The sequence below is a fragment of the Aphis gossypii genome, unplaced genomic scaffold (genome assembly GCF_020184175.1).
Source record: "Aphis gossypii isolate Hap1 unplaced genomic scaffold, ASM2018417v2 Contig00252, whole genome shotgun sequence".
Lineage (NCBI taxonomy): Eukaryota > Metazoa > Arthropoda > Insecta > Hemiptera > Aphididae > Aphis > Aphis gossypii.
The window spans coordinates 180,302-252,390 of NW_026083041.1; the positions used below are offsets into that span (position 1 = coordinate 180,302).

At 29.6% G+C, this 72,089-nt stretch overlaps 4 protein-coding genes and 3 pseudogenes across 4 annotated transcripts; 3 read left to right on the forward strand and 4 right to left on the reverse strand.

The window, feature by feature from the left end:
• Positions 1-17,884: 17,884 nt before the first annotated feature.
• LOC114120338 (uncharacterized) lies at positions 17,885-19,575 on the reverse strand (annotated as a pseudogene).
• Positions 19,576-19,613: 38 nt separating this feature from the next.
• LOC126553491 (uncharacterized) lies at positions 19,614-22,657 on the reverse strand. Its single transcript, XM_050208645.1, has 6 exons — positions 22,605-22,657; positions 22,080-22,289; positions 21,155-21,497; positions 20,787-20,984; positions 20,476-20,672; positions 19,614-19,761 (listed from the first exon to the last, which is right to left on the reverse strand). Exons 1-6 carry the CDS (start codon positions 22,655-22,657, stop codon positions 19,614-19,616), a joined length of 1,149 nt encoding a protein of 382 aa, XP_050064602.1.
• Positions 22,658-26,290: 3,633 nt separating this feature from the next.
• LOC126553503 (uncharacterized) lies at positions 26,291-27,332 on the forward strand. The gene has a single exon (XM_050208656.1). The coding sequence runs from the start codon at positions 26,337-26,339 to the stop codon at positions 27,330-27,332; it is 996 nt and encodes a 331-aa protein (XP_050064613.1). The 5' UTR covers positions 26,291-26,336.
• A 9,627-nt stretch (positions 27,333-36,959) lies between these two features.
• Positions 36,960-38,051, forward strand: LOC126553488 (uncharacterized). Its single transcript, XM_050208642.1, has one exon. The coding sequence runs from the start codon at positions 36,960-36,962 to the stop codon at positions 37,647-37,649; it is 690 nt and encodes a 229-aa protein (XP_050064599.1). The 3' UTR covers positions 37,650-38,051.
• Positions 38,052-43,978: 5,927 nt separating this feature from the next.
• On the reverse strand, positions 43,979-45,267 carry LOC126553485 (uncharacterized; annotated as a pseudogene).
• Positions 45,268-46,200: 933 nt separating this feature from the next.
• LOC126553504 (piggyBac transposable element-derived protein 4-like) lies at positions 46,201-47,169 on the reverse strand. The gene has a single exon (XM_050208657.1). It carries the CDS (start codon positions 47,167-47,169, stop codon positions 46,201-46,203), a length of 969 nt encoding a protein of 322 aa, XP_050064614.1.
• A 22,197-nt stretch (positions 47,170-69,366) lies between these two features.
• Positions 69,367-70,025, forward strand: LOC126553505 (uncharacterized; annotated as a pseudogene).
• The last annotated feature ends 2,064 nt before the right edge of the window (positions 70,026-72,089 follow it).

Genomic DNA, 72,089 nt, shown 5'->3' on the forward strand with positions numbered 1-72,089 from the left:
GAAAAATGAATAAATGACTATTGATTATCGGGAAACAGATTACTCTCACACACAGACAACACACTCAACAAACCAAACTATAAATAAAATCTAAAATAATTCGAATGCGTATTGACTACCTATATTGGTATATTGTGTATATTGTGTTTGTCGCTGATAAGTCATAGGCTGTAACATTGTCAGTGTGTTTTGTGGGCTTCGGCGACCGATTTTTTTATTTTAGTTGTAACTATATACTTCATATTTTAATTGTATAAAATATAAATAGTCCATAATAGACAACCGTCGATAATAATCAGACAACGGCAAGCATCTATTCCTAAAATAGACGAATTGTACATTTTAATTTCTGCAGGTTAGGTTATTTCAGGCTACGACATGCGACAATGGGAAATGAGTAAACACGGTCGTTATTTTACGTTAGTTGTACATATTATTATAAATTAGATTATTTATAAATAATACATTAAAAAAAAATTTAAAAAATCGTTTGGCCAATTTTTACGATTTTCATCAATAAAAAAAAGTCGGTTAGTGGATACCGCTCTGCAGTACATTAGGGGGCGGGGTGGACTTTGGACTAGGGTAGGTTAAATTTGAATGCAATGATAGGTAAAATCATTGTATACGAAAAACGATTCTGAACGGAGATGATTTGTCAGTCTAGAATATATTATATTTTAATATTATTATTAGGACAAAAAAAATTTTATCGACACTTCAAAAAAAATTTTTCAGAAAAATTGAAAATTTCTGTTGTCTATACAGTGGCGTAGCCAGCAGGTAGGCCCGAGCCTACCCACTTTTCTTCAAAAATGAATGTTTTATTTCATGTTTTTTATTTAGGTAATAAAAATACTCATTGATAATCCTTATTCCATCAAAATATCGGGCCTACCCATGAAAAATTGTCTAGCTACGCCACTGCTATAAAGTTCAAAAAAAGTCAAAATTCTTTGAAAATTTATCTGTGTATGGAGAACGCTAATATAAATATTTGGTGAAAATTTCAAGTATTTATATCGATTAGTACACATCATTGAAAATTAATACATTCATCACTCCGTTCAGAATCTAAAAGTATCTAGATGCATTTATTTAGATTAGTAAACTATGTCGTATACGCCGATTACTCGGACGTATACCAAAATAAAGTTAAACACAAAATAACGCAAAATACTTTATTTGAAGTTTGAACACGACGTCCGGTGGTGATCGAGTCACACGATCACCACCACTGACTACCTTTGCTGTCTTAGCCATCTCACTTATATATTACACTTACAATCGAATTACTATCGATTGTTCTACATTTTTCTATTACTACGTTAAATTTACAATTATAGATACTATGATTATTGTGTAATTGTTATTTTAACCCGATTAGTAAATTATTAAACAAATTTATTTACATTTCTTATTATTATATCTTGCTTACTATGCTAACTGTAATATAAAGTTTACTGGCACCGAATTGCACAATTGTTATTTTAACCTATTTCTGTGAATAATTAACTATTGCTTAACTTATTGAATTTTACTGTTTTACTTATTATCTATAGTTTTTCTTAACTTATTTCTTACGTACTAACATCTCTTATAAAATATTCATACATATAATACAACAACTATTGATCTAAGATAAACGTTTAGATACCTTATAACTTTTTATCTAGATAAGATAAAATATGAGCAAAAAACTATCTGGATAAATATCTAGATAAGTCCGAACACTGGTTATATTATACTATTATATAATTATTCTTTTTAGTAAGACTTTTTACGTGCGATATGATCTCATAATTGCTTAGAATAAATTATTATTATTATTAATAATTAATAATATTAATATTATTACTACTAGATTATTATTAGGTATTTTTTTTTTTATTAATATCGAAGAGTTTTGCTAGTATTATAACACGCGTGGTATCATGTTATCAGTTTTTTTTGGGGGCTTAACATAATTAATTTTACGTGCATATGTAATTCAATTTACATACATGTTCAATTTTAACTAATTTAATAAATAATTAAAGATAGTTATAACATACACACGACATATAGTGTTGGAAATATTTTAATTACGATTGCGTACACAACATTTTTTTAAGATATCTACCAAAACGTCAACGAAACTAAATAATAAATCGGAAATTTAAAACGACAACATGAGTCGGCCATTTCAACTCAAATTGCACTTTCAATGAAATAAAATTATACACCTAATAATATATAGATTAAAAAAAAAATATGGTTGTACATTTAATTTGGTTTATTTATTTATACATTTAGTATTTATTGGTTGTCTATACTTGTATTATTATGCTATGTTTGGTATATGATCGTAGTGATCGTATTATAAATAGAAAACATCAAAAAAATAATGAATATCTATTATTGTCTTGCGTTTATCATTAACCACATTGAATAGTTCTTCCAAACACCAGCGGCACAGGCCATAGTCATAAACTCATAAATAATATTATTGTGTACTGCCGTACAAGGATTAACTTGGAAAATTATAATAATGAATAAAAAGAGTTTCTAATAAATGCATTGAATTAATGCCATTGATATAGTATTAATTCAGTTCGGTCTTTCTTAAAGAAATATCGGTAATTTTGAAATAATAAATAATTCATAGTCAAGTTGACCAGTTTCAGATTGTTTCTTCAATAAATGTTCTTTAATCATTATAATATTAAGTATGTACCCAAACGTCCCAAACTAATATTCAATATGTAATCAAATTGTAAAACTATAGGCACCTAATCCACAAGGCTGGGCATTAACGAGTTAATAAGTTAAATTTAAGTTAAAAAGTTAAGTTACTTTTAACTAAGTTAATTAACGAGTTACTTTTTTTTTTGAAGTAACTTCTAATTTAACGAGTTACATTTTTTCCCAAGTTATTCAGTAACTAACGAGTTAATTAATTTTATTGGCACGGTAAGTTAATTTTTTTCTTAAACCACAGATTTAAATTAAATTCAATTTTGTACAAATTAATTTTATAAAAAACAAATCTGAAATTTTAAATTTATTAATTAATAATTATCATGACAAAATATTGCATATTCACAGAAAATATTATATAACTATATAGTATATTATAAACGGAAATGTTATAGGGGTAAAAGAAAAATATATCAATTATTTAGCCATTTAGTAGTCCAGTCATTTAAGCTTCAAAAAAGGTGTTTTTAGGAATTAAATCGGAAAGTTTTGAAACTTTGCAGAAAATTTGGTTGTGGGTTCCTGATTAACCAAAAAAAAGTCGCAATCGCTCCGAAGTCCGGAAGTGTCCGCCATCTTGGATTTTATGTGCAATTTTTCAATGTTTTTAAATTATTTTTAAAAATATTAATTTTATCACAAAAATACCTCTACATAAAAATATTGCTGACATAATTTACAACAAATATGTATATTTATATATTTTTGTAGCTTAAATAGGTGAAATGTTAAATCCATCCACGCGTTGTGATATTTGATGTTGCGCGCGTTAATAGTTTATCCCAACAAAAACACTACGCCAAACTCCGTGTAAAAAAACGCTCAGTATAAAAAAAAATCCACCTCAAAAAGTTGTGATATCATTTTATAGCTATGTATTTAAACTATATAGGAATAGATATATTATTATAATGTATGTTAAAATTCATTGCTTATAAATTGAACTTAGCTGGTGACATTATTTAAAACTCATGAGAATTCATTTCATATTGAGTATACATGTTATCTTTGAAAATGAGTGATACTAATTAAGTGTTATAATTTTAAAGTCACCAGCTAAGTTCAATTTATAAGCAATGAATTTTAACATAAATTATAATAATATATCTATTCCTATATAGTTTAAATACATAGCTATAAAATGATATCACAACTTTTTGAGGTGGATTTTTTTTATACTGAGCGTTTTTTTACACGGAGTTTGGCGTAGTGTTTTTGTTGGGATATCACTAATTTTTTTTATGTTATTATTATTATTATTATTGTTATTGTTGTAATCATTATTATTAAATAGTATAATGTCATATATGTATTATTATATATCAAACATTTAAGTTTTTAATTATTTTTTTCCTGAAAACACCGCCACCGCAAGCGCTGTGACAAAGCACGCGCGTACGGTAAGTGTGTGTGTGATCTCCTCAGTGGACGGGGAACTTCATGCGGGCCGCAGGGAATATTATCGAATAACATTTTCTTTTTTTGCCATAAAAATTCATAATATATTTGGCTATAATTCCATTTATAATGTTCAGATCGGATTAAAAAGTGCAGCATGCACTTCTACGGAACATTTCCAATAAGATTGGTGCATTGTCAACTATTTTTTTTTCGTGATTTCAGATGCTTCCTGTAATTATACCCGGCAGTTGTCGCGCGTTGTGATTGCCGATGCGTTCATTTTAAGGCGTTTTTTTTTTTATACTTAGCGCGACCCTGCCGGGTCGTTGGATATTATAGGTACTGCACTGTGCGGCGTAGCTAGTATAGCTACGTGTCTGACTAAATTGTAAATTAAAAAACGTAACAACGCCAATACAAATGAAATTTATAAACAAACAAACATGGCAGTAATATAATTGTCATTAGTAATAACGGAAAATATATAACAGTTTATTTTAAATTGGTCGGTAATCGGATACTTAATAAAAATTGGTATTCATATAGATGTCTAGTAAATAGAATAAATCGATTGAAAATAATGCCATCATCGCAAGATTTAAGAAATTTTGGAAAATAAATGTCAAAATATTTGAACCAGCTAATGAAGATGGTCTTAAAAATAATATTGGTGTAGAAGATCAAATTGTATTACCTTTACATACATAATTATTTATTATTATATAATTTATCGTTGGATAGGAATTACATAGGATGTCTTACATGGGGTTTACATTGGTTGACTCTTAAAATATAATCTATTTTAATGTTTTTTTTTAGATTTTGACACAAATTTTGTGCTCAAATAGCATACATTTAATGTTTGTCAATTAACCACTCCCTCACCTCTATCCACCCTCACCATAGAGTCAGTAATTTTTTAACTTTTAATTTGCCCCTTTTACCGAAAACTGAAATGACACCACTGCTTATTACTTAAATATTTTATTAATTATAATAATTATAAAAGCATAATATACCAACGTAGTGTAGTCATATATTAACAATATACGCAAGATATTTATAAATTATAAATTATTATCAATCTATTGCGGACCGTCATAGGCGTGCGCAGGATTTTGAATCGGGTGCCGCATACATTTTTCACCAGCCCTACAGAACAATAAGCAGCCCACTTATTTCCCTCATTATGATTATATTATGTAGTACATATAAAGTAAAGCCAAGTTCACACTACACCGTGTCGTATTTAGATCTTCGCTATTTTAAAACGATATCATAACCGTTATATTGGTAATAATAGAAAAACGTACCGTCTACCCTCAGAAATATTGCCAATGAGTTCTACTCAGACTGAATTTTGTCTATGTCGTACGTGTCGTATTCACGAGTATGAATAAATGAGTCAAGCCACACTGACCATACTATAAGTAGGTACCTATCTATTTACGAAGGACGGGTAAAACCACGGTGTGTTGATACACCCTGGTAAAAATATAAGTATACGTTTTTGACGGACAGCGATATTATGATGGTCAAACCCATCTGTTTATAATCCGTATTAAATTAATATCAGATAATTTATTTTTGAACAACTAGACGCTATCTACCGATTATCTTTGACTAACCATATAATGATAAATAAATACACGAGATGGCTCAGATGGGCAACCTAATATAAGATGAAGGTTCTGAGTTATTCTACTATGGCATACTTTTTCAAATCGGAGTGATAAATTTTAGAATATAATAGCAAGACATATATTAAACATTTTGACATCATAAAACAATAATATTTACAATCCAAACTCACGAAAATTAAAGTAAAAAAAAGACTAGTCTACATAGAGAATAGAACACATGACAATATAACAAACCACGATTCAGTAAGTGGTCATTATATGAGAGTAAGTATATTACAATCAATCTTACTCTCTTTCCAATTCGCCATTGGACAATTTTTGGAAGCCACCAAATTATGGTGGCTCATAAAATAAAAGATCAGTAAAATAAAGTATCGTAGTACCACAGTTTTAGATAGACGGTCCCCTCTCCCCCGGACGCATATTAACATTCCGCACATCAATAAACCCATAGGGAAATACGGCATTCTCATTAGTCTGAAATATTTAGCGCCGAATTCAAATTTAAATTATGATTTTTACTATATATAGTTTATACCACTATATATTATTTACAATTTAATAAATTATACTTGATATATTATGTTTGATTATTTATTTAAAAAAATATAAATATATTGAATATATATGAACTAGGAAAACAGTACATAAATGTAATAATATTTTTTTTTTTATAATATATATATATTGACTTTATATTATTTTGAATGATGTACATTAATGATGTAATGATTGTATACATTTCAAATTCAAATTATGATATATTGTATTGATGTATTATAGTTTAATTAAAGTAAATTAACTTATAAGTTCAATATACTTTTACTAGTGTAGTATTAAATTAATAATTTTATTAACATAATGACAAACAAAGTTAGTTGGAAATATAATGATTAATAATAATAAATATATTTAATATTTTTACTTATATTTGTTAATTTATATAGGTACCTAATATAAAAATTAAATATGAGAACCAACTCAAAGGAAACTAACACCTATGGTAGTAATACTTTAGTGTAGGTTTGTGGAATTAGTTATAAGTTAATAATAATAATTATAATATGTTCCTAATAATATAAAAATATTTATACATAATATACTTTTATTAATGTGATTTTGCATTAGTTACAACAATTTTAATGTTATGCAGTAAATTTACAAAAATTTAACAAATTCTCATAAGTTGATTCACCATACTTTATTATATTATTAGACAATTTCTGAGTAACATCATCTAATATGGATAAACAATCATGTTTTTCTAAATTGGGATTGTGTTCTTTTTCAATCTGCATACTTTCTGTTGAACTTTTTTTATTTGGATCTTGATGAATGTCGTGAGATATAGGTGCTGTGTATGAATTACTTCTGCAGGTAATAAGCCCTCATAAAATGTCTTAGTTGGTACTTTTTCACCTAATGCCGGTTATTACTATGTCCCCAAAAGAGCTGTGCACTCTAGATTAATTTTCATCGTATTCAAAATTTTCCGGGCTTTCGTAATATGTAGGTTTAAGAGTGCGCCACCTTCCGGAACATTGTCAAAAAAATCAAAAACCGCTAATAGATCGTCGTACCGCAGCCGTGCACTCTTGGTCCCCTGGGCTGGTCGGTCGCACATTACTATGTCCCCGAAAGCTTTGTACAAAATGTAATTATAAACGTTCGATAGGAAATTTTCCTGGCTTTCCGAATATATTGGTTTGATGCGTCGCCACCTTTCGAAACATTGTCAAATTAATAACCACGCGCCCTCCAGTACTGAAAGATCGTATGCATCTAGGTACTTATAATATTATACACAGTACATTATATTATAATACTAAAATCAGTATTCACTGGGTGAATTACATGGCGCTATCTTGTGCTATAATGTAATTTAAGTGTATGGTGCCTTAAAAATAATAAACTGCAACCAGGCGTACAAGGTTTCTTATCACTAGGCGTCCGGAAAGATAGTCCCCTAGCTATGGTCCCCTAACTTCACACTCGTAATAATTTGTATTATATTATTTTTTTAAATATTACACACACAGAAACACACACACCACACATTCATTTTTAATATAAATATATATGAATGTATAGCAGCGAACAGAATCAATAGAGACGTACAAGGATGCCTTAGCTAGTGTAATTTCGAAAGGAAATATTGAAGATATCGTTTCAAACTCAATAACATTGACGGAAGGAAATTACACGTATACGATTCGGTGTCCAGTAGCGCCAAAATTCGATGACTTCTACGTCATCCAACATTGTAAAACTAGTGCTATTAAGGACATTCCGTCACTTAAAAGGTAAAAACCATAATAAAAAAAACCAATGATTAAATGATTATCTATAGTTAAACAACAGCGATACAATCATTTATTGATCACCAGATTATTTTTTAATTTGACCGTTACCTATTATTATTCAACACAAATAAATTATTAAATTCTAATTAAAATAATGAGATCGAGGATTTTATCGTTGATATTTAACTATAACATGATTAAATAATAAAACATATTATGAATATTATTATAATGATTTTTTATAATAGATCGAAACATTCTGAAGCTAGCGTGAAGTTGTATGCTTGCAATGCCTATCCTGCTGATAATGAAATATCAAATAAAATAAACGAACTTATTCGTTCAATTTTGAATCGATGTTCATCGGATCCAAAACGAAAAATTGTAAAAAACAGCAAAAAATAAAATGCAATATATTATAATTTAAAAACTATTTATTGATAATAAAATTATAACATTTAATAAAATTATTAAAATTGATAAAATTAATTAATCTTATTTTTTTACTATAATATTGAAATCAATTCTTAGAGTAATTATAACAATTATAATGGTATAAAGTTCAATACAAATTTTATTTTAAATCGTCATTAAATCATATAATATCATATATGATAGTGAATTATTGTGGAATTGAAGTATTTCATCTATAAAACAAGAATCATCGTTCTGTATACAACACATGCTAAAGTCAAAATTTTGAATATACTGATTAGTAAAATCATTTCGCTGACAAGATGATGGTAGAATATTGATGTTTGCTCTAATTAATTAATATACGGTATCAAAAGTTGATTGATATGAAACCAACTTTTTCTGCTTTTCTACAATATGTGAATCGATACATTGTTGTAATCAGTGGCGCCGAAGTCAGTTTTTAGAGGTATTGCAAAGCATACCTGCAAAGCAAGACTCACCCACCTACCCCCCAGTAGGTTGAGTGATTGCCCTCAATTTTTTTCCACCTATCAGATCTATAATTTTAATAACTACGAGTAATAAGTAAATTTAATGATTATCAGCAAGGCCGTGTAAGGCGGACAGTGGAGTACATAAACCGGTGACATGGTGGGCTGTAGCCAGGGTTGCCAACCGTCCCGATTTTTGCGGGACATTCACGATTTTTAGATTTTTTTCCCGCGTCCCGATCAAAATTTATGCGGGACATATTTTTCCCGGGACATAAGGAAATTATCAATTTATCTCTTTCTTCAATTATATAAAATGTATTGTTAAAACTCTAAAAGCATGTATTATAAATATAAACTAAACAATTTATAATCAACGATAAAATGTTTCATTCGTTATCGAGTAAAATGCAATAATCTATTAGGATATTTAGATACTATGGCATTTGAACATTACAGTTATTACTTATTTGTAAATAATATCTAACCAATTACCAAGATATACGTAGATTGTAGATATGTTTATTGTATCTGTATAGTAATCACTAATCAGTAATAGCGTTTTATTATTATGGTATAATACGCAATATTGCCATCTTCAGTTACGCGGTGCTTATGGTGATATGATGACATAGTTTGTGCTTAGTATATTGTATATTCAGCTTATTAATATTTGTCCGTGCATTTTTCGATTAAAGTACTTTTAATTAGTGTACTATGTATGTGTGTGTATATAATAATGAGTGACTCTGAAGAACAAAATATTACTCATACTCCACCAAAAAAGGTAAAACGTCTTTGTACTTTTCGTGATGTATGGTTAAGTTCATATACTTGGCTTAGAAAATCAGAAAATAACAATTTGTATGGTAATTGTAAGCTATGTAAGAAAGACTTTTTAATTACTCATGGTGGTAAATCTGATGTGCAACACCATGCAAATAGCGTTCCCATAGACAAAAGAAAGTTCAAGTAAACAATTATGTACAATAAATTCATTTTTTGTTACCAAAAATACTTCGGAAAGTCAACAAGTTAATTTAGCAGAAGTTTCTAAAATTTTTCATAATATAAAACATAACTTATCTTATAATTCTCTTGATTGTGATTTGAAGTTGCTTCCTAAAATATTTTTCGATTCAAATATAGCCAGCAAAATATCTTGTGGTCGTACTAAAGCTGAAGCTATAGTACAAAATTTACTTGGGCCAAAAGCAGAAGAAATTATAGTTAACGCCTTACAGAATATTACTTACTTTTCAGTTGCTACAGATACATCTAATAAAGGAAATAGAAAAATGTATCCAATTGTAGTTCAATATTTTTGTCTGCAAACTGGATGTCAAATAAAATTATTAGATTTTTTTGAACAAACCTGCGAAACTGCTGATGGTATAAGTAATTCGGTTCTATCAACTTTGAAAAAATATAATATTAATATGTCAAAAGTATCAGTATTTAGTGCCGATAACACAAATTCTAATTTCGGGTGTCAGCATTTACTCTTTTACAATCACATAATAAGAATATTTTTAAGTCGGGTTGCTTAGCACACGTTGTGCACAATACTTTTCGAAAAGCTTTAGATGGTCTCGATTTTGATTTAGAAACTTTGGTACTGAAAATATATGCACATTTTTCTGTATCAGCATCCAGACGCGAAGATTTAAAAGAATTTGTTTTGTATGCTGAGTTAGAATGGCAAGAATTAGTTAAACATTGTCCTACTAGGTGGTTGTCAATTGGCCCAGCGATCCAAAAAATTCTCAAGTTTTATCCTGCCTTGATATCTTATTTTATTTCTCTTGGCGATGACTGTCCAAGTGTCCAAAACAAATAAAAAAACTTTTATTTTTTGAAGAAGACGAGTCAGAAAATGAACATTTATTTAAAAAACCAAGTATTTACTTACATTTTTGTGCCAATGTTACTATTATGTTTGAAAAAGCAAGTAAATTACTTCAAAAGTCTGAGACGAGTTCTCCTGAGATATTTAATATTATGAATGAGTTAAAAACTAATATTTCAACTCGTATAAATGAACAGTTTTATGGCTCAAATTTCATCACATGTAAGAATAAATTATCAGTATCTAACATAAATACTATAAAAAAAGACTTTGATATGTTCTACAACACTGCATTAACTTATTTATCTAATCATTTTGATTACGAATATTCGCCACTAAAATTTTTGGAACCACTTTGCTTAAAATCAAATTTGTTATTTTATCAAGATATTGCGAAAATAATTGAAGTATTTGGACTAGTTGATGTAATTTCTTTAGATGAAATATTTGAAGAATTTACGATTATCAAGCCTGCTATACCAACTGTTAGCTTAAAAAATAATTTAACTGTTTATGAAAAATGGTTAGAACTTTTATCATTCAGAAATTAAAAAATTTTGGAATATTATTAGAATTTATTCTAAGTATTCCACCATCTAATTCTCATGTAGAGCGGGTTTTTTCGATGATGAAACTAAAATGGACAGATGTTAGAAATCGTTGTTCAGTGGACTTAATAAAAAACGAATTAATGGTAACACTAAATATATTGCCTACCACAAATAGTTCCTGTACCGATTTCGTGAACTTAGTGAAAGATGATACAGCTTTTTTGAATGCCGTGAAGCCAAAAAAAATACAATTGGAAAAATGAATAATTTACAATTTATAATACTTTTTTTTTTATAAAAATTCAGTCTAAAATATTATATTATTATTATTATTTTATTAATCATTATGTTGTTATACAATTTATAATAATAAAGTATATACATATAGAGAGGCAAATATATTCATATTATGTACTTCTATCTTATATTATAATATGTTATGACAGAAATTATTGCCTTTATAATATATTAAAACCTGAAAAAAATTTTCTCATATTGGAAAAAAGTCCCGATTTTTTTAACTGGATAGTTGGCAACCCTGGCTGTAGCCCCACCCTACCCTCAAAATTATTACAGTCATTACTAACATTTTTTTTCTATGTATATATAATATAAATATAATCATAAAGATTCAACGGACAACCGTTATTGGACAAAACTCCATATAATGTAACTTACTATAAAAAAAAATAGTTACCACCTGCTACTAAATACTCTGTGCCTATATTATATTAATAATACATACATATTTCATAATACACTATATTGGGTATAAAAGTTATAAATTATAATACAAATTCAAAAAATTGTTTAAATTTCTTACAAAATTCTCAACTCATTTAAAAAAATTAAAATTATAATTAGCTTTATTAAAAAAATGTAGAGTTTATTAATTAGTATTGTAATTGTTTTAACAGTCTGTCGCTTTTTTTGGAAAATAAATCAATGACGTTTTCTCTGTTGATGTGTAAATCTGGCTCACATGTAATCATCATGAGATTCTGCAGTCGATTTTCATTCATAGTAGTTCTTTATTTAGTTTTTATACTGCAATACCTGGATATAGGGATCGGCGCCACTGGTCTGTAATAAGTACATGCTTTTGGTATAATTAACATGAATAGAGTATAGTATCAATGATGATTTAAGTATATAACATAAACTAAGATTAAAAAAAAAAACAGCCACAATGTACTTACAACATTCAGGGTTGATTAGCATCTAATTTACACGAGCAAAAATATGTTTGATAACTAATTAAAATCGGTTTTAATTATTTAGTTGCACTTTCAATAATGTCCTACTAATTTCATGAGGAACATTTGGGTCCTATGAAAATAAAACAGTATAACTTAAATTGATAGCTGTGAAATTATATATTGTTTATCTTTAAATTTTTTTATAATACAATAACTTAGATTTTTAACTTGTAGTTTTCCAGATAAAATAACTAACTTGGTTAGAATTCAAAACTTCTTCGTCTTCAATAATATTTGTCTTGTTTGGATGTTTGGAATTCATTTAACTTATGAAAATATGTTACTTAATGTTAAAATTATATTTGAAAAACATTTATAAACAACAAACAATCCTAAATTATTACCTAGTGGCTAGTACTTAGTGTCTTAGTGTAAAACGCAAAAGAAGAATTTAGAATACGATTATACAAAAACTAAAAATAAACTCCTAAATTCCTAATGCTATTCATAATCAGGGTAATGACAGGGCTTGGCGGTTAAATCACTAAAATAGTAAAATCTATACTACTTTCCGGACATTTAATAATGACATACAACGCTCCCAGTGTTATTAATATTTGGAGAATTGTTTACTCGGACAATAATTTTTTGACAGAAGTTATATGTTCCTATTTGTACATTTTTTATTTTCCTAATACGTCCATAAATCCAAATGATAATTGTCCCAATAAAATGTTTATCTAATTATAATTGTCCCAATAACCAATTCTCAAAATATTGGAAGAACTGTTTATTGGGAAAATAATTTTTTGGGAGACTTCAACACTCCCATTATCACGATATAATATTATAGCACAGCGAAGTAAAATTAAACATTTTTTTTTTAGGTCCTTTACATTAATTAAAGGTATAGAAAACTTACAAGATGCATTTATCGATTTATTGACTGGAATCAAATTTTTATTTTTATCGTCAAATAACTGCCAGTTTCTATTCCCTCTTTTGGCATATCATTATGTCCTATTGAATTTCTTAGAATAATTGTACCTATTAATTCATGGTGTACCATAATACAGTAGTTTAGATTGCTGAACATTTGTGATGCCGATCAGTCGATTTATTTATATTAATATTATAAGCAGATTATCTACAAAACTTTTTTTAAACGTGAATATTTTAAATTATAATCAACAAATATTGCCCTGACAAAAACCCTTCATTACATTATTTTTATCTTGGTACTTGTTATTAGTATGATAATTTTTATTATTACTAAAGTATTATATACAATTATGCATCTAATAATAACCACATTATGAAGAATAATTTTAGGCACCGTTTATTTATAGTTTATTATCAGCATTATCGTATTTCAATAATTCAATCATATGTACGATTTATTGTATTGATATTAAAACAAATCTTTTCCGAATAATATTTTGTTTTTAGTGACGTTTTGATTGTCATCATTAACGTTTGTTGTTTGAAGTGATTTTACTTTAATTGTATTTTGATCTTTTAATAACAAATTGTGATCGATCGCGAACTTACTGCGAACATGGGTGGAAGAAAACCAGCCATTCCACCATCAGTAACTATAAATGCAATTTTACTTTTTAAAGACAGAATTATAGTTACAGATGACGTCGATAAAACTAGTAAGCACAGAAAATAATAATGGTTGTTTGTTATTTACTTATTAATAACTATAATGTATAATAGTAAAAAACAAAATCGTTAGTTTGGTTTAATATGTACGACTGTACGTATGTAAGTAGGTACTTATAATGTAGTAGGTAATACTTTTTTATTATGAACACACAGCACACTTATAACACATATAATGTACAATCAATAATTTTTTGATATTATATTTTAAGGTTAGAAGTTGAACTGTAGGTACCAAGTACAATTTAACATGTTACATTAAAATTAAATATAATTATTATATACATATTTTACTTTGCCGATGACCAAATAGCAATGCACGAAGTTTTAGCTATGAAACAAGACATGTTTCGTCACGTAGCGTATCATATGTAAGATGATGGATTAAACTATTATGAATTTAGGTATACATTTTGTAAATAGAATAATAAATATAGCGAAATAGAAATTAAGTTTACCATAGGTACACTCATACACAATATCTTGATTGCTGGTTTATTTTAATGTATACTAAAATTTACTAAATGACAACAATTTGTCATGGTTAATATTGATTCTTAGTCCTTACATATCAAAATTGTACATATTTCAAATATCTTCCCATTTATGAACATTAAGTTATAAAAATGGATAGTTTTTCAAAAATAATGAATTTGCTTTTAAATTTAGTTTACCATATACAATATCTTGATAGCTCATTTAGGTATTTTAATATACTCTGAATATATTATGATAATTTTTTACTGATACAATTGGACATATTTAAAATACTTACTAATTGTGTTTGATATCATGATTAGAACTTTGATGTTATTATAATTAAATTAAAATCTCTAACTAAATATTTATAATATATAAAAATTAACATTTTGTAATTTTGTGTGTACCTACATATGCAACTACTTATTTATTGTGAATATTATATTATGTAAATATTGTGTAAATATTGAATGACTTCCTTGTGATTGGCCTTGCATTCCATGTTACAAATGATCTATATACAGACTTATCGGTTGTTTTTTATCCGATAACATTGATATTGAAGCAATTGGTATAATTGTTCAAAAAATTAAAAATGTATAATACAATTAATAATTTTTACATTTTTAAATAAATTCAGCCAAAATTGTGTTGTTCTAGTGAACATATTATATATGTATTTGCTCATATTTTTACGGGGCGCATATAACACGGGAAATTATTGCTGAGGAACAATAATATTCAGGAAAAATATTTTTATCCTAGGAAAGCATTGTTGGGGAAAATATTAAATAGGAATAGTGTAATCGGGAAAGTATATCATAGGAAAAAAAATGTAGGAAAATATTACACGGACATAGTGCTATCGGGAAAGTTTAACACAGGAAAAATAAATTCAGGAAAACATTATCCAGGAAAGTATTATACAGGAATATTATACTTAGAAATATATTTAATAGGAAAATATTACACAAGAATAATATTTAACAGGAATTAATGTTTCGGAAAAACAATAACGAAGAACTTTAAGATCAGGAAATTATTACACAAGAAAATATTATACAGGAAAGTATCTCATAGGAAAATATAACACGGGAAAAATACTTTACAGGAATAAAATAGTTATTAAGGGGCTGGAAATAGGCATTTTATGTAAAAATTGCCAATTAAAACCATTGAAAAATAGATAGGTAGACATGGGCGCTCATTGGTGGGGGGGGGCATAAGCGCAATTTGTAATAGCCCCCCCCCCCCAAAAAAAATATTATTCAATTGTTTCCTAAAATATAAATAAATATTTAAAAATTCAACTCTATTTCAGTTTTTTTTTTTTTTTTGGAAAAAAATGTAATTATTTAATTTTTATTAAACTTTATAATTATTTTATATTGTCTATGATAAATATGATAATTAATCGTTTAGCTGTTCACCCAGTGCCATATTTGGGAAATTGACGCTCAAGGCTAATAAAAATTCAGCGCCCTTACGTAAATAGAGGTACGTGGTGTGCCGGTTTCAACACAAAAATATTTAATTTTAAATACAAATCAAAAGGTATATTTTATATTACAAATATTTTTATTGAAACCATTGTTTTCATATTATATATCGTGTGTACGCGAAAACTTGGTTCACTATAACTCACTTACCCTACATAACTCAATAGGTACTCAGTACCATGACTAAAGAGTTCTATTTAATCATGTTCAATTTTTTATACATATTTGAGAATTCTATTAGCGAGGGATTTGATGATCCAATAGTCTAGTTTCATGTCTTTGTAGAACTTGATGTAAACTTATTGATAGTCAAACTTTTAAAAATATATTTAAGACAGCTAGGTTTTTCTATAACCTACATTTTTTTTTAAAAATATAAATATAATTTTGTTAAATACCTATGTAATATTATATATTGTAAATGTGCATTCCCTCTTTATAGAATTAATTATTATATAATTAGTATATTTATATACGATACCTATACCTATAATTACTATTCTATTCTATTACAAAATTATATCATTCTGTGGAAATAACATTCCATACAAAAAAACAATTCCAATTTTTTTTTCCTGTTAAATATTTTCCTGATTTATATAGCCCCCCCTCCACTCAACAGTATAATAGAAAATGTTATTACTGATGATATCTATTAATATCATCACAAAAACACTCAAGAGTTAAAATCCAAAAAATCAATTTGGGTATTATAAGCTAATCTATTTAAAAGAGCATTTATGGTATAGTTAGTTCTGTGTAAGTGATTTTGAAAAGTATAAGTAGATCTAGTGGAGGGACATACAATTATACAAATTTATAAAACTAACCAATTCTGGATAATCTGTGGCACTTGAACAATCTAAATAAGAATTTAAATCAAGTATGTTTGTTCGGAAAAGATTGCTCATATATTTTTGTGTGTCTATTAACAGCTTATATGGTGAATATGGTTGCTGTTACTACATTTGTAGGATACAAAACGTAAGAAACAATTTTGGATTGCTTCAAGGCATTGTATTATGAATATTTGCAGAAGGTGACCTGATAATAGAATTATATTCAAGAGTAGATCATCCTGAAAAGAAATATGTTGTAATGGGAAATTTAATTATGTAATGGGATTTGAAAAATCCTTACATGTCCTAGTAATAAATCCAAGAATGGATGATGATTTTTTTGAAATATTTTAATAATGTCTATTAAAAATTGAGTCAAACAGTACACCTAAATCGGTATTTTCAAACAAAAGATAAAATAAAATATTATTTAAATAATAGTTGTGGAGAACTGGAGCAAGTAACCTAAAAAAGTCACATAGAGCACATCACAGGCCCTTAATGTCCTAGTCGGCCATAAATAAATATATTACCTTTGTAGTACATAGGCTTTCACAGGATTATATTGGCACAGACATATAGGGTCTAAAGTAAGGATAACTATGATACATTAAACGCTTCAAGCTCAAACTCAGAAACAAATATGCAATATAATCATTATTTTTACAAAATATCTTTTAATATTTTACTACTTGTGTACATATTATAAATTTCCTTTATACAATTCCATGTTATTTAATAAGAAAAGTAAATATAATAATAATTATCAACAAATAACATTTTTTTATGAAAAATAATATTTACACTACCAAATGCGTAAATATGAAGTGAATATACTGTTAAATATTGGACAGCGTTCTGAAACTAATGATTCTAAACACATTAAACATAAAGATTTATGTCCACATGGAGACAAGGCGTGAGTACTTTCTGCATCAAGACAAGCAACACACATATTTGCTTGGTTTCCTGTTTCAACAGCAGGAAGAATTTCAGGTACTTGGACTTGGACATAAGGTAAATTTTGCATTTCCAAAATTCTCCTATTTTCTTCTGTTTCCATCATATAAATAATGTCTGGATCTAATTCTTCAGGTATAATGAAATCTTCTTCGTTCCCTATAATTAATATCAGTATTAATATTACTATGACCCGGGATTCCTAAATAAGCATCAACTTTTGCACTAAAAACTGGCAAAGTATACATTGAAGTTTGCCTTGAAAAGTTCATAATTGCTAAAAATGCTTTAATGGCTAGATAGATTTAATGTTATTAATGGTTAAAAATAAGACAAATTAGGTTAAATTAAAATATGCTCATCATGATAAAAATCAAAATCAAAGGCATAGTAAATTAACTTACAGTGAATTTCTTGATGTGAAGGAGATCCATTTTCATTATTTAGAGGTTCATGATTTATATTTATACCTAAAAAATAGTTATAATTTTCAATACGAGCCACCTGGCATAAACAAGCTAGAAAGTTAAGTTGGATTACATAAGTTAGGTAACAAATAATTAATGTTATGGACCTTGGTCCATAATAAATTACTAACTAGGTATTATTACATATTATATATATATTACCGTCATTCACTACAGATTCATTTCTTTCTATTCTCCTTATTTGAGGTCTTAAAAATGGAAATATACACTGTCATCAGAATCATTGTCGTTCTCAATTACATTGACCACGTGTTGTAGAGGTTCGATTTGGTCATAAACTATCACATCTATAGTAATTTTTTTGAAAAAAAATTTGTATATAAGTAACATATATTTTAATGTTTATTCTATATCTGTTTTAGGTGTATAAAATGTAAATTAACAATTTATATTAAAATACCATTACCTCTTTCATTATTATCATCTTGATGAACATTGGCCTGCATGACTTCATTTTCTTGATGGTCACTGGCTTGCATATTTTCATCTAATAAAATATTGAGCATAAATATATGTAAATAAAAGTAGTAATATATGAAAAGCACTAAACAGTGACATAATTAGGCTGAGTGATTACAGAGATACATGCATAGTTGCATCAAACAATATTTATTTTACATTGCAATGAAAATAAATCGGTAAAGTCAGTGAAAGAGTTACAAGGAAGGTTATATTCTATAGAGATTAAATTAAAATCACACGAGTAACATTTTCCCAAAAAAAACTTTACTATATACTATACTACTATGGGTTTACTATACCTTGTTCGATATTATTATGCCAATTAATTTCTTGTCTCAGATAAGTTTCTGCGCTATGCGAGCATTGCAAAAGAAACTCTTTAACAGTGATAGTACCAAGAGTTAGCTGTCTTGCAGCAGTCATAATTCGCTCAGAGTTTGCCAAATATTTTATTTTGATGTGACGTGTAACTCTCTGACCTCTTTCCAGTTGTTGAATAATAATATGGTTTTTTTTACTTAAATTGTTTAGATGTTCTAATTTTTCAGTAACAAAAACAAAAAAAAACATAATTGATTAATAACATAAATTGTATTAAATCTAGTACATTTAATTAAATTTAAATCAATCACCTAAAAATGTCCATAGATTAGGATGAACAGTTTGGAATTTTTCTTTAAGCTGGCTATGGAATGACTCAATATTATTATTGGTTCTTCGAGGAACACCGTGAACCGAAAAAACTTCTGGTCCTCTTGTCTGTATCCAATAACTTGAAACCATAATATTATAATGTTAAGTGTAAATTTAATCAATTTAAATTGGCACATAGATGTTGTATATTTATACAAAAAAACAATTATAAACTGGTGAACTATCAATAACTTTGTTCATATAATTTATTGAATAGAAATTGAATTGTTTTAAATTAACTCGTGTAAATAATGTTAAATATCTAGGTATTTACTTTGATGAGGATATCAAATGGAATATTATAGAATATTAGTAAGGATAGCATTACAATTTAAAAGCCTATGGCAGAATGAATACCTCACAACTTCTTGACATCCTAGGAATATTTAATATAAAACAACTCTTTAAGTACTTTTCGTTAATCCAATTACATTCTGATTTGAGTATCGAAGATAATTATTTGTATAACTAATATATTATGAAGTCTCTCCCTCTCACCACAAGCATGCTTAAAGAGAGGGATAATCAGCTCAGTTTATATAACTACGTATGCTTTTTTGTTTTTTCTGTATTCTACCTGAGTTCAATAAATTATTATTATTATTAGAAAACGAAAATAATTTTTTCTTAATTTGTTTATAATAAATTAATTTAAAAATAGTTGTTAATATACTGACTGCTATTAATTTGGTTGGAATTTTACTATTTTAACAATAACTAATGACTATGAGTTTAATTACTACAGAACAGTCACCAAAATAGGTATTGAATTTGTAAATATTGTTGAACTTACTTAGAGAAATAAGTAAAAAAGGAAGTCAGATTTATATTGTTGTCCCTGCTGTACCGTCGAATTATTTGGAAACCTTCTTCTATTTTGTTAGGTGGTAATAAAGCTAAAGCAGCTGTCATTTTAATGCATATTTGAGCCATTTCGTTGTTTTTAACATAGGGTATTAATCCTTGACTCCTAATATTTTTGACCAAACACTATTAAACATAAACAATATTTAAACTAATCAAATGAGTGATAACTAATTGATTAATTGGACTAAATAAAATGTTAAGTACCAATTAATTTTAAATAAATTAACAAACAAATACCTGAACATAGTGAAAAAAACACGCATGATGAATTGCATCTGGATATACAATTTTAAAAGCATTCTGTAATGCAATTTCAAAGTCAGTCATTATACATATTGGCTTAATTTCAGGAAATAGAACTTTACACTTCATCAAAACTTGAGTGTATGCTGTCTCAGTTTTTGATTCCATCAATATATATATCACTGGTATAGACTGTTAAATAAAAATTATAAAATTTCAGTATTCTTAAAGTGTTAATATTTTGGGTAGGTATATTATTATTTTGGTCTTATCGAATGTTTGAATTTCAAGATTATACAACTTTAAGTGTTTTTTTTTTTTTTATATAAAGATATCAGTAACTAAATTATGATAAAACTCACATGGTTTTGAATTATCATATGCATTATAAATAACTGTCTGCAATTTGGTCGAGATGGTACAACTTTAAACGTTGCATCAGCATGCACCTCTTCACCACCTTGATTAACCACTTTACGGATAAGATCAATACAACCAAATATCACTGTATACTTTCCTTGATTATCAATAGTATAATCTTGATAGAATGAATGACCACAACATTTATATCTATCCAAATGTTGTTCAAGGTACTCTTTTAATGCATCCAGTGTAGGTGGTAATGGTGGAATAATTTTTTTAAGAGCTTTACGCATAGAAGTTTCAGCGGTTGGCCAACAATAATGTACAGCAGCTCTATCATATCTGAAATGATAATAAATAATACATTATGTTTGGTTTATGAACTGTACCTACTACAAATATTATTCATAAGAATTATTGTAAACAGAATTCTAAAATATTTAGAAATATTTGTTGGATAAGGTAAATAAATTTAAAAAACTATAAAAAGTAAATAACCAATTAATTTCAAAAGTGTGCAAGTTAAAAGTTATTTACGTTGATACAGAGCCGGCTCAAGGTATAGGCGAGCTAGGCATCGGCCTAGAGCGGCACTTTATTAAAGGGGCGGCATTTGCATACAGTGATAATATTATTATTTAAGGGGCGGAAAAATGTATTTTTTTTTGAGCCGGCCCTGCGTTGATACATATACACGTGAAGAGTAAGTGTTTGTAATAAAAGATTGACAAATAGTATTATAGGCGTTATTATTATTATTAGATTATTAAAATAAATAGTATTATTATAAGCGTTAAGATATGTATTAGGGAAGCGAGAACATTTTTCAAGGTATACATATTTAACTAGTTTTAGATGCGTATACCCATAAATCTATATAACAATACACCGCTGTTTGGTTCTAAACGTAAAATATTATAATACCTTAAACATTCTTCATCGTAGATGATTCGAAGTTTCGTAGTTTCTTCAACTGCTCTTTGAATCAATTTTGACCTAAACTCTTTTTTTAATTCCAGCCGTTCTGTTTCAATATTATTAGGCTCATGGGTATGTGGTATTTGGTTAACAATAACGTCATTAGCAAGTCTTTTGGCTGTTCCTTTACAATACCGTTCACGACATACCAAATATCTGAAAATATAAATACAAAAATATTTTGTATACCTATATTGTAGGCATGGTACCTTACCTAATTAAAACTAAAAATACTGATGAATTCAAAATTATGTAGATTAAATAATATAATAAAAAATCATTTTTGTTTGTCATTATTAGCCTCTTTAGTTAAAAAAATATCTCATAAATACATTATTATTATTTTAAGCTATCAAAAAAACTACTAAATAAATATAAAACATTTATTGTTATGTATAAGTTAATATAAAATACAATATGTAATTAGTAAAACGAAGGTATTAAAAGCTAAACATAATATTGTACACTTACCGAATACCCTTTTTTTCTCCGCCATTGTATTTGTAGGAAAATTCTGGATTCATTGTATAAACTTGTGTAGTTAAACTTTTGAATAATATTAATAAGAAAATATCACAACACCCAATAAAATTAAACTAAAATAAATGAATCGAAAACCCGTATTTATAATAGACACAATACTATAGTCTATAGAAGATGTCAACTATTATAACTATAATATACATGCCATCAAACCGTGAAGAAGCTTTACACGAAATATCGAAGCAGTATGGACACAATATGGTGAACAATTAATGAACAATGAACAATGATACACATAAAACAAATAGTACATAGACTGTCATTGGTATTCGGTATAAAGTAATTCCTAAAATGTCCATAACACATAATAGTCATATTTCTATTTTGGTAATTTACCATATTTATTTTCGGTTTTGTTAAAAATAAACATTTACAGGACAATAGTGATCAGAAAAACCCGACGTTGAAACTATTTTTTCGTTTTTTTTTATTAATTTTACAATAAGATATTCTTAGCTCATGCTATCTATATCTAGAGATATTAAAGAAATAATAATACATTTTTGGCTTGCGAAGTGTGAGGATGAATTCAAATTAGTTTTAATTTGAAACTAAATATAGCACCTTATTCTTCAATGCTAATAATACCGTGTATTGTCATTCAAACTTTTGTTGATCTCCCTATTTCCTATTATACGTAGGTACCTATTAGGTTACATTGTTATAAAAATGCCAAACTGTATATTTTATCAATTCTCAGTAGGTAGGTATTCTCTGGGATAATTTTCCTTTACAGAATGGCGACTAACGTCCGTTTATTTATTGAACGAAAACATAGGTTACTGGTTAGGGGGTACCTACCGTTTTAATTATAAATATTGAATACACTGATTTTCATAATAATTTATTGTAAAAAAAATTTAAAAATATCGAAAATTGAATAGCATAATATTCTATACCTATTACCTATAACCTAACCTATTACCTAATCCAACCTAACCTACAATATTCTACATAGGTGGTCCCAGAATTTGACTTCAGGTGCAGCATATTAATTAATACAGAATACACCATACATTCCTATACTTACCTATAACACACTTACACACACACACATATATATAATTATATTCTATAAATTGCATTCAATTTTCATACTTATAATTTTTATTTTATTTAAAAATGTGGCGGTTGCAAATTTAAATGTCATGTGCAGCACAGAGGCTGCACCCGCGTAGGACCTATGCCTATGGTCTATGATATTGTAATGTTTATGTGTCTAAAGTATACGACAACCCGAAAACGTATATCAATATAATATCATTAATCATTATATCACATATTTAAATTATTATAAAATAATATAATATATTAATATACCTTAATTTATTATTTGATTGGTTATTTGTATTATACATAAATACATTATTATTATAAAAATAACACGTTATTTTCACATACCTACCAATAATTTGAATATTATTACCTTTTATATTTTTAGATAATACATAATATATTTATATATTTATGTTGTATGACTTGTATCATGTGATAAACATCTTATGTATTTTTTAACAAAGGTGTATATTATAATCTGGCACGTCACCAGAAAATGTCCATCAGGTGGGGCTATAATTTAGGTTTCTGGCCCTTGTATCATTTTACCTACAACCAGAACATTCCCCTTAAAAGTTTCCATTTACTTTTGGATTTTCAAAATAATTTCATAAAACCATTAGGTAGGTATACATATTATAATCCTTTGTATAATATACAACAGTAAGATTGTATATTAAATAATATTATTAATTATTTTGGTAAGCAATTATTATTAATTAATATTTTTAAAACTTTAAGCTGAATTAATTTTTCCCATCTTTAATTTTAAAAATTAATAAATAATAAAACGTTTTAATAATTGGTAAACAAATATTACGTTTTGAGTAGTGGGTGGGTGGGCCCAGTGGAGCCGAACTCTACATTAAGTAAATCAATCGCTTAACATGATATATGAGTTCGGCACCACTGAGTTGGCCGGTATAGTGTGCCTGTTAGTGGTTGAAGGGGGAGGCCTGGCCCACTTTTATTTTAGTGTGTAGCCATGTAGGTTTGGAATTTTGGATGAATAATCATTCATACAATCATTACAATAATACAATACTTAATATCCAATTGTACAATATATATCATTATTTTATAACTATTGACCGGATTTAATAACGTTAAAAATATGTTAAAATTGCACTAAAAATAATATGTCAAAGTTACATAATAAAATCATATAAAATATATAATAATTGTTAATTACTAACTTAGATAACATGATGGACATTAACAAATTGCATAATTCTAAAATAGTATTAAATAAATAAAAAATTTAAAAATAAGTATTTAAAAATTCAAATATATTATTTTTCTGAATTACTATTATGTATAATTAGGTACCTATTTATTTTACATTATTCCTAAATTGTGTAGCTGTAAAATGTATCGCCTGTCACTTAAAATATGTTAGTACTTAATATAATGAAAAAGTACGTTCAACGTCTACACTAATTGTTGTCAGTACATATTTAAAATAATTTAAACATTTTGGCGTTATATCTAAATTAACATTTTGATTTCCAGCCGCATAACCTCAGAGTAAGTTTCATAGTTGTATAATGTATATCCTTTATTTTTTTTCTATAGGACATATTTAAATTAATCTTTAACTATGTTCCCATTGGGACTTGGAATATTCGTCAAAATATTTTCAATTTCACAAAATATATTTTAACTATTATGTAATTGGCTATTTGATTTTTCTAAACTTGTGAGTTTTACGGATAACTTGATAAATAAAATTTTAAAAATGCAAAACGAATTAATAATTAGTCATTTTTCTCATGAAAATCACGTCAACAATAATCTACAAAAATCACAAAAATTGCAAAAGGGTGTAAGAAAGTAGTATAGTTATATTATAATATATCGATATACTAGCCTGCTATAGTCATACGGAAGTAAAATATTAAATATGGTTGTGATTGTAATATATTTTATATAAAAATTGTACGAGATAGATCGCATACTATTTTAAAAACATACAGTAGGTATAGACGAGTATAGACCACACCAGTACTGACCCATATATAGTAGGTAGGTCGTAGGTAGGCAGGACAAACCCGCTGCAAGGCAGATTATCCCATGGTTCAAGAGTTGCCTATATGTTACTCCTTATGAAAAATATATTTCCCAAATTTCAGTTTCCTATGTTATATCTTTCCAGTTAAATACTTTCCTGAGAAATATTTTCCTTAATTTTAATTGTCTCTGTAATACATTTCCAGTTAAAAACTGTCCTGAATTAAATTTTTTTGTTTTATATCTTTCCAGTTAAATACTTTCCCGAAAAATATTTTCCAGAATTATATTTTCCTATGTAATATCATTCCAGTTCAATACTTTCTTAAGAAATTTTTTCCTGAACTTAATTTTCCCACGTAATACCCTTTCAGAGAATAATTTCCTGAAATTTATTTTCCTGAATAATATTTTCCCCAAAATATCTTTCCCGAATATCAGTTTCCTGTGTAATAATTTTCCTGGTTATACTTTACTGTATATTATTGTTCCTGTTAAATGTATTCCCGGATTTTACTTTCTCGATTTATGCGGCATTTATTGTATCACAGTTGTAACTCGTGTGTAGAAGAAGGAACTTTTTTAAATAATCGTATGTCATATTCAGGTATAAATTCTGAATTAAGAACAAATGAATCATTTCGTAGTAAAAAAGATGAAGATTATCATAAAGGTACCAGCCCTTTAGAAATGTTTCCCGATTTAAACATAACAGATGCTGTATTGTTAGAATATATGCATTGTGTGTGCTTAGGTGTGATGAAGCGATTACTAATATTTTGGAAAAAAGGAAAAAAAACAACTCATTTTATTAACGATGATATTGCAAATGAAATATCATCAGACCTTATACGTTTAAAATCATTTTATCCAAAAGAATTTAGTCGTTTACCTCGTTCATTAGAAGAGCTTAAGTTCTGGAAAGCTACGGAATTTCGTTCATTTCTACTTTATTCAGGACTAATTGTACTCAGAGGAAAACTAAAAAAGTCATTATACAAACATTTTATGTTGCTACACTGTTCAGTTCGACTACTTATGTCGGATGAAACATGTATCACCTACAATGAATTAGCCAATAAAATGTTAAGACAATTTGTTACTCAATATTCAGATCTATACGGTGAAGAATATATAACTTATAATGTGCATGGCTTAATACATTTAGCTCAATTTGTAAAAATGCATGGTTCATTAGACAAATTTAGCGCTTTTAAATTTGAAAACTGCTTACAAATTATTAAAAGTACTTTAAAAAATTGTAGATTTCCTCTTCAAGATGTGTATAATAGATTAATAGAATACAAAAATATTGATGTTGCTTCTTTTGTGAATTACCCAATTTTAAAAAAAGAAATTACTTATGATCCCCTGTTGTACTGTGATCCCACTGATACATTGTATGAAGCAATAGTTTTGGAAAAATGGATTATAAGTACTGTAAATAATAAAAATATGTATTTTATGTTAAAAAATAAAAATATTATTTGTATAAAAAAGATTGTAAGAAAGGCTATTGGAAATATAATTTTAGAAGTTGTTAAATTTAACTCATGGCAATGTTTAATGAACCATTTAATTCTAGTTTAATTGGTGATTTTTATGTAGATTTATCTAGTCAAAGCATTCCTTTTTTTATTAATTTATATGATATAAAATATAAATGTTTGTTTGTCAATGTATCAAATATAAAAGCTATTTCAATAACTTGTATACATACTGACAATTAAAAAATACATTTTTTTATTATTAAGAAGCTTTTTTATTTTATTAGTTTATTCTTAATGAAAAACTATTAATACTAATAAAGGTAATCATACTATGAATGGATGTATAATGTAATGATGTTTATAGTGAATTCAAGGTACAATATATAATATATATGTATGCGTATACTGTATAGACTATAGATACAATTTTAGTGGAGAAAAGATTATATACAGGTACCTATACTTGTACATATTATATACCTAGAGATAAAATGTTTAAAAATTCTAGTTCAACCAAAAAATGGAAGATGCTCACTTAGTCAGTGACAAATTGGTAATTTTGAACTGTGGAGGATGAGGGATAGACATTTTTTTTTATACATATAATATTAAATTTTCATTATAATATGTTAAAGTAAATTGGTAACTTGGTATACCTACAATTAGGTATAAAGATTCCCCTCTCCCAACCCTTAAATACGCCCCTGCACTCGGGAGGAAGTGGAGGAAATCTATACCTATTGTGAACTGTTGCCAATAATATGAAATTTCCACTTCCATAGGAAGATTATGAAAAGTTGATATACCAACTATATTAACTTACATAGTATAAAAATAGTCATCACTATAATAACGCATAGACTTTATTGGACTTATATGCGAGGTTTTATGACCAAAAAACAATTATCATGCGTAGTTATAAATTGTTGAATATAATTTAACATTGTATAAAAGTAGCTTTATAATGTGCAATAACAACAACATAGTAAGTTGTTTTACAATCTGTTAAATCACACCACATATGGCGTGATATTAAATTAGCAAATAAGAGAGCTTATAAAATAGCGTGAGCCATGGGTCAATAGATCGTTAGTATAAAAGGCTGTGTATTAGTGTACTATGGAGGGCATTCTAGTATTGTCTAGGTGTACGTCATGTATGTTTCGTAAGCATAGAACTTACATTGTTAGAAGGCAATTTACTTTTCATACTTAGTTATGTGTTTTAGTTATAGTGAAATATTACGTATTCTTATTATAACTAATTGTGTTGTATATTTAATCTTTTGTCGATTCATTTTATAATCCTCGTTCAACAGGTTATGGGCCCAGATCACTATAGATCTCCAGATCATCATCAGTGGTGATAACAGGACAACAAGAGAACAATTTCAACATTAGAAAATTGTCAGGTTCTAACGCGGAGCTAATAGACTAAGGTACATTTTTGCAGTTCATAGATTTGATCAAGTCATGGAGGACTCGGTCAAGGTGTCAAAGTTGGCGAACGCAGAAGGATGGCCATTGTGGAAGTTCCAGATGAAAATAATTATTAACTCATACGAGTTAGGAAGTTTGGTTACAGGGGAATGGGTGAAACCCGGTTCCAAGATAACTAGAATTTCGGACAAGAATCCGATGAAGAGGCAAGAAGCCGGTATACAAATCAATTGAACGCATGGACAAAAGCAGACACAAAGTGTCAAAAAGTAATAGTAACTTCATTAGAAGGTGGTCCAATGCAGTATTTGATTAATTGCGAGAGTGCTTATCAAATGTGGGAAAAGTTACTAAGTGTTTACGAACAAAAATCTGAGGTAAATATGTATTTACTTCAACAAAAGTTTTTTAGTTACGTAAAGGATCCCACAGATAATATTGCAACACACATCTCTAAATTAGTTAAATTAGCTAATGATTTAAAATTAGCAGGTGAAAATATTACAGATAATATGTTAATAACAAAAATTTTAATGACTTTACCGAACAGTTATCAGCATTTTTACAGTGCATGGGATTCAATGTTATCGGAAAGTAAAACGATTAATAACTTAACAGGTCGTTTGTTATTGGAAGAATCTCGTTTACTACAACATAGTAATGATTGCAGTATTGATGTAGAAAAATCAAGTGCATTTACTACGAAATCTCAGAATAAAGCTGGTTGGAAAGGTGGAAGTCATAAAAAGGGTAAACATAATTTTAGTAGTTCAAATAATACTAAAAAGATAGGTCCTTGTTTTTACTGTGGAAAAGTTGGGCATATCAAGAGGGAATGCAGGAACTTTCTAAAAAATCAAGAACGATCGTCGGATAAAGACGACAACGCATTTATAAGTGAGTATCAATCAAAGATGATGAACAATGGATATTGGACTCAGGTGCATCAGATCATATGTGTGCAAAATATGATTGGTTTCGAGATTACGAAAAATTAGAAATACCTACTCAAGTCAAGATTGGGAACGGAACATGTATGTACGCAATTGGTACAGGTAAAATATTAATTTGGTCATTTGTTAAAGGTAATTGGAATAAGAATTATCTATTAAATGTGTTACACGTGCCAGAATTAAAATATAATTTATTTTCTTGCGGTTCGGCCTTAGATAAAGGACTGAAAATGATTAGTGATAAGCATAAATGTGTATTTACTAGAAACAATAATATTGTGTGTATAGCTGAGTGGAAAGAAAAATTATTTCAATTACATTTCAAAGTCGAAGTATTAAATAATACTGTGTATCATGTTAATATTGCGATTAAAGACTCGCTGCAATTATGGCATGAAAGATTAGGACATCAGAATATACAATATGTAATTAATTGCTTAGAAAAACATAATATTACGATTTCTGATAAGGGCAATACATTTTTTTGTGACTCGTGTATGATGGGTAAACAACATAAATTATCATTTAAATCAAGTACGACTAGTAGTGAAAAAGTAGGAGAAATATTACACGCAGATTTGTGTGGACCGATGCAGAAAGACTCAATTGGTGGGTCAAAATATTTCTTATTAATAAAAGACGATTATACGCATTACAGAATGGTGTACTTTTTGAAACATAAAAGTGAAGTCAAAAATATAATCGGGACGGTTATACAAAAAGTTAAAACTGATACGGGTTTCAAAGTTCAGGTTTTAAGAACGGATAACGGTTTAGAATTCGTTAATAATGAAGTAACCAGTATTTTGCAGAAATACGGAATTAGACATCAAACAACAGTCCCATACACGCCAGAACAAAATGGAAAAATTGAACGTGACAATCGGACAATAGTTGAAGCTGCAAGGACAATTATACATTCAAAGAAATTGGATATATCATTATGGGCAGAAAGTGTTCATACAGTTGTGTATACATTTAATTTAACAGGTACATCTTCAGTTAAAGGTAAAACACCGTATGAACTTTATTTTAACAAAGATCCAAAAATAAGTCATTTGAGAATATTTGGAACAGAAGTGTTCACTCACATTCCAAAAGAGAAAAGGCAAAAGTGGGATGTTAAAAGCAAAAAGGGTATTTTTGTTGGGTATAGCAATAATACTAAAGGTTACAGAATTTGGTTTCCGGGTACAAATAATATAAGTATATTTAGAGATATTATTTTTAAGAATGAGATTAATCAACAAGAAACAGTGTATGATGAAAATCAACAACGGGTTCATGAGATCAAAACAGAACCAGTGGAAAACGACACAGAAAGTCAACAAGAACAGCATCAAATGCAGCTACGTGATAGAACTAGACTAAAACCACCAGACAGGTATGTTGCACAATCGTTTATTACCAATTATGTGGAAAGTGAGCCATTAACATATAGTGAAGCCATTTCATGCAAAAATGCAACTAATTGGGTAGAAGCAATGAACGATGACATTAAATCATTAGGTGATAATGAAACGTGGACTTTAGTATCAAAGCCGGTCGGAGCGAATGTTATAAACAACTCATGGGTGTATAAAATAAAACATAATGATCGTTTTAAAGCTAGGTTAGTCATTAATGGATCAAGACAAAAATATGGTATTGATTATACGGAAACATTTTCGCCAGTAGTAAGGTATGAATCAATCAGAACCATTTTAGCTGTTGCAGCAGCAGAAAATTACGATTTAAAACAGTTTGATATAAAAACGGCATTTTTGTATGGTAATCTAGAGGAAGACATATATATGAGTCAACCTATTGGATTCGAAGATTCAACAGATCGGGTATGCAAACTAAATAGAAGTTTGTATGGGTTAAAACAATCGCCAAGATGTTGGAATAATAGATTTAAGCAATTTCTATTAGAGTTCAAGCTAGAACAAAGTACATCGGATCCATGTATTTATTTTAATCATTATGATAATGAGACATTAATTTTAGCTATTTTTGTTGATGATGGTTTGATAGCGTCGAGCAGCAAAATAAAAACAAATACATTGTTGCAAGGTCTTGAACAACAGTTTGAGATTACACAGGGTAATTTAGATTATTTTCTAGGTATGGAAATAACTAGATGTACTGACGGATCAATATATATACATCAGACAAAGTATGCAAATACAATTATTAGTAAATTTAATTTATTAGATGCGAAGGAGTTATCAACACCAATTGATAGGTCGCATGGTGCAGAACAAAATTTAATGACAAGTGATAATCAATTTCCATACAGGCAGGCTGTAGGAAACTTATTATTTTTATCTCAAGTCACGAGGCCAGATATAGCATTCGCTGTAAACTATGTTAGTAGGTTTTTAAACAATCCAACGACGGTACATTGGACCATGGTAAAACGAATAATTCGTTACGTAAAAGGAACAACAAAATTTGGTCTATATTACAAATCTAACGTAAATTTATGTTTAAGTGTGTACTCAGATTCAGACTACGCAGGAGATTTAGGAACAAGACGTTCAACCTCAGGTCATCTGTTCATGCTAGGATTATCTACGGTATCATGGCAAGCGCAAAGGCAACCCATAGTAACTCTCAGTTCAACAGAAGCAGAATATATTCGGCATGTGAAACAATCAAAGGTTTGATTTGGATTGACAGATTAGTCAAAGAAATCTGCAACAACGCAACGGATGAACAACCGACATTATATGTGGACAATCAAAGTGCAATACGACTAGTGAAAAATCCAGAGTTTCATAAGAGGACTAAACACATTGACGTCAGATATCATTTCATTAGGGAAAAGTTTGAAGAAAACTTATTTCGACTACAGTACGTAGATACAGAAGAACAATATGCAGACTTTTTCACTAAACCACTTCCGAAGGATAGGTTTGAAAAATTAAGGCAGAAATTATCGTTGTTAGAATTACTTTAATTTTCATGATTATATAAAATATTAATTACGGGGGTGTGTTGAATATAATTTAACATTGTATAAAAGTAGCTTTATAATGTGCAATAACAACAACATAGTAAGTTGTTTTACAATCTGTTAAATCACACCACATATGGCGTGATATTAAATTAGCAAATAAGAGAGCTTATAAAATAGCGTGAGCCATGGGTCAATAGATCGTTAGTATAAAAGGCTGTGTATTAGTGTACTATGGAGGGCATTCTAGTATTGTCTAGGTGTACGTCATGTATGTTTCGTAAGCATAGAACTTACATTGTTAGAAGGCAATTTACTTTTCATACTTAGTTATGTGTTTTAGTTATAGTGAAATATTACGTATTCTTATTATAACTAATTGTGTTGTATATTTAATCTTTTGTCGATCCATTTTATAATCCTCGTTCAACATAAATGTTATATAAAATAGAAGTTGTGTGCGATGTTCAAATTAATAACATCACTCAACCTGGCGTTTGGCGTATCTAATACATTCCAGAGAAGTTAATAAGCAATATTTTCTAACTTCACAACACTAAAAATGCAGTCTATGTGACCTCTATGTTTTTGATATTTGTACACAGGGCATGTTTCTGTGTCTACAATAGATATCTCTTTAATCATATATTTGTTATTCACTCCAAGAATGCATTGAATGTCAATGATGCCTGTAGACATTATGGCTTGTCTTTAAAATAAGTTTCAATAGTATTGAGTTGACTATGTATAGCAGGTAATGTTTTTTCAAATCGTTTACTGCTTCTAGAATAGTTTGTAATGTAACTTCAGCTTTTATCATATGCTCTGTTATATCTATACACGTTAATTCCAACTTTTCTGTTTGTTCTTTTTGTAATTGAATAGATGTATGATTATCTTCAATTAAATGTTCAATTTTATTTAATTTATCCGAATATGATTTAATCGAATGTTTAAGATTTGAATTAATTTTTTTTATTTCACCAGACTGAGAACTACCGAACACGTTTATGGTAGAAACTCAACTAAAGTTATTTTCTAGTGTCACTTATATTGATCCAACTATTATGTGTATTGTCAAACCCCAGCCACTTTACAAATATCTGTGTCTCCTTCCTACGAATAATTTTTTCGATTAAATATTCGTTTGGGTAATTTGTTTTACATATTTCCTCAGAGTAAAAATAGCCAGCAATTGGTTTTCCTGTATAATCTTGTAATTGATATGTAATAGGCATGGTTTGATTAATTTTGATAATTTTGAATATTTCTGCAGACCAACTTGGTAAATAACCTTTTGTAAATACACTTTTATATGTACTTATACGAACGTAATCACTAATTTTTAAACTATTTTTTCTATTAATAATTTTGCGTGTTTTTATTTCAACTGATGTTGGATCCAAATCAGCTTGCGTCGGAGTCATCCGTATTGTTCTATGTTTTGTATACTAGATATAACATTACTACTATTTTGTTCTTCACTATGATCAGATATTTTATTTGATATTATGTTAGGTACTTTATCTTTTTCCATTATTTTAATTGGAAATACAAAGTCACTAGAACTATCTAATAATAAAATGTAAAATAATATTAGGTACTTCTGATAATCATTATTATTAAATAATAAATACCAGTATCAGTATCGTGATTTTTCTTGTTTGACTTTTTTACCCTCTTTCCACGACCAAGGCTTCTCTCAGATTCCGATAAAAATATATCTCTTTCTTTTTGAAAAGCTTGTTCATAAGTGTCTATAAATATTTATGATTAACATTAAAATATTACAAAATAATAATTAGGTAAGTTACCTATTATAATTAATCCAAAATTTAGAATAATTATCTGATCAAACAATATAGGTAACCTATATGTATAATATTATAACAATTTTTTTTACAAATAAATAAGTAAGATCAGTTTACTAAACAAAAAAAATTAAATTAAAGATAATTAAAATTGAATATAAATCATAAATAATATTATGTATTTAAAATAAATTGACTCTAATATTAAAGAAACAACATACAATTAATTCTGCTGAACACAAATGCACTAGCTACCTATGTTGTCCGTTAGTAAGATGAAGACAACACATACAAATAAGACTTCATCTTAATAAGCAAATAAATTTTTAGAATCATAGTATTTACACCAAAGGCGAACAGAAAAAACAACTACTAATAGAGTATATACCATACGTCGCAGTCATCAACATTGAAGACTTGGGTTGTCCTCGACTGGATCAAATATGTGATGAAGAAGGACGCCCTTCAAACGGTTGAATTTCAAATGGTTGAACGTTAAAATCTTGAACGCCAAAATATTGAACGATAAAATCTTGAATGTTAAATTATGTCAATATTTTGAACATTCAAAACCTTGAACGTCAAAACTTTGAACATCAAAATCTTGAACAAAAAAATAGGTTCCGTCAAAACCTTGAACGTCAAAATATTGAACACAAAAATAGTTTACGTCAAAATATTGAACACAACATTTTTATGCCTAATGCTATCCAGTTAAGGGGTAGATGGTTGACTATTCCCTCTACAGTTTACATGCACCGGTCTTTAGAATCAAGTTGTTTGACCGATATAACATATAAATAAAATGTTCTAAATTATATTTTAGTATTTTACAGGTTCTAAAAACTTACGACCTGTGTTCATAACTTAGCAACGTATACAATGATTTTAAGATCGCATGTGTAGCGAAGAACGAGTTGAGCAATTAAATTAATTATTATATTAATATGAAATTATATGACTTGTCTATAAGCAGTAAGTTATTTTACTTATAGCGAGTCAGATTAAAATGTTTAATAAGAAACAATTTTTCAATCATCGTCATTTGGTTTATTTGGTGTCTTCAACTTAAAAAAAATTGTTAGTGTCCTTATAGTTGTCAACTAAAATGTCCAATTATTATCGTAGTTCATCCAAAAAAACTATTATCAAAAAATCTATTCAAGCTACGTTAGTAACATAAGAATACGTTTTACTTACTTCAAACTCAATAAAAGTACGAATAATGTTGTGGCAATATAATACACAGTAATACAGTAGGAGATCCAGGTACCCCGCCCTCCCTATCGTGCGCGTGCCATGCCCCTCCATGCCGTGCCCCTCCCCTCCATGCCGTGCACGGCCATGCCCCCTCCCATCCATTCCTATCCACTACATTACCCCCCCCCCCCCCCGAAAATTATAAGTTGTCGAATTCAATATACTCAATACGATTTAGTTAAAAATTTACGGATATTTAAAATCATGTGCAGAATACGTTCGTTTTGAAAACAGTGTATTAGTTAATTTAAGTTTATTGAGAGTTAGTAGCCGATTAATAATATAATATATAACATAAATAAGTAATTATTGATGAGGTCTCATTATCTTTTATAGATGTGAAAAATGAAAGTGTCACATACACTTTCATATTTCATCTATAACATTTCAAGACAGCTATTAACTCTACTACGATTTAAAAGTTATGGTAAACAAAACGATTAAGATTATCACATATCTATGTTATACATTATCACCCGCAGTATTAATATTATAACAACTTGACATTTCTATAACACCTTGTTGTTATTAGTTATATATTATTTCTCTTTCAACTAAAAGTCATTAGGAAAAGGCTATTTATGTGTAGGACATCACTTTCCATTTTGGTATGTGATTATATATTTATCATACGTTGTATATGTGTATGGGGAAAATGTACCATATATAAGATACCTGATTTTACTCAAAGTAGTCATACTGTTCTTCAAGCTCTTGAAAGCAGTCTACAGTTTACTATTGTTATCAGTTCAGACTTCATTACGTAAAAATGTTTAAGTGTAGTGTTTGTGAAAAAGTTTTCACTGTGAAATCTAATATGTTGAGACATGAAAAATCTCACAAACAAATTAAATTTCAATGCGGTCCTTGCAAACAAGATTTCACCCGTCAAAGTAATCTGGCCGATCACGTACAGAAAAACATGGTATGTATTTTATTAAGTATTTATCTATGTATAAAATTAGTGACTTATATTTACGAATATCGAATTTTCTATATATTGATAAACAGATTAAACTAATAACCGATACTAGCCCAAATTAAAATAATAATAATTCATCGTTTTTCTAGTATATATTTCATTACTAAAATTTTTATATTAATATTCATATTAACACATATAATTAACACAATAGTTTCGACCGTTGCTCAGTACAGACGTACGTTTTATTTTCGCTCTCTTATCTGTCGTGTTTTGTGTATTGCTGCATTGCTGTATTATCTGTACGGATTACGGCAAACGACTCTATATCTATAGAACCCGCTACGTCACCATATAATTATTATAACACAACATATTATTCGAAATAATTATCAAACGTTATGGAAACGAAAATCGATGAAATTTTAAAAACTGTTAATGATTTGAAAGTCACAAATAATAAAATTATTTCTACGATAAACACCCAAAATGAAAAAATTAGTCGCATATCTAAGAAGGTTGATGACCTTTTTGAAAACGTCTCTAATCTAACAAAAGCTAACCAGGATCTTAATTTAAAAGTTACTAATCTAGAGATTAAAATATTAGATATGGAGCAAAGTATAAATAAAGAAAACAATGCACCACCTGAACAAAACATTATCGAGGAACTAATGGATAGACAGTCGAGATCAAATAATATTATTCTATTTAACTTAACTGAAGATGATAACGAGGATGATTCACAGAAAATTAAAAACGTTATTTCTAGTTTAAATCAGAAAATTGAACAATTTACATTTTTTCGTCTCGGAAAAACAAAATCAAATACTCCGGATAAGCCACGTCCAGTAAAAATTCTTCTTTCAAGTCAATCAGATGTGTTTAATATCTTACGAACACAAAAAAATTTGAAAACAACAACGAAATGGTCAAATGTTCGTTTTTCGTCAGATAGAACTACTAAGCAACGAGAAGAAATGGGAATCCTTAGAAGAACGTTACAACAACGTAGAGATAATGGTGAGCAGAACATAATCATTAAATATATTAAAGGTATCCCGAAAATTGTAAACACTACAAAAAACTGATAAGCACACCACCCACTTGTTTAAATTTGTACTACCAAAATGTCCGTAGCTTAAATAATAAACTATCATGTCTAAAATCTCAAGCTCCTAGCTCAATATATGATATATTTATATTCACAGAAACTTGGTTAAAAGAAAACGTTATGTCAACTGAATTAGGTTTTTATAATTATAATGTATTTAGACATGACAGAACAAATGAATCAAGCTCATTATCTAGAGGTGGTGGTGTACTTATCGCTATTCGTAATAATATTTATTCTAAGCTTATTGAAATTGTAATTAATAATATAGAACTATTATTTGTATTGATAAAAATGTCTAATCTTACTTTTATTATTGGATCTGTGTATATGCCTATTAAATCAAATGTTATATTATTTAACGAATATTTCGATACGGTCGAGCTATTATGTAAAAATTATAAAAATACAATTCTCTTATTGTTTGGTGATTTTAATTTACCATCAGCAAATTTTTTAAATGCATCTTCTTATTTCAATGATAAATTAGCTTATTTAAATTTGAATCAAATAAATAGTATTAAAAACAGTAAAAACATTATGCTTGATTATATTTTAACAAACTCTACTGATGTTGATATTAAATCATGCATAAATCCTATTGTCCCTATTGATGTATTTCACCCACCAATTTTAGCCACTTATACCCATAACATTATAAATTATTTACCAATCATAGAATATATACATAACTGGCACGGCGCAAGTTATATTTCTATTGTAAAATATTTAGGAGATATAAATTTTATGGATTACTTTACTAAAAATAATTTAAATGATTGCTTGGAAGTATTTTATGGTCACATTAATTATATTATAGAAAATTTCATTCCCAAAATGCAGAAACATGATTTTAAATTTCCTATTTGGTTTAGCAAAGAGTTAAGATGTCTTATTAAACAAAAAAAAATAGCTCATGATTTATACAAATACTCAAATGATTTAAAAAATTATTTTGAATTTTCTAAACTGCGTTCTAAATGTAAACACATCAGACACCGAGATTACAGTTTATATACAATAAACTCACAAAGAGAAATAAAAAACAATCCTACATTTTTTTGGAAATTTGTAAATGATAGTAGTACAAATAATCATAAGTTACCTAACGTAATGTCTTATTTGAATAAAGAAGCTGATAATGAAAAGGACATTATACATTTATTTAAAGATTATTTTTCTGATACATATGTCTCAAATAATAATACTTATCCTCAAAGTGTTGTGGAAGAAAATAATTTAACCCCTATTTCAAAAATTCAACTTAATCAGATAGATGTTTTTAACGAACTATGGAATATTAATCTCAAAACAGCAATAGGTCCTGATAAATTATCTCCAATATTTTTACAAAAATGTGCATTCATACTTACTCCAGTTATTACTGCGTTATTCAATAAATCATTAGAAACCGGTATTTTTCCTGATCAATGGAAATCATCATTCATTACTCCTATTTTTAAAAAAGGTAAAAAAAATCTAATTAATAATTATCGCCCAGTATCAAAATTATCCATTATTCCTAAATTATTTTCTAAACTGGTAAATAAAATTGTTACGAAATTATGCAATCCATTACTTTCAAATGATCAACATGGTTTTAGACAAAACAGGTCAACAGTTACAAACCTAAGCATATTCAAACACTCGATCCTACAGTCATTTAGTACTCACTCACAAACTGATGTTATTTATACGGATATGGAGAAAGCATTTGATAGGATAAATCACAAACTATTAATTAGTAAACTTAAATCTTATGGGTTTGCTGAACCACTTATTTCGTGGTTTCATTCGTTTATCACAGGCCGTACTCAGGCTGTCAAATATGGTAACCATCTATCTGAAAAAATTAACGTTACATCAGGAGTTCCTCAAGGAGACCACTTATCTCCAATATTATTCTGTCTTTTTATAAACGATATATCAAAAGTAGTTTCATATTCAAAAATCTTACTGTTTGCCGATGATGCAAAGATATTTAAAGAAATTAGAACCATGGATGATGCTATTAAACTACAGTTTGATTTAGATAATATCTTTATGTGGTGTCGAAATAACGATTTATGCTTAAACTTGAAAAAATGCTCTACGATTACTTTTTCTATGAAAAAGACGACGATTATACTCAATTATTCTATAGCAGATATTAGTTTATCAAGAGTATCTATAGTAAACGACCTTGGAGTTTGGTTTGATGTTAAACTCTCTTTTAATGACCATTTACATTATATTAGGAACAAAGCGTTTGCGAAATTAGGTTTTTTAAAACGCACATGTGCAAATTTTAGAGATCAATTTGCATTAAAAACTTTATACCAATCTATTGTCCGTTCTCATTTTGATTATGCATTAATAATTTGGCATCCATATTCAAAAACTAGCATACAGAGTTTAGAGAAAGTTCAAAATAATTTTATTCGTTTCTTATGTTTTCAATGTTTTGTCTTTAGAACTCCACATTCAGATTACGAATTGGAATCAAGTGTTTTTAACATATTTTCGCTTGAAACCCGTTTTCTTCAAATAAAACTAAAATTTTTATACAAAATAATAAATAATATGATTGATTGCCCTGAAATACTCCAAAACTTAAATTTTAAAATAAATGCAAAAAATTCTAGAAAAAAAAACTTATTTTACATAAAAACTGTAACCACGTCCTACATGTCAAATTCGCCGTCAAATATACTAATGTTAGCTGGTAATTTTGTTGAAAATATTGATTTTTTTAATACATCTTTGACAGAATTTTCTGTTCAAATATTAAGGTATATAAAATAAAAAATTATAAAGATTTTTGTTTTTATTTTTATTATTAATTTAAGTTTTTCATGTATTACTTTGTATTCTGTGTATACCTTAAATTAACCGTAAATTTTAAAATTGTTGTAAATTATTTTTGTAAATTATAAATTCATACCATTATAAACTCATAACCATAAACAATTTTGTATTATATTATATATATATATAAAAAAAAAAAAAAATGTAATTTGGAATTAAATTTCCGTTAATAAAGATTATTATTATTATTATTATATAATTATTTAATAGAGTGTGTAATTAAATATTAAGGAATAAATAATATTTTAATATACTTAAAAATATCGAATTTTCTATATTGAAAAATAATATAAACGAATAACCGACACTAACCCAATTAAAATAGGTAATAATAATCCCACGTTAGCCTAGTATATAATTTCTTTACTATAATTTTTATATTAATACCGTAATTATTAAATAACGCTCATTTCCATAAAATTACTAAAGTAATATTATATGAATATAAAATTGTTTAGGGCTTGCAATTAAGGGATAAATAATTCAAATATTTAAATATATATATATATATATATATATATATATATATTAATTTATATGAAAAATATCGCATGTTTAGTATAGATTACATAAGAAAAATCTTTTATTCTATAATTAATTCTTAATAGGTTTTGTTAAGTATGGTTCTGAATATAATTTGGCTATGGGTATCGCAGTCGGACAGCAGCAGCAGCATCAGCAGTCATTAAGTGTGTAGCAATTATTATATTATTAAAATGTATTGGAATCGATAATAATAATTGTTATTATTATTTCTATAAGGTTCGGTGGGTATCGTAGATAGTGTTGCATCCACGTCAAATATGAATGATTCCATTCCACAGCAAGCCCCCACTCCTCCCGCTCCGTCAGTTAAACGCGCTAATACCAACTCGGCGCGTAATATTGTAAAGTTTAAAAAAGCCCGCATAGGAATGGTTAATACGCCGGGTTTTATCGAACTCGACTCTGCACTTGATAGAACCGTAGTATGGTATTACAGGGGGAATACCGAGAACTGTGTGAGTTATCCGGCGTTTTTAGACTCGATAAAACTCGAGTTGATTGAAAAAATCAATTATTGCGTGCGTATTAACCCGATCAAATATAATTTGAAGTTGGAGAGCGTGTACGCACATAGAGAATTACCAGCCGAGGACAGAGCTTTTAAAACCATGTCGAGGGAGGCGTACATTCATAGTGATGTGAGTGCTATGGTCGATGAGGACTTTGCAGTGCTCATGTCCGAGGAAGATCGATATATGAAAAAGGGGTCGGGCTTCACACTATCTAGTATCGATGGCTTACTGCTAGGTATCTATGAACATACCCCTCTTGGAGGGTCTTCGTATATCCAACTCCCAGAAAACATTATGCGGAAAAAGGCCGTCATTAATCCAATGAATATTGACGATGACTGCATCAAGTGGGCTATTCTAGCTCGACACGTTCCAGTAGGTCACCATAATCGTGTAGGACAAAAATATTATAATGAAGAGCATCGGTACGATTTTTCCGAACTATCCTCCCCGACACTTATTTCGGAAATCCATATATTCGAACGACGGAATAAGGGGGTGTCGGTAAACGTATATGGATTGAAACCCGGTAAGGGGGGGGAAGTGGGAAAGGGGGGGAAGGGGAAAAAAGTAAGTTGGTGAATATTACAAAAACAAACTGTATATATATCGAATCAAACTTAGTTATGGGGTCATTCAATAACGGAAAGCCAGTGTCATACAATACATGAGTTCTATCCGAATGTACCTCCGGGCTACTAAGTGATAGAGATTCCAACACATTTGGTTTTTTATTCCATCAATTGTTCATCTATAACGCATGCAGAGATAGCATTAAAAAATCAGGATAACGAGTTAATCGATCTACGCGGAGAACCGGTATCAATACGATTATTAATCAAGGACTTATGATAAAATGGGTTTACAGTTTTATAATATAAATACTCGAGTATACGAAAAACCTGCTAGTCGCGTTAGTGACATTATCAAGTTAACAACTCTGAGGAAGAAAAACGAAATTTTAAATACTCTAAAGTGGGAGGTGACCTAACAGCTGAAAATTTAGCTTTTCTACAATCACTAAACGCTGTTTAATATGGATGATGTGTATTTAGACGTATCGGCTGGGTATGTTGACGATTGTAGGATAACACAAATTGATTATCATTCCTTTCTACCTTATTCAACATCTGCCGTCTCTAATAATGATGAAGTACGTATTGCCTTGCATAACACAGAGTCATATACTCTACCTTGTGAAAGTTATATCTATATAGAGGGAGCAATAACCAAACCTGCTGAAATAACAGATGACATTCGATTTATAAACAATGGATTAGCATTTCTTTTTTCCGAAATGAAATATGAATTGAACGGAATTCAAATTCAGAAACTTGCTAACCCAGGTATAACTACAACATTGAAAGGATACTGTTCGTATAATAAATCGGACATAGTGTCATGCTATAACGCTGCCTGGGATGATGATATTAAACATTTTAATAAAGATTTTATTGAGAGCGGTATGTTCAACGGGTGTATTAATCTTAAGGATTTGTTTGGTTTTTGCGAGGACTATAAACGTATTTTAATAAACTGCAATCAACAATTGATATTAAATAGAGCTTCAATAGATATAAATGCGGTTAAGCAGTATAAAAACAATGACGTTGTTCTAGACGCACCTAAGCTAAAAGACGTTAAGATAAATATCACGAAAATATTGTGGAGAATGCCTATAATTAAGGTCAGCGACAGAGAAAAAATACAGCTGTTGAAAATAGTAAACCGTCAGAAACCTTTGAAATGTGCGTTTAGATCATGGGAGTTGTGCGAATACCCATTTCTCCCTCAAAACACATCACACTCATGGAAAGTAAAAACATCCAATAAATTAGAAAAACCACGATATGCTATAATCGAATTTCAGACCGATAGAAAAAACAGTATGAACAAAGCAATGTCGTATTTCGATCATTGTAATATCAAAAACTTGAAGGTTTATTTGAATTCCGAGGTATTCCCTTACGAAGATTTTCAAAGCGACTTTACTAAGAACAAGATGGCTACATTATACCACGCATACGCCGAGTTTCAGAAATCCTACTACGGTCGTGATAATGTTACACCTCTATTGACTCGATCGGATTTCAAAAAACTATCACCAATTATAGTTGTGGATATGAGCAGACAGAACGATAATGTAAAAACCTCGACTGTCGACCTCAGGATTGAGATCGATACCGAAGAAGCTTTTCCAGCCTCCACCTCAGCATATTGCTTAATATTACATGACCAGATAATAACTTATATTCCATTTAACGGTGAAGTAATAACAATGTAAATATTTATTGTATAACTTAATATTATAAATAAAAAATACTTTTTATATAAATATCATGTCTTTTTATTTCTTATAAATTATTAATCGTATAATTAATTATCAAAAAGAGTTTGTTATGTACCACACTCATTATAATGGTCTTGGAAACATTGCATACGTTGCGTGGTTTGCATCTGATACGGTTCGCACATTGAAAAAATCGGGACCATCATTTTCATCGAGTGACAGCATGCCGTCAAATGAATCGTACGGCTGAAAAAATAAATATTTTTATAAGCATATTTTCATATATAAATTATGTATTTATAATTATTTTATAAATTACCTTCACATTATTTACTTTTTCATCATGCATGTCAAATATGTCGACTTTCGTGATGCTCGAGGGCAAATAGGTTGGCGAGGTCGGTGAAATGATTGTTAAATTACCATCAAACGGCTAAAATAAATAAATGATTAAATCTTTATGTACATAGTATAAATATATTGGCTATACCTTTGGAGACATTTCCCCATTCCACCGTTGCATGCAATGTTCAGTTAATTGCGCTAATGCATACATTTTGAGCTGACTAATGAAATCGACATCATGTTTAGGACTGCTTGCAATAATATGTTCATCACGTACATTTTTAATAAACGTAGTCATTTCTTCACTCCACATTCCACTTTGGAAAGTTCACCATTAATATAATTCGTAAATATATCGAATTGTTTTAAGACGATTGGATGCATTATAGTTGATTTTCGTACGATTGATTCGAAAATGCACCATTCCAAATAGTGAAGTCGTATGAGTTCTGTACGATTTAAAAGAATTCGACATCCGTCGTGTATCTTGGACTCTATTACTAAGGAGTTTTCACCGCTATACATCATGCTAAATAACTTGAAATTCTCTGTCTCAAGAAAAATGGTTCTTTTATATTTCGCCGGCTGCTCCAAAATAAATGATAGGATATTACCCATCAGTGAAAATATTCTTTTTAGAAACTCAGTTGAAATATTAATATAACGTGATGGTGTTATTATATGCACCGCCACTCTGAACATATCAGTCGGATCGATCCCAATATGTATAAACTTACGTTTCACGAAGTTCAACGTATAGTTAGTAGAATCGATAAGCTCCGAAGGCGGTGTTGGAGGGACATATGTAAAGGTTTTCTTGTATATAGCCACATTATCCGTGATTGAACCGGCCATATTTAGAAACACTTGTAAATTTATTTCTTAAACGTGAAAAAATGATTTTAAGTATAGAGAACAATGACTCGTTGCTAGAGTGAATGTATTACTACTGACGATATCGCACACACCACTTTGCTTTATTTATACCCTAAAATATTGTGATTATAATAGTTTTGTTTACATCGTATTGAGTATATTGAATTCGACAACTTATAATTTTCGGGGGGGGGGGGGTAATGTAGTGGATAGGAATGGATAGGAGGGGCATGGCCGGGCACGGCATGGAGGGGCATGGCAGCGATAGGCATGGCGGGGCATGGCACGCAACCGATAGGGAGGGCGGGGTACCTGGATCTCCTGGATTTGCGGGGGGCACAGAACCGACCAAAACATACTACTGCTCCCCAAAAAGCTTAGTATTATGGGCTCAAATGTGTACAATATCTCAAGTTCCTTAAGCTTAATCTATGTTTCAAATTTTTTAAAGTCCGCCCTAAGAGAAAGCTGATATCTGAGAGTTAGAATAACCGGCTGAATTCATTTGTGCAAAGATACACTGGAGATTGATATTGATAGGACTTGGCCGGCGCACCACCATGTGTTCAGATAAATAATAAATAAACTAATATTTTATATTTATATACAATTCACATGAAAAAACCCAAATAATTATTTTACATTACAGGGAATGAAGAAGATTTTATTATTGAAGAAGAATTAGATCCTGATATAATACGGATGATGGAAACGGACAACAGAATACGAATGTTGGAAATAGAAAGCTTACCATTTGTTCAGGTTCCATCTGTTCTTCCATCAATAACTAACTCTGATCGAATGTGTGTAGTTGTTGGATTTTAATATTAACAAGTTGACTGCCATGAAGACCATTATTGGTACTCATTAGTTTTGTTATCTACGCCATACTATTTTTAAGTTATTTGTCATTCACGCTTTGAGTACCAATCCTGATATTCACTTAACTTATTTCTCAGGCATTGAATGCCAAAATTGGTACTCACTTTTAACATGTGTTAAACTATTGAAGACCGTATTTGGTACTCAATTTAGCCATTGAAATGAAAAGTACAGAAAAAATTCTATAAAATGATGTTAATAGCAAAGTTTAATTTAAATTTAATTGGATTTTACAATAATTTACATGAATGGGTCTTAAAAAAACATTCTAGACAAAAATATTTTAAACACTTGGTACATTTAGTCTGAACTCTACGTGTAATCTTTTGAGCATGTTGTCTCCCACCTTGTTCAGCCATTTCTTTGTAACAGATATAACATTTCCCTCGTTGCGCATTGATAAGAATATGTTTCTCTTCACTTGGTTGAACTTCGATTTTTTTAATCAAACTATGAATTATACTTTCACGAAATTGAGTTACACTAATTTTTTTTGAAGTTACAGCAGTATACAAAGACATCGCATTTAATAAACACGTATTCAATAAGATTTCAAACATGACTTTTCGATACCATTTCAATGATCTCCGAAGTGGTGAATGATATGAGCTTCTTAAATCACAAATATCAACATACCCTTTTGCTTTGTTATAATCAATCACCATTTGAGGTTTTACAACTTGTTTTCCTCGTTTATTATTCACTACTACCGTATTATTTTTATGTTTGGTTGATAGCATTAATACGTCCCGCTTATCTTTCCATTTAAGAACAACTATATTATTTTGACTTTGACTTGACATAATTTCTCCTTTTTTTAATTTTGCTTTTACAACCGATACTGGATTAAATTTTCTATTTGAACGTAATGTCCCCACCAAATTCGTTGATCGATTAAGAAGTTGATTAGCAAGAGTTACTGACGTGTACCAGTTATCAGTATACATTGTTCTCCCTTTATCTAAATAGTCCTCGGCCAACTCCATTACTATTTTAGTGGAAACACCTACACCAGGTACTGACTCTTGGGCCGCATAAATTTTAAAGCCGATTGTATAGCCATCATTAATACACAATTTAAATACTTTTATTCCGTATCGATGTCGTTTATTTTTTATAAATTGACGAAATGATAATCGTCCAACGAAAGGAATTACAGATTCATCAATACACATATTTTCAGAAGGTACGTTCCACATTTTAAATTTCATCACCAATAAATCTACCAAATTACGAATTTTGAAAAGTCTATCACCTGGAGGGCATTCTGCATGTGTTTGAACAGTGAAATGTTCTTAAAATAATTTCAAAGCGATTTCTGGTCATGTATTTTGGGATTTCAGAACGATATAAATAACTTTTACTCCAATATGATGCCAAACTCGGTTGCGGAGTTAACCCCATCCACATAACTATACCTAAAAATGTTTTCATTTCATCAATATTAACTTCTGTCCATTTTTTCAATCTAGATTTAGGACGTAAAGGAAGTGAACACAAATTATTTCCGTATCTATTAGTTTCATTAACTAATATACTTAAAATTTCGTTATCCACGAACAAGGAAAAAAAATCAAATGGCATTCCATCAATTAAAGTATCAAATAAATCTGGATTTATTCCAAACGTTTCATTTGTTCATTGAAAACTGGACAGCTAACATTTTCACTCACAGGACCCCAATTTGGTTCAGTTTGAGTTGGTGTTTGAATAATAGGTATAATAGAGGTATCATCGTCACTCGAATCAGAAACATCAACATACTCCAAATCACTATCATCCTACACATACAATAAAAACAATTCTGAACACCTACCTACTATACAACAATAATTTATGGGGGATATAATTTTAAAATATCTTACCGAAAGATTTAAATTGAAATCAGGATCTGCATCTGAATCGTCAACAAATGAATTATCAGACACATCTTCATCAGAACTTAGAGCAGCCAAAATTTGATCACGATTCATGTTTTATTTCGTATTTTATGTACGAGTTTTTTTACAAACAAAACAATAAATTGATCAAAATCACACTAGGGTGGCGATGATACTAAAGCCTTCACTGCTGTTGTCCCGACAATATTGTGATATAATGATATTTATCAGTTTACAGGAAAACTTCATATTATAGTCTATTTTAAGTCGATATACGCACATGCACGTGGCCATAACGTAATCGGGAGTAGGATTTATGATATAATAGGCATTGAATACCTAAAATGGTACTCACTCCGATTTTTATTTTTTTTTTTTTATTTATAATCAGTAGTATAATAACAAATGATTACGACAAAAATATTATTAGATTTCTCTGAAAAATACTCAAGGCCCACATGATAAATCTGTAAAATTTGCCTTGGCGTAGTTATAAGTATTGTTGAATACCAATTATGGTACTCACGGCGCTAAGAACCATTATAATAAAAATGGCTCGGCAGTCAACTTGTTAAAATATTACAAATTATACTACATTTATAAGAAATGTTAAAATACCTAGATAAGGCAGATCAAATAGTTGATATTTGATAACTACGAGTACCTGTTTCAATTTGTCATTTATGTACAAGTATGAACAATGAAGTAATACAATAATATAACGTATTAAAATTGTGCTTAGAAATTTGTAAATAATTATCAATAATGTAAGTATAGTCGTCAACTTTAACATACAAACATTTTAGAGTGTGAAATTGGTAACAACTATTTTATGGCCCAAATGGGTACGTATTTCAAAGAGTTAAGAACGTGGGTAAAATCAGTGGTAAATTTATTTTTACCAGACACCTTTTTAAATTTGTTTCATTTAAAGTATGTAGTTAAGTAGGCTTTCCTATGCTTGGAAACGATGGTGGAGTCAACATTTGGCTGTCGGACTTAGTTTTGAAATTGTAGCTATTTGAAGTCAGAAGTGTTCAAGGCCCTTCCAAAGTGAAGTGTCGAATTTCAATAAACAATATTTTTGTTTCATAATATAATACAATTATTAAAAGTAGGTCTTAAAATGATCCTATAAGTTCTAAGAATTTTTAAGACTTTATTGGATACGCTTATGACTGATGATAAAATACCCAAGGTGGTTGTATATCCATCTTGACAATACCTAAAAACCATATCTACTTTGCCGAAGTTAAAATTGATAGGTAACATAAAAATTATAACATCAACGGTATGACATTTGAAATACTGAAATTGTTGAACCAATAAAAGAAAGTATTTATTGATTATTTTATTTAAATATTTATTAATAATTTTGGTATACATTTGTGATAAACGTAAAAGCGTTTTAAAATAGGTAAGTAGGTACTACAAAATAGTAGGTACCTACCTACTAAAGTATTTAGAATGTATTTGTATATTTTATAATTAAATACAAATCAAACCAAGAATTTAAATACGTACCTATGTTGAATACATTTGAAAAATATTCTTAACAATGTAGTGATCTCTCACTATCGTTTATAAATGAGTGCTTGACATCTGCAGTTGGATCAAGTTGTCGAGAAAAGATTACGGGTTTTAAAAGTGAGACAAAGACACAATGTTAATACAAGAGTTTATTAAAATTAAAGTTATAATTTGTTACAATAAAACAAGTATATAAGAATTTGAGGACAGCACGTTAAGTAGCTGCCCGAGAAAAAGTTAATCTAAAATTTGGACATAGACTAGCTCTATGTGAATGTGAAACTAATTCTAAAAATTAAGACGGACAGAGACCTGTATTTATATGGTTCTCTGTACCCCCTGGTTGTACATGATAGAGACTAGGAAATGGACAAAAAGTGTGTTATAGAATGTTGTCATTGTAGCTACAAAAGTGGTTTTGCGCCCAAGACACTTAACCCTGGATTGGACTTGTTGTTGTGCTATTATACCAAGGCGTGCGCATCTATGATTTATGTGCATGGCTTGTTTGTCAAAAGGGCAAGAAAAAGTTGTTTGTGGCTGTGTTTTCCCATACGCTTTGATTCTTGGAAATTGCCATCAAATTTAATTACGTATCGCTACGAGTATGATAATAAAATATTTAAATGTGAAGAACCTCGTAGTATATGTAAATGAGTTAAAATAGAAAAGAAAATAGTGAGACGACTCCGTCGGCTTACTACATTCCTCCCCTCGAAGCTGGAAGTCCCCGACTTTCTTACTTAAAACCGTAAGGTTGTAAATTTGCATAGTGGGGCTCCGGCTATTTCTTGCTGTAAGTGGAAATTCAATTATGTCTTCGTTTTGATTTGTTGTTGCTGGTGGATTAAGCTCTTGTCTTTCCTCTTGAGTATGTTCTGAAAATTGGGTTTTGCATTTTTCCGTTAATTTCGTCTTTATGCTGTGTATTATCATCAGTGTCATAATTATAGCAACAAAACTTATGGTTATATATAATGCATAGTTAAACATTTGTTGTATGTCTTGAATTTCCTTGATTTCTATGTTGATTTTGCTTTGACTGTCCAATTGATTTTTTGAGTTAGACACTAAGTGTAAGTCGTCCATGTTATTTGTTTTTACATGATAGTCTTTCATTAAACCGTTAGTCTCTGTTCGTGGTGAATATTGGTTACGATCTATTATTGATTTTGGATTAAAATCGCGTATTCAGATCTGTAATCAATTTTTCCTGGTAATAATATGTCTCTTGTGGCGAAACCTTTGCAAGTTTCGTTTAAGTGTATTACTCCTACTCCTTCGATTGTATGGCTTGTTGATTCCTTGTCTTCATCACAGGTAACGAATAACACGTCATAGTTGGTTACGTATATCCATTCATTTTTGAATCTTTTTTATGAAAGATAGTTGTACCGATTTGAACATGCATTACTTCACAATTGGTTGGAACTTTTGGTGGATCCTGTAATAGTAATACTTCGCATGTTGGTCTAATGTTACGAGGATGTAAAGGATTAACTTCAGGACATAATAGGAAGTCTCTAGCGTGTTTACAATGAGTATAGTAAAATTCATCATAGGTTGCATAATGTTCTTTAGACTTACTATAGCTAGATACTTATTAATAGGTTTTATATAAACGCAATCATTGCCAGTACATACTGGTACAGGTATTAAATTATATAAAATAAAATCATTTTGATAATTAAAGGTAAAGAAATTATAAAAACTAGGTTGTCGTTAGCATAATAAATAGCAATATCTGAGAGTTTCACCAGTTCATAAATGTTAGTTATGACTAAGTCAGTGGGTAAATCAGTTCCCCCTGGTAATGATACTTTAATATCTTTAACGTGTTCTAATAACTCCTGTGGAGTTATTAAACTTGGGTGAATAACTCCTATCTTTGCTTGATGTATTTTTCTAGTAACGTATTTGTTTCCAATATATGTTTTGTAATTAATAGATTAACTTGTATAAAATGTTTTGTTAAGTAGTTTTTAACCTGTTGTTCATCTGTAATATTTGTTAATTCGTTTATTTCTAATGACATATTAACATATTTGTTTGTTCCTATATCATGGTTTAGTTGTACCACTTTAATTTGCTCTTTAATCAATTTAGATTGTGAGGTATTTTGTGCTACTCCTATGTTAAAGTTAAACTTTTTTATGCATTCTAAGTTACATATTCCATAAATTAACTTAGCTGCTTTTGCTGCGAATTTAAGAAGAGCATTACGTTTACTAATTACGTGTCCTATGGAATCTAAAACTTGTGTCTTTTGATGTTGTAAATTGTTAATTATGTCGTCGGCTACAGTAAGTAGACCGTTACAGTTAAAGTTATTTGTTACTGGGTTATGCATATGTGTAACACATAATACTTTTGTTTTTTCAATCATAATATTTATGTAGTCAAATTGTTCGTTATATTTAGTGAGACTAATATATGCAGTAAGGTCCCATTGAGAAGTTATAAGTTTCAACGGTCCGCGATTTTCGTAGTAGATACCGGAATGTTGAGTTAAATGTTCGTCTGTGAATCTTAATGTTCCCGACGTGAACGGTATCATTAAAATTATTAGTCTGAAAGTTGTTTATGAAATTAATAAAACTGATTATTCATTTACTATATCGTTAAAGTAAATTGTTATGAACTACTTAATATCAGTTATTACTAAAAGAAAGTTGTATTTATATATAATATATATATTCCAAAAATTAAAAATATTAAATAAAATTGTATTTTAGTAAAATAAAACCCAAAAATAATAAAAAAAAATAATAAAAAATAATATACCCATTTCCATAAAAAAAAAGTGCCAATATAAGCTGAGTTGGCTTAATAAAATAATGAATAAGTATATTATATAAAAGAAAATTAACCAATGATAGCGTCATTTATTTGGACACTATATCTAAGTCGTAGATATCTAAACAGGCATCCAGACCAAATTACATCGGTTACGGGGTTATGTGCTTCTATACACCCATGATCCCCTCCACAAGTTAGACCGTGTGCTTCTGTTAGACACAGCGCACGACCGTTTTTTGCTATATCCCCGATATAATGTGAAACTATAATTGTTTTTCCGTACAGTAGTTGTAAGAAAAATTTTCCGTTGGAGTCAACGTCCCATCCCCTCATTGAAAGAGCGATGTGCGGTGCCCCTAAAGCGTCCAGTATTTTGATGTCTGTACTACCCTCCCATAGTACGATCACATCGTAATTTTTTATTAAGTTAAGTATTTGTTTTTTAGTTAAGTTAGTTTTAGTTGAGTGGTCCGAGTCATATATCTGGGCAAGTACTGGGTACAATGTTTTTGGTTTGTCTTTAAAAATTCTTACTAAATGGTGAACCATGTCTTTCCATTCTTTTGGCGTAACCACTCTATTTTCTTTTAGTAGTAACGCGCGCCCTTCCAGTTTCGTAACTAGACCTGGCGAGTGTCGACCCATTAATGCTCCTGATATTAGAATTAAGTTGTCGCGCCCTAGATTCGTAAACTCGAAATCCATGACTGCGTATTGAATACTACAATTCATTATCCACACAAAAAAAAATACTTATGTCAAAAAAAAAACAAAACAAAAAAAATAATAATAAAAATAAAATGAAGTAGAAATAGAAAATTAAATGAAAATAATAGACAGAAAGAAACAGATTGAGAGGTTTAGAACAAGACTAGATTACAGAAGCGTAAGTCTAACATAGTCAAATATGTCTGTTGCGTCTTCGGCATTGTCTATATAGGTTTTCAAGTAATGACAAAAAGGTTTTGTAAGTGGACGTTGGTTTTTGTCATGTCGTGTGTAAAATGGTTTAGTGTTCTAGTTATGTTTAAAATTTCTTCAGCTGAAAAAGTTTGAAGTAAATTTTTGTTCGCTAGATCGATATGTTTTAATAAACAATTTGGTATTTCGTCGTGAACTAAAACATCAGCGTTGTGCTGTTCGCGTCCTATTACGGCGCTAAGTTCCTTTAGGAAAATATGTTGTTTAATTCTAAAACAGAAAAAAAAAAAAAAAAAAATTGTAGCGGATAGAAAAGTAGAGAAAAAAAAACTGAAAACTAAATGATTGTTAATATAGATTAGACTTATTGACTTGAACTTTGTTCATCGTCGTAATACCGTTTAACATTATTTTTATGAATACGATACTCGCGTCTACCTTTTTGTATTGTTATGTTTTCGTTATCATGTACTAGTAACACTTCGTATGGCCCTTGCCAATTAAAGCTTAGTACGTTTTTCTTATTATGTTCTCTAATAAGTACTTTGTCACCTACGTGAAGTTCAATTTCGTTTAGAGATTTGTCATAGTAAGTTTTGTTTGTTTCTTTTTTCTTAATTAAATTGTCCCTAGCTATTTTATGAGCTTCCTGCATCATACGTTTAAGATCGAATACATAGTTATCGTAATTGTATTGTGGTTCTGGGTCTTTATTAAAAGCTGATGGAATATTTGGCTTAGTACCGAACACGAGTTCGTAAGGCGTAAAATTAGTTGAAGTGTGAACAGTTGTATTATAGCAAAAAGTTGCGTAACATAACAATTTATCCCAGTTGCTATCTTTATCGACAAAACTTCGTAGATACGTTTTTAACGTTTTATGACTACGTTCGAGAAAACCGTTTGTTTGTGGATGCCAAGCAGTTGTCTGTACCTTTTTTATGTCTAGTAGTTTACACATGCCCTTAAAAACATCGGATAGAAAGTTGGTTCCACAATCGGTTAGAATCGACTTTGGAATACCATATTATGTGCATACGTAACATTCGACAAATGCTTGTGCTACGGTAGGTGCGTCCGTGGACGATAATGCTATGGCTAACGCGTAACGAGATAACTCATCTTGTAGTGTTAGTATATACATATTTCCTAATAAAGTTTTTGGTAAAGGTCCTACTATATCTAGGCAAATGCGTTCGAACGGTTTTACTACTGTGCTGGTAATTAACATCGGTTGTTTTGTTTTATTATGGGATTTATTTTTCTGACATAGCTCACAATTTTTAATATATCGTTTTACGTCTTTTTTAATATTACGCCAGTTATGGTTTATTTGGAGTCGCTTTACGGTACGCGATACTCCTGCGTGACCCCCTAGCGGCGAATCATGATGCTCGTAAATTATTTGTTGTTTTTCTTCTTCTGTATACTGTCTACCACTATATATTTTAACTACACTGTTTGTACCTTTAAAGATATATCTGAACATCGTTCTGATTCGTGCGTAATTTGTTAGAGAGGACTGACCGTCTAATTTAATGGTTGAAAAGGCGGTTATGTCGTTATTAATACAATACGTTTTAATGTTTACTATCGCTTGGTACACGCCCTCTGGTTCAAGAGGCGTGTTATGTGTTTTTAGCATATTATAGAAAATCATCAGAGGCACCGTATCGGAAATTATACAAAACCGGTTTTCGTCCGTGAATTGTATTTTATTAGGATTGACATTTTTTACGATACCTCTTACATCGGGATGGGTTATTTTTTTGTCCCCCGGTATCGGTATAATTGTGGTTTCACTTTCAATGGCCTTGCTAATGCTGTCGTTAACCTCTACAATTTTTGAATTAAAAATCGGTTTGTCTTCCGCGGTTCGAAATTCTACGAATGTTTTATTACTTACTGTTTTATCGGTTTGTATTACTCGGATACGCGATAAACAGTCCGCGTTTGAGTGTTCCGGTCCTGCCCTGTATTTTATAGTATAGTCATAATCAGCCAACTGTAATCGCCAGCGCATTAATTGAGACGATGCGTCTTTAATAATACAAACAGGTATGTTAAAGGTCGATGGTCGGTGATTATGGTAAAATGTCGGCCATAGAGATATGGTCTAAAATATTTCACGGCCCATACGATGGCTAACAATTCTTTTTGAATAACGCTATAGTTATTTTCGGCTTTGTTTAGTGTTCTACTCGCGTAAGCTATAGGTTGGTCATTAGGTACGTCCCCTTGAGAAAGTACGGCTCCTATGGCATATTGTGAAGCGTCAGTACACAGGTTAAATTTCCCTGCTTCCCAATCTGGATAGACTAGCAGTGGCGGGTTCATTAAAGCCTTTTTAAGTTCTTGGAAACTATGTTCGCAATTGTCAGTCCATGTAAATGGTACGTCTTTTTTAAGTAAGTAAGTTAGTGGTTTTGCTATTTTCGCAAAATTGTCGACGAAACGTCTATAGTAATTTAGTAGTCCTAGAAAAGATTTTATATCTTTCGCGTTTTTAAGCTTGGGATAATCTTTAATGCATTTTAATTTGTTAGGATCTGGTGACACCCCGTTTTCGTTAATTACATGTCCCAAATAGATAACTTCTTTCCGTAAGAAAGAACACTTTTGAGGTTGTAATTTTAATCTATGCACGCGCAGTCGATTGAAAACCTGTTCGAGTTTGTTTTGGTGGTCGTTTAGACTGGACCCATGTACTACGATATCGTCAAGATACGCTGTACACATTTCCTCTAGACCCATAAGAACGGATTTCATCGCGCGAGTAAAAATAGCGGGTGATGAACTTAGTCCAAATGGCATACGTAAATATTCGTAGTGACCCGATTTAGTGGAAAAAGCAGTTTTATGCACATCAGATGGTTCGATATTAATTTGGTGATATCCGGAAGCTAAATCTAGAGTACTAAAATATTTAGACGACCCCAGAGATTCGAGAATTTCGAGCAAGTTCGGCAATCCGTATGCTTCGTTCTCGGTGACTTCGTTAAGTTTTCGGAAATCTACACAAATTCGTAACTTGGTTTCCCTGCCGAATCTAAATTCTTTTTCTTTACTACTACTAATGGAAAGTTAAATGGTGATTTAGAATCGCGTATTATATTATTACTTTTCATTTCCGTAACTTGTTTTTCGATTTCTTCTTGGTACGCCCAAGGTAAACGATACGGACGTATGTTAATGGGTTTTGTGCATCGCGGCGTGTTTATTGTATGTGTAACCTCTGTGGCACTTAAATAATCGCCGGGCAAGTAAAACAGGTCCGCGTAATTACAACAGAGTTCTAAAATATTATCGCGCTCCTCTTTGTTTAAATCGTCCGTGTTAAGTTCGTTTTTTAGTTTCGTTATGCGATCCGTTTGGTCGTTATCTGCAAAGGATGCTTTAAGTACGGTTTCATGATACGGTTCCCATTCAATATGTCGTGTGGTTAGCTCGTCAATAATAAAAGGTTCCTCCGAAATATTTATTATATTGCTTATTATTGTATTAGTGCTAACCGGACTGATGCTATTTGCTATAATAACGTTTTCGTTGACGTCTTGTTTTTTTATAGTTATCGCGTCATGTTTAATATTTTCGTCGTTTTTAATTAGAAGTACACAGTTACTTCGCGGTGGTAATATAATTTCTTTTAAACCGGTTTGTTCGGGTATGGTTAACGTATTTTTATTATAGTCCATAATGACTTTGTTTTGTTTTAAGAAATTTCGCCCGATTATACCTGATTCGTTTATTGGAAAATCGTCGAACACGATGTCGAATTTTACAAGGACGCCTACTTCGCTAATTTGCATAGTCGTAACTATAGTCCCGATCGTAAAAATAGGTGTTTCATTGATACCTTTGATAGTTCGTTTTTCGTATTCGTTAATAACTACCTGTCCGTTTAATGCGGAGAGTTTAATGAGATTCATTTCTGCACCTGAATCGATTAATAATTTAATGTACTGAGGATCGAAATTATGTGAACTACAGATTATGTGTTCCTCCTCGAAATTAGTAACTACTCTTACGTGATTTTGTTTTATTTCACTGACGGTTCGATTCAATTGACTAGTAGTGGAATTTTCGTTTTCATTCTCGTTGCTACTAGTGCTATTATTTTTTTCTTCGTTATACCTACGTTTTCTACAATCTTTAACAGTGTGGTTATTTTTTTTACAGTATGTGCAGAACCTAACCTGTCCTTGATATTCTTTTTTTACTACAACGGGTTTTTCGTCGCGATTACTTATGGGATTTCTAAAACCTGTGCTGCCCGATGTGCTCGCGTTACTACGACACTCGTTTGCATAGTGCCCCATTTTATTACATTTATTACATTTAATATGTTTTTTATTCGCGTTATTTTTCCCGTTATTTTTATTCGTGTTAAAGCGTCTATTTAAATTTCTTATGTCCTCCTCTTCTTCGACAGCAAGCGTAATAGCTTCTTCGAGAGTAAGAACGTTTCGCGCTCGTAACAAACTTCGAATTGCGGGTTGTGCCCCGTTAATAAATGCATTGCGCGCTCCCGATTTATGCGTGTTCGCGACTGCGGCGGCGTCATTTTTATTTAGTCCTACCGTTAGTGCGCTTACCAAATCGTGGTAACATTTTTCGGTGCGTGCGGCGAAGCTTTTAATATCTTCGTCGTATTTTTGTTTAATATTGTATAGATTTGTTTGTAAAAAACCGATTGAGTGCGTCGCCCCGAATACTTTCCGAAGGTGAGCTTCGAGTGCGGGCCAATCCGGAATACTGCGATAGCGTACTGCTTGAAAAGCTTCCCCCTTTAAACTTGTTAACATTCGTTTGAAAATCATAGGTTTAAGAGTTTCGTGGACGTTTTCCATTATATAATTACATTCAAGTATATATGACGCTAAATCTGTCTCAGATCCCCCCGTAAAGGTCGGAATCATGCGTATTGCAGATTCAATTCCTAAAGTTACACTCATGATGGTTGTTCGTAAAGTTTGTGGGTTGTATTTAATTATTTCCCAACACCGATTAGGACTCTCAGACATATACTAAAGAATTTATTTGCTTATACGGCAACTTACAAAGTGTTCATTGTTTGTCTGGTCCTGTGGTTGTCCTGCTTGAAAACTGCGCTGCGGCTCGCTTCGCTGCTAGGCTCGATTTGTTGACTTGTCGCAACTTATCCGTGATCTCTTTCCGTTGATCCTGATGTTGACACACTCGAGGTCCGCTGATGTACTTGATTTTGGGTTGGATACCAAAATTCTTCTTTCAGGTGACCCCACACCTGACACCAAAAACGTGTAGTGATCTCTCACTATCGTTTATAAATGAGTGCTTGACATCTGCAGTTGGATCAAGTTGTCGAGAAAAGATTACTGGTTTTAAAAGTGAGACAAAGACACAATGTTAATACAAGAGTTTATTAAAATTAAAGTTATAATTTGTTACAATAAAACAAGTATATAAGAATTTGAGGACAGCACGTTAAGTAGCTGCCCGAGAAAAAGTTAATCTAAAATTTAGACATAGACTAGCTCTATGTGAATGTGAAACTAATTCTAAAAATTAAGACGGACAGAGACCTGTATTTATATGGTTCTCTGTACCCCCTGGTTGTACATGATAGAGACTAGGAAATGGACAAAAAAGTGTGTTATAGAATGTTGTCATTGTAGCTACAAAAGTGGTTTTGCGCCCAAGACACTTAACCCTGGATTGGACTTGTTGTTGTGCTATTATACCAAGGCGTGCGCATCTATGATTTATGTGCATGGCTTGTTTGTCAAAAGGGCAAGAAAAAGTTGTTTGTGGCTGTGTTTTCCCATACGCTTTGATTCTTGGAAATTGCCATCAAATTTAATTACGTATCGCTACGAGTATGATAATAAAATATTTAAATGTGAAGAACCTCGTAGTATATGTAAATGAGTTAAAATAGAAAAGAAAATAGTGAGACGACTCCGTCGGCTTACTACAACAATAAGACTGTATATAATTAAAATGAGATGCTGTAGCTTGAACGGTTTCCCACTATACCCACTCACAACCATCAAGCTTTTAGGATATCTGTATCATTATTATTAACTATCTATAGGTACTATACTTACCACTTATGTTCTTGGCATATTATAAAGAATTAAGGTCAAAGTATACCTCACTATAAGTATTAAGATATATGGTTCTTATCAAATTGTAAAAAAATGCTAAATTTAATATACAAAAAATTTTGGTGGTGTCTAAAGTTTTGATTTTCAAGATTATGACGTTCAAGGTTTTGACGGAAACTATTTTTTTGTTCAAGATTTTGACGTTCAAAGTTTTGATGTTCAAGTTTTTGAATGTCCAAGATATTGACATGAATTTAAGTTCAAGATTTTATCGTTCAATATTTTTATGTTCAAGTTTTTGAATGTCCAAGATATTGACATGAATTTAAGTTCAAGATTTTATCGTTCAATATTTTTATGTTCAAAATTTTGACGTTCAATTGTTTGACATTCAATGTTTTAAAGTCCTCCCCCCCGTGAAACATTAAATAAAATATCTTGATAAAATTAAATAAATAATTTAAGTAAGGAAAAAATTTAAAATAAGCAAGAATTAAATAAAATAAAAAAAAAACGGAACCATTAAATAATTTTAATATTTTAATATTACACTTAGAATATTTTTTTTACGCATAAAAAATTTTTTATTAATAATAATATAGTACAACTTTTATTTTAGTTGTAAAATATATAAATATTTTAAATATAAATAATTTTTTCGAGGAACAATTAAATTAAATTTTATTTTTTTTTTTTAAAAAAAAAGAGACATAAATAATTTTTCAGAAAAAATTAATAAATTAAAAATCTTAAGAAATAATAAAAAAAAAAAAAGTCGGCAAGTGGGTACCGCTCTGCTGTACATTAGGGGGTGGGGTAGACCTCGGACTAGGGTAGATTAAATTTGAATGCAATGATAAGTATCATTGTATACGAAAAACGATTCTGAACGGAGATGATTTGTCAGTCTATAATATATTATAATTAAATATTGTCATATATTCTATTTTGAAACAAATATTCCGATTTCATAAAAATTTAAAACTCAAACGATCAAAACATTTTTCCTATAATGACTCTTAAAATTTTCTCTATAGCTTTTTGAAGCAAAACTTATGGAAAATCTTGTATTAAATTTTCTACTCTTAGCTACCTATATAAAGAATTTTATGAATTTTGAACTACAAAATAATTTGCAAATATTCATGATTTTGACGAATTTTTGTCAAAATTTGAACTTCAAATGCTAATAAAAAAAAATTGTGCCTATGTATTCTTATAATTTTTTAATCACTATAAGAATAACATATGAGGAACTTTGTATAAAATTTTCAAGTATTTTGATAGGTCCAAAAAAATGTTATCGACCCTTTAAAAAAAATTTTCAGAAAATTTGAAAATTTCAATTGTCTATAAATAGCTCAAAAAAACTCAAAATATTTTTAAAATTAAATCAAGTAAATAAAATGCCAATCTAAATAACTGGTAAAATTTTCAAGTATCTACGACTTATACTTTTTGAATTATAACAAATATCAAAAATCGTTTGAGGCTAAACCGTTATTTAACGCGGTTTTGTAAAAATTTAAATTTCAAACACTCATAAAAATTTTTTATCTGAATCCGGTAGAGTTTTTTTTACAGATATTTGAAGAAAAATGTATGGAGAACCTTGTACCAAATTTTCAAAACTTAGTTATAAAAGAAAAAAATTTTATGATTTTTCAACTTCAAAATTACTTGCAAATTTTCGCGTTTTCGACAGATTTCGTAAAAACTAAAAACGCTTATAAAAAAAAATTGTGACTAACGATTTTTAATTTTTTTTAGCTACAATAAAAACAACTCATAAAGAACCTTGTATTAAATTTTCAAAACTTTTTGGTCATCCAAAAATTTTTTATCGACACTTTAAAAAAAATTTCTCAAAAAAATCGAAAATTTCAGTGGTCTATAAATAACTCAAAAAAAGTCAAAATTTTTTGAAAATTTAACTATATACAGATACCACTGACATTAACATTTGGTGAAAACTTCAAGTATTTTCAGTGATTAGTTTTTGAATTACAGCCATAAAAAAAAAATCGATTTGGTCGAAAACTGGTTTTGCGTAAAAATTACCGTTTTTCTGTCATTTTTTTTTTTGTTTTTCTCAATTTTTTTGAAAACTGTTGGAAAATGGTAACTTTTTACCTCTATAATGCACCAAGGATATTCACTTTTACATCGGAAACCACCCCCATAGTTAGAAATTGGAGCATTTTTTCGACTAGTTATGCTGTACACAGACACAAAAACAAAAAAAAAAAAAAAAAAAAAAACACATCTTTGTAAAATCAATACATTCATCACTTCGTTCAGAATCTAAAATATTTTATTCTTTTAAAAAAAAAATAAAACAAAGTAACATAAAGAATTTCTCAGGAAAAATAATAAGTAAAAAAAAAAAAAAATCTAAAAAAAAATAATTTATTTTTTAAAATAAATAAAATATTTTGACACAGAAAATTTTTCAGGAAAAATAATAATTTAGAAGTTTTAAAATAGATATTTTTTTTTAGAAAAAAAAAATATTTTTTATATAAAAGAAAAGTAAAATTATTTTAATTACTTTGAATTTTTTTTATTATTACGGAAATTAAATTATTTTATTAAAATTAAATATTTTTACAAGAAAATTATTTTTTTTTTATGCGGAAAAAATTATTTAAGATAAATATCGTAAGAATAGTATAAAATAAAAAAAAAAAAGGAATTATAATTAAGGGGGAATTTTTTATTTAGGGAGAATTATACGTGAGGAATACGGAAATAAATATTTATTGAATAAAAAAATTATTAGTGAATTATACGTCAAGGAACACGCAAAAAAAAAAAAAGTTTATTTTGTGAATTAAAAAGAATATTAATTGAGAATTTTATTGAAGGCAGTTAAGACCTTAATTATTGAATTATTGGGAAGGCAAGTAATAAGTCTTTATATATTGAATTATTTTAGGCTGAAAAAGTGCCATATTTTAAAAAGTTGATGAAAGGAATTATTTTGGGGCGGATTTGAGCCATATATATTGTGAATTAAATAATTGTGAATTTTATTGGGCAGAGTAGAGTCGTATATTGAAAAATAGTTGTGAATTTTATTGGGCCAAAAAAAGAGCCGTATTTTGTGAAAAAAATAATTGTGAATTTATTTAGGCCGGGAAGAGCCGTATTTAGCGATTTTAATAATCGGAGATTTTATTAAGCAGAAATAAGCCGTGTTATAATTGAAAAATAATTGTGAGTTTTATAGGCAAGAAAGGCCTAACGTGTTAAAAATTACTTGACGTATATTGTGAATTTTAGAGAGGATAAAAAAATCCTAGAGAAAAAAAAGAAATTAATGATAAACTAATAATTGGGGAAAATGATAAGTTGTGTAAACAAATAATAATAAAAAATAATAATAAATAAATTATTTAAGAAATAAAATATAATTAATTTAAAGCTATAATAAATGAGTATAAAAATAAACGTATGAATAAGGAAAAAGAAGGAAATAGTTATAGTGAAAACGATAGTAATAGTTCGGAAGAGGAAACAGATACAACAAAAGAAATCGGAACTCAAGTAGAGTTAGATAAAAATATTGAAGTAGATAAATTAGTAAACATAAGTATAAATACGAAAGAGGGTAGCGACTCTACACAGGGAATTAATAAGGAAAAACAACAGGGAAAAGTTTGTTAGATACTACTGTTAAAGAAGACTCGAATACAGGATTAGAACAAAGATTAATAGGGTTACGTAGTACACCAAATTAATCCATTCAGAATTAGGACCAGTGAAAAGGAAGCAAAGAACAAAAATGTCTAGTGTAGAGGCTACAATTGAGCAGGTCACTGCTATGATACCAATTTGCGCCGATGCAAAAGACGTTTGTTCGTTCATACGGGCATGCGATTATGCATGTGAGGCCGTAGATAAAGAAACTATACCCTTATTAGTGAAATTTATTAATACTAGGATTACTGGCAAAGCGTTAGAAGTATGTCGGTATAGGGAAACCAGTGATTGGGAAACCATTAAAAAAATATTACGGGGAGCTTTTGAACAGCAATTGTCACCACAAACATTACAGATAGGATTAAATTCTGTTCGTATGAAAATTGACGAAGATGTACTAACTTATACGGGTCGCGTAGAACAATTGTATTATAATTTATGTAATGCAACTTTGGCCAATAAAACACCGGAAGAATCGAGAATTTTGAGGCAAACTTTAAAAGATCAGGCTTTAGCAATTTATATAAATGGGTTGAAAATGGATTTACAAACAATATTACGAGCTAGGAACCCAGAAACGTTAGAACTGGCAATGCAAATGGCTAGGCAGTTGGAAATCGAATTTAGTTTTAACAAAGAATTACAAAATAACGAAACTAAAGTAAATCAGAACGGAAATAAAAATAATAACGGAGATCGTTGGTCAAATAACTATCAGGGAAATAATCCAAATAGACAGAAATTCGGTTATAAGCAAAATTATAATCGTGGTCAGAATAGACAAGGTCCTAATAATTATAATAATGTTAATGGTAATAATAATTTTAGTCGCAATAATAATAATAGTAATAACTATCCGCGTAATAATAACGGTCAATAGAATAATAATAATCGGAGACAGCAAAACAATCCCGGATGTTTTATTTGCGGCAGAACTAATCATGTCGCTCGCGATTGTCGTGGTAATGTTACACAGGTTGCGCGTCGAAATAATAATAATAATCCGCAACCGCAAAATAATAACGCACGACAAAATACTGATAATAATTTTAATAACAATTTGGCACCAATAACTTGTAGTTATTGCAATAAGATAGGACACGATAGTGTTAGCTGTTATAGTAAGCAACGGGATGAGCGTAATAATGCAAACCGGACGGGAAACGGTCAGGTATCGAACGGAAACGGCGTCCGTTCGATCAATCAAATAACGGCCGCAACGGAGGAATTATCACCCAACGATGTTTCACCATCGTATCAGTAATTAATGAAAATCATGTTACATTTCAATCACCTAACTTTAAAACAAATACAGCAAATCTTCTTTTAGACACCGGTAGTGAAATCAATTTAATAAAAATAAATAAATTAACAGGCGAAACATTAGTAAACGAAAAAGAAAAAATAAATTTAAAAGGCATTAATGATAAAATAGTAACTACCATAGGCAAAATTACAATAATATTAATATTAAATAATAATAAAATAAAAACGGAATTTCATGTGGTCGATAAGGAATTTCCAATACCGCGAGATGGAATTCTAGGTCACCACTTCCTGTTACAAACTAACGCGATAATAGATGTTGCGAATAATATATTAACTATAAATGATAACACTCCGTGCGAATTAAATAAAGATAAAATATGTTACACATAAGACAAAACCCAGAAAAATAAATTAAGTCCATTATGGAAAGGACCTTTTGAAATTTTAGAAGTTTTGGATACCGAAAATGTAGTAATACAGAGAGGTAGAAGGAAGGTGACTGTACATAAAAATGATGTAAAAAGATATTATGAAAAGACAAACTAGACAAGGATAATTAGAAATCTAATACGAAAGTTTAGGTAGAAATTAAATATAATTAAATAATTATTAAATAAATAGGGTAGATAAGACTTAGAGTGTAGTTTAAGATTAAGTATTTATTTTTAGGGAGAAGAAAACCAAATTCATAAATTATCTATACGACATGATCAAACGAGAAAAACATAACATTACTACTTTCTTAAGAAGGGACGAAGCACCTAGTTGCTTAAAGTCGCGTATGGAAAATGCTAATAAGAAATTGAACGAACCATATTCGCAATCGGAATTAGAGCGATTTACAAAAAACATTACGGTTTATATACATGACGTTTATGAAAAAAACGACTTGGGAGAACAATTTTGTATAGTAATAAACGATTGGTTAAACGTAATGCCGGAGTCTGACGAAATGTTAGAACACGATAGGGAAAAATATAGAAAAGAAATGAAACGAATGGTAATGGTAAGTCGTAAAAGAAGCGACAGAATGGACAAATTGTTGAGAATGTATGAACAGAAATAGATAATAAAAAAAAAAGTAATAATATTAAGTATAGATATAGAGTATAAATGTATAATAGGTAATAGAACAATAAAATAATATAAGTAATAAGTAATGAAATTATAGGTTAATCATTATGACAGTAAAGGGAGTAACGAGCCATGAAGAAACAATAGTTTTTTATGAAGTAAACAATAGTCGTGTTGAACTTCAACGAACTACTTGGGGAACAACGGAACGTATAACTTTAGCTTTGAATGATGAGAACAACACACGGGTAAATGTGAACCTAGGGTGTATATTCTCCATAAAACCTACGACTATTGTATTGAACAACACTTTAACAAAAACTACTATTGACACAATGTGCGAGATAACATTGAAAACAATAGGATTAGACAATGAAAAATTCATATCATTTCCGAAAAATGTTAGACACCTAAGTGTCAAACACTCAAAATTACTACATAAGACCAACATAACTAATCCAACATTGCAGACAATTTCAACTACAATAAAACCTATCATGACAAGTGAGCATGACTATAACTTAACTACGCTGAATAATTTCGAGTATAACAAAAATACAAATAATACCAATTACGAAATAATATCGCAAATAATTACAGCAAACTTAACAACGGTAGAACCCACAAATGTAACAAATGTAGTAAATGAGTTTGACTATGGCGATATCACGTTAGATACCACAGAAGGAATAGAGGATAGAACAAATATAACTAATAAAATAATTATTAATAACACCAACACACGATTCGTAACAAATCTAGAAAATCCTAAATTTAAAATACATTATTATAATTTTATAATATGTGTAGGAGTAAGCATTCTAATAATGACCATTGTACTACTAATTATTAGTATACACCATAATTTTAGATGTGTGAACAGATACAGATACAGATATGTAGTAAACTTAATACACGAACAAGGAACAGAGTTAAACACGACGAGGGAAACTAGTATATATAAAAAAAAAAAAAAAAACATAAATAAAGATAGTAAATCAGATTTATTTTAGTATTAAGGTACACATGTAGTTAGTTTTAAATTTTACACTAATAACCAAAAAGTACTATAAGAGTTAAACTATATTATAGGAGCCGACAAATTGAAGTAATTTATCTGACAACGGAAGGGCATAGGCGCATAGTGCCATTGGTGGAAAATGCACAATTAGACATAGTTCCTGAATTTGGGTTGGAAATAAAAGAAACAGCAGGAGGACGTCTGGTGACTCTCCGGTTAAATAAGGGAGATGAAATGTTGGGGGAAATGCAGTTGTACACGTATCTGGGGTGCATGAAGTTTGAAAGAAACCCTAAGTACTCGCACATATATGGTGCACATAACGAAATCTGCTGGGATTGGCATGAACCACATGAAACGCTGTCAGAGGAATCGGTACTCTGCAAATGTATTTTGGACGAATTCCGATGTGAAGGAAACCGAAGGATACATTTGACACCGATAACGTATGAAAGGCCGCACATGTGGTTACCTGCCATGAACTTGTTGGGAAGCGTGAGCTTTTTTGCTGGCAGATGGAAATTAAAAATCAGATTCCTTAAAAATTTGGGTAGAAAAATAAAACACCAAAAACACTACTTCTTAGTGGGGGACAGGGAAATCCCCGCCTGCTTTGACCACCATGTGCACTCTGCGGCAGCACTTATGCCTTACCCTATGAGTCGTCACGTAATAGAGCAATCCATTGCAACTTTGAGATCAGACCTCTTGAGAATCATACAAAGCAATGAGCCCTATACAAGCCCTATGTGCTGGATCATGAAAAGAGAAATTCTGAGGACAACGTCGAGGGGAAATTTTTAACAAAATAATTGTAAAATAATTGCTAGTAGTATTTAGTTAGAATTAATAAGATAATTTATATTTAAGTAATAAAATAATAATAACGTAACATGACCTATTAAATTAATTAAGGTAAATGTATGTCTAATTAGCATATTATTATATAGGTTTTTGTGTATAATGATGGTGCAAGGACAGTCGCCATACACCATAGAAGAATTTAAAAATGAAACAAGTATATTTTATGAAAACCAAGGTGAAATCAGAATAATAGGAGCTCATTGGGAGCTCGTAACTTATATACCGATGAGCGACTATGATTTAAGACATTATCAATTAGAATTAGAAATTAGAAATATGGACGAGTATTGTAAGGGAAATATGACCGATGTGCTCCAAATACGACAATGTATTAAAAACAACTTTTAATGAAATATCCGTCCAACGGAAACAAATGTATGAATCTATTAGTATATATTTGTCACCAGGGAAACACACCACCCTACGTAGTGCTAGAGTGAAAAGAGGGTTAGTAAATACAATAGGTTCGGCAATGAAAACTTTATTCGGAGTTTGTGATGAGGAATGTGCGGAGGAAACTTTACGACACATAGACAAAGTCGAAGGTACCAACGAACGCATGATACATGTTATAAAAGACCAGACCACTGTAGTCAAATCTTCAATAGTAGGAATAAACAGTGCTTCAACTGAACTAAACCGGTTATATGATGAATTAAAACAAAAGCAACTTAGTCTAGAGACAAACATAAAAGCTCTAATAAACAATACGTATACTTTAGAAACCTTGTTACTTTCAAATAGAATTTTCAGTATATTTACAGCGTTAATGACACAATACTCTTACGAAACCCAAACTTTAAGCGCCATAATAACTGCGGCTAGGACAGGTGTTTTACACCCAAGTTTAGTAACACCGCGAGAACTTGCAGCGCAACTAGTAGAAGTAAAATTAAACCTACCACTTAACTTGAATTTACCAATGGGAACATTGCCAAGCGAAATACATGAATTTACAAAAATAACTAAAATTGCAGTATTTTATAGTGGTGATCAAATAGTATTTCTGATCAAAATACCGTTGATAACGGAAACTCAATTGACTTTATTTAAAATCATACCTATACCACATCCTGTAGACATTGATCGACCGGATAACAAAACACATAGTATTGTATTGAAACCGGAATACCAATATGTAGGAATAACTAAAAATCGTAGAAAATTTATAACATTTACCGAAACAGAATTATTACACTGTACCAAAACAGAAACCTTTAGTATTTGCCCGGAATTCCAACCAATACAACACGAATCAAAAGAACAACCGTGTGAAATTTCTTTATTTAAAAATCCAGACCAGTTACCACAAAATTGTGAATCAGGAGTAATCATTATTTCTAAAAATATATACCACAAACTTAAGTATGCCAACACATGGATATACACAACAAAAAAAGATACATTAAAAATTACGTGTCAGGGAATACAAGAACCATATACGGAAAAAATTAAAAATCAAGGGATAATTAAATTAAATCAGGAATGTAGAGCTTATGCAGAACATGTAGTGCTAAATCCGACAAGGGAAATCAAAACGAAGTATTTCACAAATTTCATACCTAAGATCGGAGTAGGGAATATATCGTATAAAATCAATAACAGTATCAAGGACATTAAAACAGAAAAGTATAGACATAAGTTCGACTCACGCAAACTCGATAACGTACACGAAATGGCCCACTCACTAGACGATGTAGAAAAAATGATAGACGAGGAAATACTTAAACAATCCGGAGTGGAAGTACAAAGTAATACCAATTCATTAATGATGTATACAATTATGGCATTGTTAGTATTCTCCATGTTTCTTTTGGCGTTTATATACATAAGTTATAAATGCAAACTGACCACTATGAGGGCCATATCCCGCCATCGAACAAGAACTATGGATAACGATATAACGAATAAAAAAAGAGAAGTCATACATGTGACGTCATCGGCAAAAGGGAATGGGGTTAAGGAAAAGCTACTAGGTGACACACCAGATAGACTAGCCCTAAGTAATATGCCTCCCTTTCTAAAAGAACAATAAAAATGTATAAATTGAATATATAAATATTATAAAATATAATAAGGAATAATATTAATAATATAATATAACTTAGTATTAATAATATAAGTTATTAACAATCACATAAATATATGAGTATGTAATAAATGTATAAATAATAAATATAAAAATATAATCACTAACACAAAAATGTTTAATTATACAGAAAAGAGACACATAAGTTCGTAATTATGGACTTCGAGTTCTCAATGGTGAACAAGACAAGCATGGTTGTCATCTCCGGGGCTATATCCAATAGCTTAGACCGTTTTAAGATTAGGAAACTGGAAGGACGACCTCTTTTGCTACCAGTTAATGAGGAAGCTCGACCTACGGGTGATACAGAGCTTCAGGTGGCAGTGAGAGAAATCAAGAGAGTTTTCAGGGTCAAGACCGATTTGAGAGATGCTTGTTTAGACCAATTAAAACAAAGTTTGAGTTCAACCAGGAATAATTTGACTAAGGGATAGAAAGTTACATACGTAGAGGTAATAAGGAAAATGTAATAGTAGTATGGAACGGACATTCAGATAAAAACATTTTAAAGAGATTAGACTTAGACCATTATCCCATGCTAAACATAACGTGTTACGACAAATATTTCAATAAAAATTTTTATATTCAGTTTGAAAAATTAGGCAATAGAGAAATAATTTTCGAAGTAGATATCGGTACATATAATAAAACAGGAAGGCTACTTAATTTAGTAGAGACCCATGATATAATATGTAAAAAGAAACACCATACTACGTATGCGCATGATCCGAGAATGGATGTCAAATATACTAAATGTATATTTGATTATGTGATACGGAAACAGCGATTTGAAAATCTAGTAAAGCATTTCTAAAAAAAAAAATATAATATAAACAATAACAATAAAATAACAATAAAACAAAAACAACGGTTACATTAATAATCAAAATACGAACGTAAAATTTCTTTTTCAGAAATTCATAATTCTATAAATTACAAATCAACTTTACGAAATAAATAATAACCAATAATGGATAGAATGGAGCAATTAGCTTCGGCAATATCGTTTACCATAGAAACGCAATTTCATATTAATCCAACACGGGGAGAATGGCATAATTACACAGCTTGTTTTGATTTTCATATAGTTACCGCTAATGAAAATATACTCGTACCTTACGTGGACGAAACTATATTGGAAATGATTGAGGCAGCCAAAAGATTTTTGTATGATATAGCGATAGACAGAGAATTTGGTGAACCATACTGTTATGAATTAAACTATTACCTCGAAATAATACAGAATCCACGAGATATATTGAATTACAGTAGATAAATGTATGTCTAGAATGAATTGATCAGGTAAAACGAAGTGGTTGGGGCTGTACGAAACACCTATCGACGTAACATTTGACATATGATCGATGGGGTGGATTCTATGGCATCCCCAATGAGTAAAGAGTGATCAAGTAAACGTATTAATCAATTATGGTTGTTGTCAATGTGGACGACGTACTTCAAATGATTAGTATGTCATTCCATGGGCAGCGAATCTTGATTAAGTAAATAAAATAAAAAAAACATACAAACTGGAATAATAATAAATATATATATGCACTTAGAGTTAAGAAACATACTGTACGAATAAGTTACTATTGGGATATGGAAATAAATTTGAATTATGGGGAACTTTATAGATTTTATATTACTAACATATTATGATAAGAAAAAATATTATTGTATTAATTAATTTACCATATAAGAAACTATTGTAATCAACACATTATACTAACCACATATTTTATTGGAACTATCAAATCAATTATAAATTATAAGAAAACTAACCAACATATTTGAAACATTGAATTATATAACCAAATATTTAATCTAACCATTTAATCATTAATTATATTATAATCAAAATATTTAATCAAACTCTACAACCATTATATTGTAATCAACCCATATTTAATCAAAATTATATATACAATATATACATCATATATTCATATTATATAACGAAAATACTTTAAATGTAAAAGCATACAGAAAATTGTAATGTATGTCAGTAGTATATATTTGTATGTTCTGAGCACTTTTTTTACAGGGAGATTTCTTCATTTCAAGGGGGCATTTCTACATGCTCCACCGTGTAACAAAATTCTCAAAAAACCCTAATGTATGTTCTGAGCACCTTTTTTTACAATGAGATTTCTACACACGTTCACTGTGTAACAAAAAAAATCTCAATTTTTTTTGTTTAAATGTTACGCTAACTCAGATTTACCGTGTAACACAATATGGTGTTAATATATATATTGTCCACCTACTGAAATAATTATTTCAAGAAAAGAACGCAAAATTATTAAATAAACTTTTTTATTATTATAAATTGTATTTACACAAGTTTTCTTACTTCTCTAGTAAAAGGTACATATTCTACAATACGATCATGAATCAATAAACAATAAGCAGTTACACCTGTAAGCCATTCTGAAGCTTCAATTTCTAATTGTACATCCACTGCTGAGGCTGTGGCTGAATCGTTCTGTTTCGAAGTATCAATGACTATAATTGGAGCGTTTGAAAGAAAAGTAGAAGGACTCAATATCGGATTTCGTATACTTTTTTCATAGTACGATTCTTGAAATGATGTATACATATCATATAATAAGGTAAAATTATTTTTTGTAAAATCTAAATTCAAATTATCGTACGGATAAGCTATTGAGTTCAGAAATACTCTAACGTTTGTTAGATTACAATGATCAAAAATACTACAGTATTTTTCTAACGTATTTTTACGCTCTTTTTGCAATCCGATTATTATAAATCGCGGTTTTTCTAATTTCGATGCAGTTTTCAAATTCCATACAACTTTTTTAGCGGTTCCTAGTTCAGGATATTCAAAAGTTTCAAAAGATCTGAAAGGAATAAA

Excerpts from the sequence above, each read along its gene's own strand:
- LOC126553491 (XM_050208645.1), bottom strand. The coding sequence starts at position 22,657 with ATGAATCCAGAATTTTCCTACAAATACAATGGCGGAGAAAAAAAGGGT. Across the intron at positions 20,985-21,154 it reads ATATGATAATTCAAAACCAT|TCTATACCAGTGATATATAT; the intron begins GTGAGTTTTATC and ends TTTATTTAACAG. Across the intron at positions 20,673-20,786 it reads GTTTTTTTCACTATGTTCAG|TGTTTGGTCAAAAATATTAG; the intron begins GTATTTGTTTGT and ends TATGTTTAATAG.
- LOC126553503 (XM_050208656.1), top strand. The coding sequence starts at position 26,337 with ATGTCATATTCAGGTATAAATTCTGAATTAAGAACAAATGAATCATTT.
- LOC126553488 (XM_050208642.1), top strand. The coding sequence starts at position 36,960 with ATGGAAACGAAAATCGATGAAATTTTAAAAACTGTTAATGATTTGAAA.
- LOC126553504 (XM_050208657.1), bottom strand. The coding sequence starts at position 47,169 with ATGTGGAACGTACCTTCTGAAAATATGTGTATTGATGAATCTGTAATT.